At 40.6% G+C, this 71390-nt stretch overlaps 5 protein-coding genes across 6 annotated transcripts in view; 2 read left to right on the forward strand and 3 right to left on the reverse strand.

Moving 5' to 3' along the window:
• Positions 1 to 1421: 1421 nt before the first annotated feature.
• On the reverse strand, positions 1422 to 6628 carry nsun3 (NOP2/Sun RNA methyltransferase 3). Its single transcript, XM_037095815.1, has 6 exons — positions 6314 to 6628; positions 5216 to 5319; positions 4625 to 5127; positions 4111 to 4265; positions 2941 to 3062; positions 1422 to 2654 (listed from the first exon to the last, which is right to left on the reverse strand). Exons 1-6 carry the CDS (start codon positions 6503 to 6505, stop codon positions 2327 to 2329), a joined length of 1404 nt encoding a protein of 467 aa, XP_036951710.1. The 5' UTR covers positions 6506 to 6628; the 3' UTR covers positions 1422 to 2326.
• A 749-nt stretch (positions 6629 to 7377) lies between these two features.
• Positions 7378 to 11487, reverse strand: LOC119018789 (ATP synthase F(0) complex subunit C3, mitochondrial-like). Of its 2 annotated transcripts, none has more exons than XM_037096753.1 (5): positions 11367 to 11487; positions 10971 to 11073; positions 9367 to 9438; positions 8212 to 8411; positions 7378 to 7767 (listed from the first exon to the last, which is right to left on the reverse strand). In XM_037096753.1, the coding sequence occupies exons 2-5, from the start codon at positions 11007 to 11009 to the stop codon at positions 7653 to 7655; spliced, it is 426 nt and encodes a 141-aa protein (XP_036952648.1). In that variant the 5' UTR covers positions 11010 to 11073; positions 11367 to 11487; the 3' UTR covers positions 7378 to 7652. The 2 variants fall into 2 exon arrangements, with proteins under 2 accessions (XP_036952648.1, XP_036952649.1); XM_037096754.1 differs by lacking the exon at positions 11367 to 11487 and adding an exon at positions 11212 to 11360.
• A 3230-nt stretch (positions 11488 to 14717) lies between these two features.
• Positions 14718 to 17930, forward strand: rrad (Ras-related associated with diabetes). Its single transcript, XM_037096587.1, has 5 exons — positions 14718 to 14878; positions 15174 to 15564; positions 16252 to 16325; positions 16438 to 16642; positions 16931 to 17930. Exons 2-5 carry the CDS (start codon positions 15192 to 15194, stop codon positions 17206 to 17208), a joined length of 930 nt encoding a protein of 309 aa, XP_036952482.1. The 5' UTR covers positions 14718 to 14878; positions 15174 to 15191; the 3' UTR covers positions 17209 to 17930.
• A 44-nt stretch (positions 17931 to 17974) lies between these two features.
• Positions 17975 to 46969, forward strand: cdh16 (cadherin 16, KSP-cadherin). Its single transcript, XM_037096586.1, has 18 exons — positions 17975 to 18207; positions 18974 to 19024; positions 19118 to 19216; positions 21143 to 21277; positions 21476 to 21605; positions 22094 to 22252; positions 24137 to 24333; positions 30230 to 30355; positions 31714 to 31864; positions 32622 to 32834; positions 34508 to 34584; positions 37453 to 37644; positions 41780 to 42021; positions 42115 to 42245; positions 42395 to 42634; positions 45421 to 45537; positions 46062 to 46178; positions 46427 to 46969. Exons 1-18 carry the CDS (start codon positions 18016 to 18018, stop codon positions 46525 to 46527), a joined length of 2670 nt encoding a protein of 889 aa, XP_036952481.1. The 5' UTR covers positions 17975 to 18015; the 3' UTR covers positions 46528 to 46969.
• Positions 46970 to 65102: 18133 nt separating this feature from the next.
• The window catches only part of ca7 (carbonic anhydrase VII), an 8184-nt gene continuing 1896 nt past the window's right edge, over positions 65103 to 71390 (reverse strand). The window contains exons 3-7 of the mRNA XM_037096340.1: positions 70016 to 70134; positions 69366 to 69461; positions 68623 to 68685; positions 68350 to 68505; positions 65103 to 66901 (exon numbers count right to left, since the gene is read on the reverse strand). Coding sequence (XP_036952235.1) covers positions 66782 to 66901; positions 68350 to 68505; positions 68623 to 68685; positions 69366 to 69461; positions 70016 to 70134 — 554 coding nt within the window. The 3' untranslated portion in view covers positions 65103 to 66781. The remainder of the gene's footprint in view (positions 66902 to 68349; positions 68506 to 68622; positions 68686 to 69365; positions 69462 to 70015; positions 70135 to 71390) is intronic.

Below are 71390 nucleotides of genomic sequence, written 5' to 3' on the forward strand. Positions count from 1 at the left end.
TTCCTCCAGCATTCAGGGCCATCGTATGCTCTGTGTTTCTCTCTCATTCCATCCACTGTTCGACAATTCCTCCTCTATTTCCCCCTCTCCTCCTCCTTTATTGTCAATGACTGGAGTTTTAATGATTACATCTGGCGGTGGCACAAATTAATTCCTGCCTCTCTGGCAAAAAGCTGTTCCCCACCTGATTATGCAAAGCAGGCCTACATTCTCTCCCTTTGAAGTGGAGGAAAAGCTGCTTAGAGATTCTCCCCTTGAGGGAACACTGCAATATGGGGGAACATCAACAAACCAGAGTTCACACAAAGGTCAGGAACATGGTTAACCCCAATGAAGCCCCACTTCATCTACGCATCTCGCCGCTTTCAAGTTGATGATGCGTCGGCAATTATGATGCACTGGTATCAGAGGCCGAAGACACTTCTTCAAAGACACGCAGAAGTGGAGCGAAACTAGGACGGCCAATAAAAATAGCCATATAAATGCACCCAATAATGCTTGTGTCTATGGCGGAGTAGTGGGATGAAACAGGTGCGAGGCTCTTGTTGCTTTCCTATTTCCACAATCATGCCCTTGACAGCGTCTGGCTCAGAACCGCCAGGCGTATATATATATTTTGGAGGGAAGATATAAGGGTTTCAGCATGTAACTGCCGGCGCAACAGCCTACTTTGTCTGTCTGTTATGTTCGAAAAAGGTAAAATTATGTGAACTCTTGTGCGTTATTGTCTACAGTTCCTTTAAAAAACCCCTTCGGCTTCTGCTTCGAGCAGTCGCAGCCTGATGAAAAGCTACAATGAAGCAGTCGACTTTTCACTCAAGCATGACACAAGAACAGTCCACAAAGGTAATGAGCCACTATGAGAGACGACACTGCCGTCTCAATCACACTGAAGGGGTGCTGCGACGACAGATGTTAGGATTTAGACTTACGGCGCGACTTCATTCAGACAATTCAGGGAGGAAGAAAGAGAAACCGTGTGTTAATTATATCGTCACTGCTCTTTCTGGTTATTAAACTAACGTCTCAGATACAGCAGGAGCCTCCTGTTGAGTGTGTCATGTCTGCAAACAATTTCACCCGTGTTATGGCACATCACATACTTATGCCAATACACATAAATGCTGCGTGCTCAGATAGAGGCTTTTAAAAATTCAGTGATGGCTTAAGTCAAGAGGTCATCCAAATTTAATGAGTGCAACCTGATTTACTGGCCTCAGGCCCGGATGATGGAGATTCTGAATGTGAGCGCCTGCAGTGCCAAGTCTTATAATGTCATCTCACTCTCTAACTACCTCTCAAAGAGTGTTTAGAAAGGAAAACTCGCACAAACCGAAATAAAGCTCTCACCACAAGCATCCATTCCTAGCAGATAAATTGTGAATGCATTTTAAATTTTACGATCTTACAGAAAACTGCTGTCTTATAGTATTATCAATTTTGTTATACGACATGGACGCAGTTTTATTAATGTGCAGCATTTAAAAGAATCAGTCGATACGACTGTACATCTGCAGTGTCAGTGGTTTCCACAGTTGTCATAAAAACATAAATAATACAATAAATCAAAAGAGGGTCAGTTGCAGAAGTGAAAGAAAGCAATTAAACAAATAATTACCGGGCAGCAGAAAAAAGTTATGAACACAAAACTGAAAAGCAGCTTTTAAACGGAAATGGTGAACTTGTGAGCAAACAGCTGCTTGTTTGGGATCTAACAGTAAAAGAGCAAAAGTATCATTCATCTAGATTTATGTTTCTGGCTACCTAATGATAGTTAGTCTAGTTATTACAACTCCACAGGGTTGCCAAGCAGCCAACCGCAGTTTGTGGTTTTGCAGAAACTTACTTGGCTAAGATTTATTCTGGCAACTGGGATGAATGATCATACTTGGATGAGAGGGTGGAGAGGATATCCTGATTGGATCTGACTGAGATCACAATGGTAGCAACATTTTAATTTCCAAGGTAACCACACCCTAACAAGCACACCCTACTTACCTCTGATTTACTCAAAATGGGACCATGAATTACAAAATGGACTTCAAGTTGTTTTTAAGAAGATTTGAAACAGAACGGTTTCCTGAGGTAATAAATCAAATGAGAAGTAGGGTCACTTTCTTATATCCTTACATACAATCAGAGTATGCTTTAGATCAGTGGGGTCATCCCCTGCTGGCCATTATATCGAATGCAGGTTTAAAAAACCTCCCCAGTTTGCAGACTGGCCGGTGACGTAAGTTTCTTTGAATACCAAAAAACCCACAGGTAACAAAAGTCTGTTTAGCCACTTCTATCCTCATATCTTTTCAGCACAGGAGGATACACTCTATTTCCTCCTTCTAATCCGGGACAAAAACATGGGTCCCCAGGTCCTGCCTGCTTCAGGAACCACTAAAATGCCAAGTGCGTGTCGGTAAGAGGACACGTTGCCGTTCTGTGGCTTGTGAAGTGTCTGTCCTCTGTGACCAGGGTGAGCAGGACCAAATGCAAAGTAGTTTGATAAAGGGACAGCAATCTCTTCCCACAGGTCTTCAGGTTCAGCCTCAGGACAGTCATTCAGCACCGTCTCAACCACAGTGTAGTTCTCAGAGCTGGACAGCGTGCAAGTGGAATAGACCACGACGCCCCCCGGACGGACCGCTGACAGTGCAGACCTGTGGGGAGGAGACAAATACTTAACTCCATGACGAGGGCCTTAAATTACCCTTTCAAACACTGCTGCAAAGCTGGATAATCATTGCTACCCCGCTAGATTACTGTGATTAATTCAAGTCCTGTTCTGACATAGGGTTTACATTATTTCATGTGCCATTTAAAACACTTGGAAGCATTTTAGAATTCCCCCATGTGAACCAAAGACAATGGTATCCTTTTGTGAGGAATCATTTTCAAAGTCTGGAGACACTGCAGACATTTCTTCATGTCGGGAACAGGGCTTACCTAAGCAGCTGAGCCTGAAGCGAAGGCAGCCTGGACCTCTCCTGTAGTCTCTGTTCCCCCTGCTGGCTGCTGCAAGAATACAACCAGCTCCTGTCATTAGAACATGGAGCATCGACTAAAACCTGCAACAGAGAGGGCAAGACAGTCTGAGTCAGTGTAAGTATAAATAAGATTTTGCTCTTTATGTAACGATAACTGCCTGGAGGATGAATATCATGTTTTGACTGAGTCTAAAAGCAAAGGCATTGTTGATAACACAAAGACATATTTGCCAAAATACTTCATGCTTGAACTTATGCTGTTTTTGCAGACTGATAAATCAAAGATGGTACGTAAACTTGGAGCATTTCTGATTGTTTATCATTGTGTACTGGTTTTGTGCAGTCAAGAGTAAACACAAATCTGAATCCATATCTGAAAATTTCATGTCATGACAATTCTGTCAAACATAATTGCGATTCACAATATTCATCAAAAAAAATAAAAAATAAATCTGCACTAAAACATACTGGAATCGCTTCAACACTGCACACAAACAAATAATCTTTAATCATAAGTTTGCCCTGCACAAATAAAGGATAAATAAACGGTGCTGATGTTCGAGCTGTGTCTTCAGCCGTGGCGACAGGCTTAGACAGGATTTGCAGTACTTTGCATGAAGCCTACATCAGTGAGCCAGACAGCTTTTTCAAGGCATTCATGTGAGGATATTCGCTATTTTCTCGATTATTCCAATATTGAAAACCCAAAATGATCAACTCATTGAGTCTTTTTAACGAGATCCACAATAGAATCTTGTATTGTCCTTAGTTAATGCAGTGATGAACATCAGGGGTTGAAGAAGAAGAGCAAACTTGAAGTGGCAACATTTAAATAGTCAATGAAGTATGACTTCTCCGTCTGTTCACACTTTTTTCTCTAAACATTTTCACTCTATGCCCTCCTCCTTTTTTTTGCTCCATTATCAGTCACTTTGATTCCTTCCTGCCATGTCTCTGTCGCTTCTTGGCTCCCATTTTGATTATTTTCTTATTATTAGCTTTTGTTCAAAGGCTTGCTCTTCTCATTCATTTCGAAACATGGCTTTGAAAAAGAAGTGTGACAACTCAGTTTGTTCAGACACTGCGGTAGAATTCATACACATGCTGCGACAGACACGACTCTCTGCACCTTGTCGTACGTCCCCGCTTCACTTTGCCCAAAAGACCGTCCGTCCTGCGGAGACACAATCACCCTGCTGTTTAGTGAGTGAGGCAGAAAAGACTCCAGCGTTTTGGCTAGCCAGTCCCGTCTGTGTGGGTCTGGTTCATTGCAGCAGAGAAGCGCTGAGAAACAAGACAGGGCAGCATTACTAATTAGCATTTTTAATGCAAATAGGCTTTTCAGAGCAGACTGAAATATTAGATTCAGCAGCAACTTACATTCAAAGTATGCTTCTAATATTAACAACAAGATGTTTTTTGTGAAAAGCTATATCCCCAAAAATATATTCATTTGGGATAATTTCGTATTAAGTATAGCCAATAATATTACAACATTTCACGTTTCATTTCAATTGTATAAGCATATCTCTATCATCTACTGCCTTTTAAAACTGCACAAAATCCACAATCATATACCTCTTTGCGCGATACAAATAAATCATTAAAAAGTTTGGAAAGTCCATTTAAAGCACTTGTTTTACCTGGGTTGGCAGCCTGCATTATGGCTAAGGCTTTGCCCCCAGGAGCAGAGCAAAGATCCAAAACCTTCTCCCCGTCTCTGACTCGCAGGGCCAGCACTGGAAGCAGGGACGCTGCGTTCAGGAGGTAGTACTGCTTCAGCTGGCCAGGCCTGTGGGCCTGAGAGGGAAACCGCAGAGGACGTGGGTGGATGTAGCATTGTAATGAAGGACGGGCTAAACTGAGTGAAGGCTCTGATTCAAGAGCCTGACCCAGCGCATGAGAGGTGGTGTCAGGTTGGAGATTGCACTCATTAGGGGGCCACTTGGACAAAGAGTCTTTTCCCCCTTGCTGTTTTGAATTTGCGACTGGCGAGCGGCCACCACAGGGCAACGTGGACACGTCTGATCGTGGCAGCAGTGTTGAAAAGCCCTGTGACCAAAGAGTCTGGGTGATTTCTGACACAGCGCTGAAGCGGTTGAGCATGACCCCATGCTGCCAAGAAGGGGGGTCCAGGAGCACAGCTCTGCAAGGAAAAAGCAATCCCAATGAAACAAGGGTACAACCGCTTTCCAGGTGTGAGCTGCAGTAATTATTTCTGACAAAAATTATACCTTGCTGACGGCCACAAGTCTCCAAGTTCCTGACTGTACTGCTGGTCGAATCGATCCAGTACTGGTTGACATGACGATCTTCTCTTTGTGTGCCTTTTGGTCACCTGTTATGGAACAAACGGAGATTAAAAAAACGTTGTCTATCATACTGTCAGTCCTAGAGACGCTAGACATTATGTGGCATGCTTCAATTAAATGACAGCACTTTGGTTAGTTTTACAAGTGCATTTGCCGATTCAAATCTGCAAGTCCAATTCAAATAAAACAGAAACAAGACTTAAGTGTCACCTGCTGAACATTATGATGATGTCTTGTACACTCACTACCCCTGGTGGATATGGAGAGTAAAATCCATCCTGTAGGGACATGTGACATCTACTGCATGTCTGTCCCTCCCACTTTTCTGTTTTTTTCCTCTGAAATCAAGGGTCTAAGGACAGAGGATGTTGTTCTCTGTACAGATTGTAAAGCCCACTGAGGCAATGTGATTGTGGTTTGGGGCTATATAAATCAAATTGATTAGATTTTTATTTGGTATGTTATGGAGGTTTAATGGCTGCAGCAGCTCCATAAACCAATTCAGATTAAATGCCCCACTGTTTAGGAGGACTGAATATTTCACCTGTGTGTGTTTTTGAGCGGCCACACTCAGACATCTGCTGCTATATCGGATAGTGTTAGCTTCACTATGCTATCTAAATTCTTCTTAATCAATTCATCAAGTAAAAAACAAGTAAGGTGACCCTTAAGTGACCCTAACACCCGATCTAGTGGGCAAATAAGTAGCTGTTTTGCGACCAGTGGCGAGGGAAAAAAAAATGCCAAAATGGTCTGTACTTCTGAGGATTCATCGAGCTAATATTCAACCCAAACAGTGAGTCCTAGGGTTCGTCTGAGAAACCAACAACAGAGTGTTGAAACGTGGAGGATTAACTTCACTACATTAAACTAAACCCAGTGAACAACTAAACTCGATGTGGACTGTGTCATTTTACAGGAGGAGCGGCTGATAAATAAACCAGTCAACTGCTTTCGAAACCACAGAAAAGACAATACACAAGCAATGCTTCCCTCCAACAGCCTCCCACAAATGTTTACCTGCTTATTTGAGGATCCATTTTGCTCGCTGAGGTGTGAAACATCCTCTGGTCCTGTGTGACAGTTACACGACCGCAGCCTCCACAGAGGAGTCGGCGTCAGCTTTTTAGTTTTTAGTTTTATTCCCCTCGTTAGACTGTGGCGCTGATGCACTAACATGTTTAAGACATTTAGTTCTCTGTAATACCGCATGACCTACATGTCCGAGGATATATTTCATATTATAACTGTTGAGTTTTTCTTGCATGAAGCTGAGGGACGTGTACGTCTCTCAAATCCGTCCTCCCTAAACTCTGACCGTGTGCCTTTAGTTCCACCAGACAAACGTCTGATTCATTGTCTTTAATCGCGGCGTTAATATTTGGATATCATTCATTATAATTTGTCTTGTAGACTGAATGGTTATTGTACTATTCCCAGAACATTGACAGCAACATTTACCAGGTTCAAATTCCTTGTTTGTGGAGAGACAGCAAGATCCTCTCAGTGGCATTGGCAGGTAGTCGCAAAAAGAAAAGAAGAAAATAACTCAATCATTTAACTTAATACTTAATAAAAATAGATTTGTATAATAAAACGCTTAAAGGAATAACTATGTAGTTTAATGTTACTCAACATAAATAAAAACAATCAAAATATATGAATGTTAATGCATTAATTTGTACAAACAATGTTAACCAATATACAGTTGTAAATGTATTATTTACTAATTTATGTATTCACATACATTTTTCTATATAATTTATTTATAGGTATACAGAGTGTAACTTGCTGTGTAAATTGTGGAGTAATTAACAAATTGATGTGGTCAGTGGCTAATTTTAATCCAGAGTTTGACACAGATTAACATTTTTGACAATAGTTTGGAGTCAATTGAGCTGTGATGCATGAAGGATGCAATAAATAAATTGGGTATGCTCAACCTACATTTTTCTATATTTTGCCTAATGTTATCATCATTTCAAGAGAAACACATTGTGCCACTGACATAATGAAACAAACAAATCAACACAGAAAAAACCCAAATGTAGAGAACGCCATCAGCATTTACAAACACAAAGACACAAGATTAATTTCACATTTTACTTCTGTAATTGGTTGTATGTTTGTTAACAAAAACATTTGATTAAATATACAATATAACAGCAAAACCATTTCACATGATTTCTGTTTTGCCAGAGTTTGATACATCAGCGGGTTCACAATCTTCTAAGAGACACCAATGAACAAGAACGAGCACCACGCTAAGCTGAAATCGTTGTACCATTCAAGGGTGTCTCAAACTGCTAATTCCTGTTAACAATGTGATGCATCCCTTTACAGCAGGTGCCTAACTGCTTTACATGGCAAACAGGATAAGGAATGCAACCATCAAACAGAAGAGACCCATAGCTTCAGACAGAGCGAAGCCCAGGATGGCATAAGAGAACAGCTGCTGCTTCAGAGAGGGGTTCCTGTTGAGAGAGACAGACGTAGCTGAGACAGGTTGGAGGTACAAAGTGTTCAAAGCACAACTGCTAGACATTTAAGAGAGCAAACAACCACATTATCTGTCAAGGTCCTTCCTTTAACAGAATTCATACATGACTCAAATAACTATCAATAACTGGAAAACACAAGACTGCACTTGAAAGTGCTGAATAATTCTTTATATATTTTTTAAAACCAAATATATCATTAACATGTTAGGTAATGGTTATTGCTATTACAATAACAAAAAACTAACGAACGAGGTAGAATATCTAAAAGCCAATTATTTATATATCGTGTAAAAACAAGTCTGTCCAACTAATAAAACAGAAAGTCATTCTCTCTGACAGTTTTGGCTGTCCCATGCAATATTCATTCTTGGAGGATATTGAAAAACATCCTGAAATGACAAGATGTGCATAATTTACCTGGCATATCCGATAATGAGGCTACCGAACACTGTTCCAATTCCAGCCCCAGATCCAGCCACTCCCACAGTGGCAGCTCCAGCGCCAATAAACTTAGCAGCGGTGTCGATGTCACGGCTTACAGCGCTGGTTTGGAACGACCGCAGTGCCACCTGCTGCTGGGAGGCTGCGATACTCTGTGGTGCCAGGAGGGAAGCAGTCTGAAATACAAAAATTAAACAAGGTTACAACGAAACCCAACAGTAAAGGATCAACAAATTCTGCCATATATGGAATTTACGAAGATTTTTTCCCTCAAACTTATAGTAATATCCTGTATTCTATGTAAAGCACATGGTGGTCTTCTTAAAACACCCATTTTGGTCTACAGTCTATAAGAATGACGAGTTTGGCAATAATTGAGATTAAAAGTTGCATTTAGTGTTTTTTTTGTATTTGCTTCAGTGCTTTGCAAGTGCCTCTACTCAGTGTCAGTTACCTCATTAGCTGTTGCGGTTTCATCTTTACACATGCAGGTCAGGCCTGCTCTATACAACTATCTGGAATAATAAACCTGTACTTGATTAAGGTTCTTTAAAAACTCGAGAGCATTAGTGCAGGTTTAAAGAAAACTTCACACACTGACACAGAAAAGGCCCTGCAGTGGTGACGTTCAGCTAATGTTAGCCACAAAGAACAGATGTGAGACAAGCTGAAGTTGATGCAAATGTCAGCATTGCCTCTGCTGACAAATTGCAACCATCCACTAGTACTCTCAATAGGAAACCTTTAATGTAAAGCATGCTACATTTAAACTTCTATTACTATCCAATCACCCTAACAGTTTGTTTTTGTACTTGCTGGAGATGTGAAAACTCCTATTGTGGAATTTAGTAACCATGTTGGTAGCTACATTCAACAATTTTAAAATGCAAAGCCTTGTTTCTGCAGTGCTATATAATCTATGGTTAAAATAACATCAACAAATTGATGCTAAATGATCCTGCATTAAAATGTATTCAGATTTTTTGTCTAGTCACTCTGTGTGTGTGATAAACAAGGGAATGAGAAAAACAGAGTGGATTAATGGATCTCTGATAGCTTCAGAGTGCCTATCCTCTGTGAACAATCAGAGGCGATAAATCAGTTATATGCATCAGTCAGACGGATACTTACATCTGCTTTCCTGGCATCTGAGACTACTGCTGCAGAGAGTGGTCTGTACAGAGCCCGAGATCCAGCACGGACCTGTCAAAAAGGAAAGACAGTTAGTGACACAGTCCAGCTCTGATGAGATGGTTAAGGATTCACACTGAAATCTGTCTGTCTTTACATTTGCTTATTATCAAATCCTCAACCCTGCTCAAGACCGCTAAAAGCAGGTCTAAAAGGAGGTTTAAACAAACAATGGCATTTGACTCGGTGTTAATACTGTAAACTATTAGCTACCACACCAACAGGTTATATAGATGTATTCATTTATGTAACCTAAAGGGTAACTCCATCAATTTTACTCATTAAACTTCCTTTACAGGTCTTGGAGTAACACTGCATGTGTGAATAAAGTGGTGTGAGGTTAAAGCTGGGCAATAAAGAGATACTGTATCATTAATGTGATATTACCATGATATACCATAAGTGTTTTTCTGGTTTTAGAGGCTGTAATACAGTAAAGTGATTATGTTGTTTTTTAATTTACCACACTGTTCTACTACTTGCCTTTACCCACTTAAGTCATTATATTCTCATGAATGAGGATTTTATCAAAAATGTCATAATATAAATATGATGATATTTGTTAAAGTGCCAATATCAAACCTACAATATTGTCACAATATTATAACAAAGTATTTGGTCAAAAATACTTCTGTGATTCAATTTTATTTTGCTGGCCTAACATTTATAAAGCGCTTTTGAGGATTTGGAGACATTTTGAGGTTTCAAATTATTCAAATATATACTGTGTGTCATACATACCCTAAAAAAAATGTCTTGATGTTATTTTAAGGCCATATAGCACAGCCCTCTCTAAAGCCATTTGTGGTTCCAGAGGACGATAGTCCGATAAAATGCCTCCAATGATGTGCTCAGTGATTAAATTGCATTGTGGGTAATGTAGTTGCTAGGTTAGAAAACACAGTTCATTGCCGTAAACTTTATGCTTCTAAAACACTGTTGGACTCATTTTGGGGAGCTTGAAAACAAATTATCAAATTCCATACAACCATCTTCCTTTTTAAAACCCTGTGGCTTCATTCACACTGTAAATTAAACCCTGAGTGATATCTCTGGAGGCAATTCATCAGATTACATAGAGCTTTATCCAGAACCACAAAAGGCTTTATACTACCTCTACCACTACTACTTGTCCTTGGGTACCCTGAAAGGTGCTTTACAAATTAAAGTATTATTATTACCATGATCAAATATGCAGTACACATTTTAATGTGGAAATGTGTGGAGTTACCCTTTAAATATGGCTGCTTCACTATGACATCATATGAGTTCAAATTAGATATTTAACTTTTCAAAAGGGGTACAAACTGTTTTACATGGGGATACAAATGGTACGGCTGAGTTTTGCCCTGATCATGTTCAAAGCTAGGACGTCCTTGCAGGTGTGAACACAGGCTGACTTTGGCAGAGGGTCAAAGACTGCCTCTGTTAGCATGCTAGCTGTTCGTCCTGAACACAGACTGGCAGCTCTTTTTGCAAACTATCACTCAGCTCAGCGTCAAAACACATGTAACAGTCTCCTACATTCATCCATGCAGACTCACCAGAGAGGGCGTGGAGACGAACTTAGCACAGGCATACATCACGAAGGGACGTGGTGGTGGTCAGGTCAACCAAAGGAGCTGGCGTTGATTCGGCGCGTACCGTCTGGAGAAAAGCATAGAAGAAACACAACAATAAACAATAACAGTTAGCTGGCTGTGTTACCACCTGGCTAAACAAGAAAGCACAGAGTGTGCAAAGTTAAGTGGACACACACAAGTAAGGTCAAAATTAGCTACACACCGAGCAAAGACGCTAAAACAAGCTAGCTGGAAAAGATGAGGAGCTGTGCAGCGCGATGTGGTCACCAGAGCTACAAAGATACAGAGTTACACAGAAGTGTGACAGTTAAATATTAAATTCAGACGCAGTTTGAGACAGACGATGTTAGCACTCACCGGTTTGTAGTAGAGGTCGAAGACGCGAGGGATCAGCGCATGCGCAGTGTGACGTTAGATGGTTGACTTCCGGTGTCCTGGTGGGGGCGCTGCGTCTGCTCCCAGCGGGTGAACCCTCATACTCGGACAGTAAGCACAGTATTTTCAAATGGTGCTCTACACAAAAATACGCATGTTATTCACAATCCTCTAGAGACAGTTTGGACAAATGGTTGTAATGCTGACACCCTCAGCTATTAATGAATCCACTACACTGCTACAAATGAAAGATTCACCAAATGTATTTAATTTATACAGACAGTCAGCAGCCAGAGTTATTAGGAACATTTAACTATTTTTTTTCTCTTTGTCTAGGCACTCAAGTCATACTTGACTTAAAGTAAAATATATCGTTTAGAAATAGTGCTTCAGGAGAGGTCTTAATGTATCCGTTCTTAAATGTATCAAACATACTTTTGTCAATACATGTAGCCTTAAGTCAAAGTATAAGGAAAAGTAAAGATGTAGATTTGTTTTCATACAGTAAATATTTACTACGATGCAGCATTTTTTTCTGATTGTCAGAATCAGTGTTTTTCTTCTCATTCAATCTCATTGCTGATAAAACTTGGTGGAGTAAAAGTACAATATTTGCACGCAAAATGTATTGAAATGGAAGTATAAAGTAGCCGAAAATGGAAATACTAATATTAAGTAAAGGTGCCTCAGAAATACGCTTGAGTAATATTATAATGATAATAAAATAATAACTTTATTTATACTGCACCTTTAAAAACAGTTTACAAGTTGCTTTGACAGTCAAGCAAAAGCAGGAAACTTAGGATTACAAACAAAGACAACTCAATGTTTGTATTGGCCGATGAGTAATATGAAATTGCAGTACAGAAACACAAAACTAGGTTTTACAGTAAATTTGAGATCCTTGACACAGTGTCAGAGAGCACTGACAAAATGTGGTCAAAATAAAAGAAAATGTTGAAAATCTGAGAGATCTATCTCAAGATTGTTGTTTATGTTTTGTGTTTAAAAATATTCAAAAACAAAAAAATTCTATATACATATATATCATCATCAGATATTTTTAAACTCCTAAACATCTATTTAACCATCATCCTCAGAAACCCAGTACTTGTCACATTTCATAATCTACAGTATTCCCACTACATTGTATTCATCATGTTCATTAGGTCATTTCCCTTTAGTTACACTCTGCTCTAACTGAATGTGAACATTATCAGCTGTGAATGAAATAGCTCTTAGCTACTCTGGTTAAGTGAGGTAGAATGGCTGTGTATATGTACCACTGAGATGTTTTATGTTATTGTACAAATGAAACACCAAAGACAACAACAGCAATGCAGATTCTGCAGTGTATTAAAGATACAAATCTTTCCACCACCTCTGATGCTCACATGAAACTTGGCCCACATTAGATAGATACTCGTCTATACCAGGGCCTGGTGGTTCTTCTCCCTCTTATTCCACTATCAGCTCGTCCTGCTGACATCCAAATCAGAATGTTGTCTTGGCTACCAGTTCTCAGGTGAGTCACTTCAGAGATCATCAGGCCCACCACCACCGTGTCATTGGCAGATTTGATGATGGTAGTCACACAGTCATGGGAGTACAACGGGGACACAGGCTATTTCTATTTCCTGCCACAGAAAGTCCCCTTTAAACATTTATGATCTGTGGGGAAATCAAGTGATGTTTGACTAGAATATGATCTAATGTTTGACTGGAAATGTATGATCACAGTTGTCATGCAGTGTGTAATATAATATTTACAAGGCATTACTACAAGTTGTACTGAACCCACATCGAAGAACGGCATGTAGAAGCTTTTTCAAACACTGGATAAAAATTTAATTACACACACACACGTCAGAGATATGGGATACATCTGCTCTATGTTTACTTGATCCAAGTAGGTTGAATATGACAGAAAACAGAAAATATTTATCATCTCTAAACATAGAAATCTTTTTTTTCTCTCTGATTTTCACAACAGGACAAAATCAATATTAAGTGAACTATGGGTAGTTGACTTGGGAGAAAAACGATAAATATTAATTGTGATAAGCAGATTTAGATAAATAAATATGTCCAGTGTCTTGATCAATATCATGATATATTTTTTGCTGTTTTAATGTTATTATTTTCACGTTTTCAACGCCTGGACGAAGCACAAAATACTCTGAGATATTAGACACGCACAGTGAAAGCAGTGGGTTCAAAAGGTACAACTGTAATGTGAAGTGTGACGCCACAAGGGGGCAGCAACATACCGACCAGAGTCTCTGACATACACGAGGATGAAACTGTGCCTGAGAACAGCACATCGTGATGTAGGCTGACCACAGTGTGTGCGAGAAAAAAAAAATGTCATTTATGCAAGAATAAACATAAAATCACACGCTGCAGTGAAACAAAAGGAAACTGACACGAAGCCCTCTGAGCTCCACCAGGGTGGCGTAACGACATTTGGCTGTATTAACGTTTCAGTTCAATTTTGTAGTATTGAAATCATGGATCAGAAACAACAACCGCGATGTTGCATGTGCGGAGGTCAAGCCTGTCTGCTGAGGGGAACTACAGCTGCAAAAAGCAGTAAATTCTGGTTTGGTGGTAGCAGGCTTTTCATCTGTCAGACAGTGAGGAGGTGGGTGAGGAGGAGGAGGAGGAGGAGGAGGAGGAGGAGGCGAGGGATGCATGAGGAATGAATGTCACCGTGTGTAGAATTTTTATCTGCTCATTTTTCAGCATTTTCCCCGCCAGATTTAGACTCTCTTTGGCACAATTGCACAAAAAATAAAACAAAATAAAACAATTATAATAATAATAATTTGAACGCCACAGACGACGGGATCAATAACATAAATACCCTTGTCTATTATCCAGACTCCGGCTCCCTTACATTAAAATCTCACGTTGTTGCATAATTGAAGCCTCCACCTTGCATTGAAGCAAAATATAAATACAAAATACAAAATACATAAATAAATAAAGATACTGATGATCAATTTAACCAAGACAAGCGATCACATGTCCATAAAAGCATCCATCTACGCGGTGCCCTAACACGCCTTAACGTCTTGCATCATGTGGATATGCTTTCACTATCTCTAAATTTATCTCCGTAAATGAATATCAAATATTTATGGCCCTCCGGGCAGCTTTGAGTGGGCTTCCCCTCTTCAAGGATTCATCCCCGGCCGCCCCCCCCCCTTCAGAGGTAAGCTCTCCATTTGGCGAGGCGGAAGGGAGATTCCTCAGCTCTTCCAGTCACAGACCCCCTCCTCTGTATGATGTTACCGTTACGCACCACTATATTAAGCGGCGACGTGATGTTCTGGGGCGAATCCCTGCCGACGTCACTCCCGGTCTCATATAAATAGGCCGAGCAGCGACTGTCAACCAGACTCAAGCGAGACCGCGTTTTTCGGCTCCAACAACTCTTCACACCAAGGATTATTGGATTGCCTTCGTTGGATTTTTATTGCCAGCACCGAGTAAGTGTCTTTGATAACGTTTGGAAATGTTTGGCTTTCGGTTTTATTCGCGCCTTTGTGAGGCCAGTTGGATAAACGTGTGGTCAGGATGAGATTTCAGAAACCAGATGTTTTAAACTTAACTGCATGACGTTAAAATATATCATCATCTTCCACTGCATCCTTTGACAGATTATTATTATTATTATTATTATTATTATTATTATTATTATTAATAATAAACTGTGCTTGTAAAGCCTTTTGAATTGTGAGTGAATGAGAGCGCGCATTTACGCATGTCACATCTACCCCACAGCTCCTCGGTACAAGCACAATGACTCTGAACAAGGGTGACAAATTGCGGAACATGGACAAGAGGAGAGGCAGCATGCCTTTCCCCATGAATCTGCCCAACCTGCACCGGAGGAGCATGCCCGTGGACGACCGGGACCTGCGCGCCACGATGCCCCAGACGGGACAGACGGACGAGCTCTCCAACCTCCTGCGCTGCACGTCCTACTCCCCGAGCGAGCAGCACCGAGGCAGCTGCGCGTCGGACTCCTCCGACTCCGTCATCTCCACGGGCAGCGAGGCCGAGTCCCAGGTGTACAAGGTGGTTCTCCTCGGGGAGCACGGAGTCGGCAAGTCCAGCCTGGCGCGCGTCTTCGGGGGAGTTGAGGATGCTGGTCACGACTGCGACGAAGCAGGTGAGTGGTGATGCTGGGGATGAGTCACCAGCCCCCACCCACCCACCCCCCTACACACACACACACACACACACACACACACACACACACACACACACACACACACACACACACAGACTCAAGATGTCTGAGAAGATACACGTGATAATTAGGACTGTCAAGGGTTCATTTAATTCAGTCCAAACACAGTGCACATGACCTATTACCATGGTTGGAGACACAAGATTAAATGAATGAATTATAGAGCATCAAAACTTTTGGGACCAGAAACTCGAGCATGAAAACACATTCAAGAATAATGACAATGTGGATTTCTGTTTTGATGAACTCATAAATTCAGAATTATGTTCCACTGTGAGGACAGTCAAAAAGTTCAGCTGACAGAATAGAGGTACATTTATTTCTGTATGCAGGGCTGTAGACGCATTGATTATTGCTATTTCCATCTGCAGCGAGGCACCAGCTCTGCCCTCAGCAGTACAGCTGTCAGACAATCCAAAAAAAAGGCCGGCGATGGCTTGATCACAGGCTGTGATCAACTTTCTGCTTCGAAAGATGGAGAAGGAAAAAAAAAAAGCGCTAAAAAACAGTGCGAAGAAAAGCAGGAACACACACTGACAAAAACAAACACGACTGCTCCTTTCTTGTCAGTGTGTAACACGATATCTCTTTTTTCTCTCCCCTCAGGAAACACTTATGACAGATCTATCGTTGTGGACGAAGAAGAGGCATCCATCCTGCTGTACGACATCTGGGAACAGGTGAGTTATATTTTATTAATGTTTTGTCCATTTGCATCGATTCGTCGATATCGCATTAAGATGGGATCAGCCGTGTGACGCTAATCTCGGTTTCTGTTTCTTGCTCCTGAAGGATAACAGCCAGTGGCTAAAGGAGCAGTGCATGAGGATGGGAGACGCTTACATCATCGTTTACTCAGTGACGGACAAATCGAGCTTCGAGAAGGCGTCGGAGCTGCGGATTCAACTGCGCCGGGCCAGACAGTCAGAGAACATTCCCATAATCCTTGTGGGCAATAAGAGTGACCTGGTGCGGTCCAGAGAGGTGTCTGTAGACGGTGAGTCGGTTTGATTAACACCCCCCCCCCCCCTTCTTTTTTTTTTTCTCTTTTACCTTAAATATCATATTCAACATTCAAAGCTGCTCTTGAGGCTTTTCATGATCAAATTTGCCAGAAGTGATTGAGCTTAACTGTCATTGGTGAGGTCAGGCCACCTTTCTCACTCAACTCTGGTTCAGGCACTACTGCAAAACTAAAGCTACCTGCCAGAGTTGATTGTAGTTTCTACCTCAGTGTCTTCTTAATGCACTAAATGTCCTCCCCCCACCTGTTCCTTCTCTGCAGAGGGAAGTGCCTGTGCTGTGGTCTTCGACTGCAAGTTCATCGAGACGTCCGCGTCCCTTCACCACAACGTGCAGGACCTCTTCGAAGGCATCGTCAGACAGATCCGCCTGAGGAAAGACAGCAAGGAGGAGAACGCGCGGCGCATGGCCAACTGCAGGCGCAGGGAGAGCATCGGCAAGAAGGCCAAGCGGTTCCTGGGCCGCATGGTCGCACGCAAGAACAAGAAGATGGCTTTCAGGCAGAAGTCAAAGTCCTGCCACGACCTCACAGTTCTCTGAGGAGGACCAGGCGGGACAGACGGACACTTTTTTTCTCTCTTTGGCCTCTGAAGACCAGACGCTGTGTGTGTTTTAACACTAACCCTAAAGGACTAATAGAGCTGTACAGATATATATTTTTATTTTTCAGACACCAACCAAAAGCAAAGAAGGGACTCGATTAATGACAATGATATCATCATCACAATATTGGTGATAACCTGCATGAAGCTTTGCGAGCATTTATTCTGTTTCATTTTTCTTTTCTTTTCGTTTGTTTGCCTTAAACATGTTGCTGTCATAATATGATCAGTATGTATGAAAAATCCACAAAGGCTTGTTCTGTCTAATGAGTTGCGAAGATTGCCTTGTTGTTGGGTTAATGTGACGCTCCCTTGCTGGAGGGGATCGGTGTATATATTGAACGATGCTAAATGTAACATACATCTCATTATCCTAAAAGATACAGGATCACAGTTCTAGGTCATCTGGACTCATATTTACTTGAAACGCGGTACGCAGGTTCGTGCTTCGGCCAAGTTACTGAGGACAAAGATAAGAGAAAAACCTTCTGTTATTCTATGTTGTTCCATGACATTGAATTCAGGTTGTGAATGTATGAGTAAAGCAATAAGTTATATTATTCTTGTGAACCTTTGACATCATTTGGAAATTCTTTGTTTACGTTGATTTCCTTTTTTTTTAATAAAAAAAAAAAGAATAAAATGCAAAAAGTCAAATCATAAAACCTTCTCTGTCTTTCTCTCCGAAGCAAAGTGTTCAGCTGAACACAAAGGAGGTGTTTTATTTACTTCCCCGTGAATATTCATGCGATCGTATCAGTGGAATGGAACCTTGCCGGCCATTGGTTTTGTACAGGAAGGAAACAAGGTAGTTAGGCATGTTTATCTGAAGGTGTTAACCATTAATCCACCGGAGGAGTACAAGTACGCAATTTTTCCACCCAATTTAAACTCCTCTCACGGCTCTCGGAGGGAGCACACACACCATTTGGCCGAGGTAAGACACAGAACGTTCTTTGAATTGGTTTTGCTACTTGACTCGCAACGCTTTTTTTTTTTTTTTTTTGCCATCTTTTATAATAGGCATCAACGGCATTTGTTGAGCAACTGTTTTGATGCAAAGTTTTTTTGTGTGGTTTAGAGGCTTAAATCGTTTTTAAGGAGTTTATACAGCAATTATGTTACTGATAGGCTGTGATTTGGGATTTGGCCAAACAAGCAGCTGCATCTTAAAGATACTTGACAAACATTAAAGGAGCACTATGCAGCTTTGGGGAAGAAGCCTGCGTTTTCATGACTGAATAAACGGAATGAACAAACTGACCTTAAAGGACAACACAATTTCATACTGTTTTACTTTGTTTATATGTGGCGGACCCTGCCACAGTTTTAGCTTCAAACTGCTTTCTGGGGACCTTATTTTCCTCTGAAATCAGCTTGTCTATTCAGTTACAGAAACATTTAATATTTCTTGAGTATGTATTGAATTCTGAGTTTGTGTTCCTTGTCCACAACTTCATAGTCTTTCCATATAACTTCAATCCATCTCAGAGGTTTTACCTTTTGTGCTACTAGACTGCAGTGATGTTGCTTTAAATGGCTTTGTTGGTGGTTATGCATTTAAACTCCGACAAGTAAAAACTGTGAAACGCGTGTTGTATAAAAACCTGAAATGTGGTGAATCAGTAACGAGACAGATATTGTGTTGACTGTTGGGCAGAGGCCATGTGGTTTAACATGGTGTGAATGTGCCACATCTACAGGACCTCATGGCTGACAGAGGCGATACACCAATGCTCATCACAGCTCTCCTTGTAAGACGTTGTCCTTTTCTTTTAAACTGCTAAGCTAAGTTTATGAACAGCATGAACAAATGCCACTGACACACACTTAATGTCTCACTACAGTTGGTGATACCTTACACGTTTGCACCATGCTCTGGGGCAGATGTTTTAATTGGTGTCCCTGAAAACTACAACGGCATTTTCCCATGGTATCTCGCCAAGGTAAGGCGCTTCAGCTTACTTCAATTTACCAAATGAATGTTCTTCTTGTGCTCAGTAAAGAAGAAATTGGATGTGTAATTCTTATAATCCTGCACTGTTTTTCCAAATATGACCTGAGAGCATGTACGTATATTACTTCAGCAAAAGTGAAAGTCGGAAATACACTGTAGGATCCGACAAAATGACTTAACTAAAGAGAAACTGAGGAAGCCGATTACCTTAAAATGGTGAAGTACGATAAAACTATTAATTTAAAGTTGACAAAACTTTTTAGCTCAGCACTTGATAATTCTGAGGTAATCAGTTTCCTGACTCTTTTAAAGTAAAGTCAACTTTTGAAAGGTACAGCATGTGAATAGTACCTGTGTAAAGGTCTTAAAGTATCTGACATTAAATTAACTCAAGTATATATGTTTATAAAACACATATTTACACATACATATTTAATGTAAGTAAATACTGTAGAGACTTTTACTTTGAAGTTATTAAAACTTTTTAATTCATACAACTTTTAATACTCTTCTTTACTTTGTAATTCTGAGGTAGTCAGTGTCCTGTTAACAAAAAGCAAAACATTTATTCGAATACCGTATGAATTCTGAAAAGGTTTAGGGGTTAGCTGGTAACTAAAGTTGTCAGCTAAATATCCTGAGTAAAAAGTACAATATTTACCTTCAAAATATCGGATTGGAAGCATAACGTAACAGAGTATGGAAATACTTGAGTAGTGTCCCTCAAAATGGTTGGTTACTAAAGGACAGTGTTTAAGTAAATGTGCTTAGTTACAATCCATCACTGGTTGGCAGCAACTCTGCGACAAAAAAGCATCAGAAACTGCTGACTAAAATCTGATATGTTCCACATTAAAATTCAATGCCAAGTCCACTGAGTTCTCACCACTGACTTAATACATTTCTCAAAGATTAAACCTGGTACATAAAAACATCTCCTCTTGAACCTGTTTGTCTTTAAGGAATGTGTAGAAAAAGACCATAATTGCTCTATAGGCAGAAAGAAAGGTAGATAATCAGCCTGTTTTTATCCCCTCTCCAGTTTTCACTTAAGGTGGAAGATGTATGAATGTGCTGGCGTCATCTGCAGACTATAATTGGAGTGTTCACAAGGCTTTTTATGCATCAGCCACTGCATTCAGTCGAACTGGGTGGCAGGCGGGCTGTTGTATTCATTCACGCCACTCAGATGTCCTCTGGGTGCAGCAGCATGAGTATCTGGCACTTTAATTGGTCATATTGTGACGTCAGCACATCTTGCATGACACACGGCCATATTTTCAGTCTCTGTGTTGAAATGAGCACCATTAACACTCTTCAAACCGCCTGTTAATGGCCAGAATGGACAAGTTGGATAATAACCCCACTTTGTGTTGTGAATAGAGGGGGCGTAATTATCGCTCCAGATTTGTTCAAGGTAAAAGCTCTTCATGAATATCTGCTCATCAGAGAGGACCGCACTTGTCAAGCTCTTTGAGTGATCTATCTCGCAAACCTCACAAAGTACAAAAGGCACTGCAACTGTTTTTAATCACCTGACAAACACTTTCTACTGTCAAAATCAAGATCAAGATCAAGATCATTAGCATAGATAGCAAAGGTATGGAAAAAAAGCATGGAAGCATGTATTATTGTGCCTCTTCTCTTCTGTGTCAACATCTCAGCATACAGTTTCATTTTGTACATGACCAGAAAACCACAACCAGAGATGGGCTAATCAGGTTTAATTTACTGTGATTAATCTTTTTCTAACTTCAATTGGACGTCCTTTAGAAATACAGATTGAAATGAAATCACAGATGGCTGCAGAGACTGCCCTGCTGCTCCACTCCTCCACTGTATTGTTTGTGCACATGGCTCGGCTTGAGCAGGAACACAAACTGATGTTTTATTAATTTTCTTCTGTTTTGTACAGCTCCAAAGCCTGCCAGTTAATTACAGTGACCTGGTGGTAACAGGGGACGATGAGGGGATATTTGGAGTCGACGCTCAGTTTCTGTATGCACTGAAACCACTTGACCGAGAGAAACAGCCATCCTACTCTCTGCAGGTAACAAATCACTTTTAGCTTATTAACTCATGGAGTGCTCTCATTTGTTGATCACATAAGGTTTGTGTGCTTAGGTTCAATAATGTAAGAAGAAGTATTCACTCTTTAGGTTCTCATGCATGCTGATTCCAGAGTGTGTTACTTACAGATTGTGAGTGCGTGTGTGTGTGTATGTGTGTGTGTGTGTGCATGCTGTAGGTGTCCTTCAGAACATCAGTACACCGTCAGAGCTTCACCGTCGAAGTGTGTGTCATCGACAAGAACGATAATGTGCCCACATTCATAGAGGAGAGCATGAGAGGCAGCGTGCAGCTCGGGCTTCTCAAAGGTATGAGAACCTTGGGTGCTGATGTCACTGTGATGCACAGCCGTTCTCAGTCTGGGTCACTTTTGTCCCTGCTGCTGAATGGAATAGAAAAAGTCTATTTTTGTCCAGTGTCCCTGAAAATTATCATCAGAATTATTGCTGTGGCAAACTGGATCAGGTGTATTTTACACACACACACACACACACACACACACACACACACACACACACACACACACACACACACACACACAAAGACTGTAAATGTGCAAGTAAAGATTCCAAATACTTTTTTTTTTTTTTTTAAGGAATGACTATCCAGTCATGGGATCCAATGTAGACCAAACACATAGGCTTCTTCAAATGCTTCCTTATCTTTGGGCCTCTGGATTGGTCCAACCCATGTTCTACCCTTTTCTGTGTAAACTGATGAAGCCATTTATGGCGGGGAAGTGAGATGACTGTGAAACAGAGAGTAACCTTTTGGCTTTACTCCACCTGTGTCTCAGGGATCCCATTCATGCAGGTGGGGGCGCTGGATCGCGATGAACGTAACAGCCTCCATGCAGAGCTACGCTTCAGCCTGATGGAACAGACGCCCAGGATTCCCTCCAGCCAGATGTTCTTCATCGACTCTATCACTGGAGAGGTCTCCCTCACTGAGGAAGGTCAGTCTCAGCTAGTGACTGTAGGGAAAGAAGGAAGCTAAGGTTGTATTTTGTCTTTTCAGCAACTCACTTTATGCAGGGGTCAACGACAGGACGGCACCTCTTACACAAGAACACACAGAGTGCTCCAGTTTGGCGTTAACTCCCTGTTTTCATATCCCATTTGTTTAAACCAACATTGCTACAAAGGATATTCATTCACTTCACTTCATTAGCATTTTGCGGATATTGTATATTGACATCATCCAGTAAGTACCAAGAAGAAACTACAGTGCAGACATGATAAGTTTGGGGAGGTTTAGAATCGGGGTTGCCATTATATACGGGAGCTTTTCTTTAGAGAGAGCTGATGAAAAAATAAGAAGTAAAGTAAACGTTGATTGCACAGTGTAATAGCAATAGAAACATGACAACATCTGCATTTAGATGTGTCCCCTATAAACCTTGCTTTCACAAAAGCACTGCAGTTTTGTCTGCCCCCGGGCACGAAATCTCCAGGGAAAATGAAGGTTGGCAGCCAGTTCTATTATCCATTAGTTCCATTATCTAACTATAAAGCAAGGAACCGCTGACTGTCTGTATGTTTGGTAGTAGCAAATCAAGAACTGTTCACCCGATGAACTTCACACTTGGCCGGTTTGTTTCTGAGGACCTATGGAAGTGCAGTATAGAAATTGGTGCAATTTGGACACACACAGTTTGTTATATTGGACCTTGAATGAACAATGAACACTGCGGCTTCAGTGCTCCGGGTTCATGGCTCTGCAGACTGAGGCTGCGCCCACATGTGATCCCTCTCTCATGATTTCATGGGGAAGCAGATGTAAACAAAACGAAGATAGCGTGGTACAACAACTTTGATTCAGGTTTTCTACTCCTCACCTAGGAGTGGAGGTGAGATAGAAATATGCTAGCAAACTCAAGGGCCACTAGAACGTTTGCCTTAGCTTGGCAGCAGCAGCTGCTCCTGGTTGATGCCAAATAGCAGGTTTTAAATGGGCACTTCACTAGTGGACTAAATGGTTAAATAAAGTCACATTTTGTCCTGTGTGTTTAGTAGTTTTGAATGTGTGGAAAACAATAACAATCCAGTCGTCTTTGCGCGTATATCAGCCGATATATCATTATCAAACAAAAAAGGTTAAATAATACACCTTGGAGAAATTAAACATGAGATATTTCAGACTAACATTTACATTGTTAGGTTTAGATGTACTTGCTGCATGGAACTAGATGCAAATAATGTATTAACATATGACAAAAAAGTGAGGCATTATAGGCATACAGATATTCACATCCTTACACTGACACACACATACTTATCGCAGACACAGTCCTGTATGCTGGTGCTATTTCTATAGCTTGGCATTTCCCTTTGTTACGGCTCTGCAGGAGCTGGATGACTTTCATGCTTACTGGTCCTTCCGGCCCACACTGCTGCCGCTGGTTCCAACAAGGCAGAGACAATTGACAATTACCACTTCGATTTTCTACTTTATTTTCAGGCTAGCTGTAACTGATGGCTATGATTACCTTTCTAGTGGGTTGTTTATATCATGTCCTTTCTGTTTTATCAAGAAGTTGAAAATTGAGTGATAAATACAGCGCTCAGCAGGCTTCAGAAAGTTAAATTGAGCATGCAGTGTTTGTAATGTCTTTTCTGAGGGAAAATAAAGTTCATTGTGTTCCATAAGCCGTCACAAAATTATGTGTTTGTATGTACTTTTTTCCTTTCTTGTACATCCTTGAATGCGTTATTTTAGCAGTTATTTTAGTTCTATTTAGATATTTTATGACTTATGTACATTGCAAACAAACAGTATCATGTCATAAAACAGAACAGAACAAACAATAATATGTCATCTGTCCCTCTGTGACCATCAGGAGCGTCCGCTCTGGACCCGGAGATGTGCGGCCGTTACAAGCTCTCAGTGATGGTGAGGGACATGGCCGGAAAGGCAGACGCTTTCTTCACCAGCGGCATCGTTACAGTTGAGGTGACTGGAAACACCTGGGCATCACCCGACCCTGTACGACTTCAGGAGAACCTCCCAGGCCCGTATCCGATTCCCATCTCACAGGTGAGGCAGTACAGAAGACGCACACATAAAGTGCGCACTAAAGGAGACGTAATGTACTTTTTCAGTTTTTTTTTTCCCTTCCTTCAGTGTATCATAAAGTTTCTTGCACATGTAAAAGATCTCAAAAGTTAAAAAGCCCAAAGTCTGCAACACAGCCTCCAAAACGCCTTGTCAGTTTAATTGTGTGACTTTGTGACATCACAATAAGTAGCCATGTGACACATAATTCATGACCTTATTCAAAGTAGATTTGAAGCTACCTGGAAGCTGAAAACAGGACAGAGCCGATCAGGGACATGGTTAGAGACACTGACTCTGGCATGTGTGAGCTGACCAATCAGAGCAGACTTGGTAATCAAGGGGCGGGGGGGAGCTTGAAGGGACAGGAGCTTAAACAGAGCATTTCAGATGTAGGGCCAACACAGTGCTGCTGACGTGTCGTTTGAGCATAAAAGAAGGTAAACGTGTTGTAGTCGTAACCCAAAATAAAATAATGAACTTCTCACTGAGCATAATATGTCTCCTTTAAAACCACTTTTGTTTACCATAAATCATGAAAACAAATCAGGCTAAGTGTTGACTTTATTGTTAAATTCTAGCTGTGAACAAATGTATCATATTACAACAAAATGTCAATAGCCCGGACTGAGTAAAGTGGCATTATGTTGCCAGTTGCTGTTTTTAGTGCCTCTTGGGTCCTCCTAAGTGACCAAATACTGAATTATTGATGCTGTTCAAATGCCATGGATCCTTTCAGGCTACCTCCTGACTGACTCACTTCAACTCCAATAATCACTCACTCTTCTACCCACCCACCCACCACCACCTTTGCCAATGTAAGGGGTATTATACAAGAGTCCACCTTGAAATACACGTCATGTACATTATATTAATCATAGTGTACTGCTCAGGATAAATATTTGAATATGTTTACGTCACAGAGGGATAATAATGCTTCACCAACTCACTAAAATCATTCTTTTTTTTATTAATTTACTGTTTGTCTGCGTAATATTTCACACGTCAGGTAACCTTGGGGACGGCTTTCGCAAGTGAACTGATTAATCCATCAGGAGAAAATTAAATCTGAAGTCTGAAGCTAATAATCTCTGGTTCCACCTCTTCAGTTGTGAGGGTTGGCTGCTTTTTTTGTCATACGTCGTTGAAATTTGGACATCTTTAGGTTTTGAGCTATCTGATGGACAAGACAAGACATCTAAAGACATCATCTTTGACTGTAAGAAGTTGTGATTAACAACTGTTTGTCATATTTTTGACACCAAATTAATAATCCATTAATCAAAAGAATAATTCACCAGATCAGTTGATAATGACGATTGTTAGTTGTCAATAAGGTTTGTTCTATCTTAAAACTGCAGCTGAATACCAGACCAGAGCGGAGGAAATTACAACTGTAACCATGGTGATATGGGCACCTTTTCAGATCCAAAGCTGGATATCCTGCCTTCAGATTCAATTTTGGATGTAGTCGCTTATTTGAAAATGTCTATAAGCCTTCAGCGTCAGTCACCGACTCCAAAAAGTTTCCCCTGATAATATATAATAAGAGACAGTTTTAATTAAACTAACATGACTGACCCACATAATTGTGCTCTTGTGGCAATAACAATAAGCGTTCTTGTAACTGTCCCTGGCCTTTTCAAACCTTTTAGCTGTTATAATAATAGCCATATCAGCTACATGTCTATAAATAACTCAAAAGCCCTCAGAGGTTTTTGCAACACATGGAAAAGTGTCAGCAGCAATGGCTGCTATCATTTGTGAGGAAATTTTGTGCACCCACCACAGCGAAAAAGTAGGAACTATTCATTCAGCACTGCGAACTGCATAAACAAACAGGCTAACAGAGCTGATTCTGCTGCTGAATAAAACACACTGTGCAGGTTCTGAGAATCGCTGTGGCCAGTAGGTGCATCACAATACCTCCCCCCTCCTCCTCTTTTCTCCCACCTCCCCCACACTCGCCCTCAGCCTCTCATCTCTCCTGTTCTAACAGCCCCTTCCACCCACTGAAAACGTGTGGTTCACAAGTGTAGGCGCATTTGATTTTTTATTTATTTTTTTGTCATATTTTCAAAGACCACTTTAGCTCTACCATAAAATCTTTTACTCTCATAAGTTTAACACCTAATAACCACTGCTATAATACACAGCTTGGCCACTTGGAAAGGATAATTATCATAATTGTTTTTAACAAATAGTGTCTGTGCTTCTGTATGTAAATGACCATATGACCATAATTCACTGAGCAGATTTCCACAGTGTAAAGAAAAATGTGTGATGTGGGTGAGAAAAGAAGCCTCTATCACTGAACTGTTTGCATAAAAAAAACAAACAAACAAAAAAAACATTTAATAACATTGTCCCATTCAGAATCTAAATCACACAAAACTGGATCAGTGTAACATGGATGTTTACTTCGGGGAAGCCTTGTGTCTCCCACGCTGAGTGATTGTACTGCTGTACTCAGTAGGTGGTGGGACTAACCGCTGTTATGACACATCCACAGATAGTCGTGTTTGAAGACACACTCTGTGGATCTCACCTCCCCTGCTGTCTCAGATGAATGGAGCAGTCATGTCCACATCCAATCATCTGTAACAAACGTTGTCTCTTACGTGCCAACATTGTCCACGGCGTGAAAACATCTTTGAAAGGCTAACATTGATCTGCCGCTTTGCATGTTCTATTCGTTTTCTGCCACCATCTGCGTAAAGGTCGGTTATAAAACTCAAGTCAAGATAATTGTTGCGATCAATTTGACCGACTCCGTAATCAGACCAGAGCAAGCTCTGGCTGCAATTTTAAATATTTGTTATCACCACGTCTGCGTCATTGGGAGGTTAAACTCAATCTGTTATCTATTGCATGTTTCTGATTGCCTGCCTAAAACTTTGATTATGCAATGCAATCAGCAGAAATACTTGAGCTCAGTAATGCAATCTTTTTTTTTTGAGGCTTTGGAATAGAAGAAAGGCCTCACAGCTGTGAATGAGTGAGTCAAGGCTCTTAGCTGCATTCAGCCGCTAGTTTTCTTATTCAAAGCAAATCTGATTATTTGGTGCAGAATTAGTTTGAGCCCCACTCGACCTTTCGTCATAATCAGTGTTCAATATTGGGAATGCATCTAAATTTGGTGCCCAAGCTAACACGAGTCATCAGAAGGCATCTTATGTTGGTGTGAAAGCTGCTCCAATTAATGTTTTTATGTTGACAATTTCACAGAAATATTACCCCTCTTAATCGCCATCTCGACTTTATACGGTCATGTTAAATCATTTATTGCAGGCTTTATGCTTCCAAGCCCCAACAAGCCAACTTCTCATCCGTCTCTGTTTTTCTAATATGATTGTTCTGCTTGCTATCAAAAACAGACACTGTTATTGTATCTGGCACCTGCTAAAGTCAACATCTTCCATTATTTCTGGCTTTGGATACAGAGAATCTTATAGACTGCAAGAATGTCTTGTCTCCTTACAGATATCCAATATATACTATGTCAATATCATGTTGTATCTGCATTTTGGAAGGCTGCAACAAATGATTCCATAGCTTATCAATTAGTCTATTAATTGTTATCTTTAATAGAAATGCCCATTAGACAGAGAGAGTTCCCACAGCTCCTTAAAGTCCCTGAAAGATTGTGAGAATGGACCTATAGAAATTGGTCATTAAATGCCTGAATTTAACCTTTTTGTGCAAGCACAGAAATGAAAGTTGTTTCTATTTGTTTTCTTACTGAACATCAGTAAATACACTACATACTGCTGTCTGTGTGTGTGTGTGTCTACTGCAGTTTTCTGTGATCGCTGTAACACATTTTTGTTTATAATTTTTGGTCTGTAAAGCTTGCATGTTCTCATGATCTCAAACTATGCCACGTTAAGTTTTTGATATGATGGAATTTGAGCTGAAAAGTCCTGGAATGTTACATTGAAAGAGGTACGTGAACCCTGATATTCAAATTGTTTCAAATGCTACCAAACAAGAAGTTGATTTGGGCATATTTACTTGAAAATGGACTGAAATGATCAGTCTGTTTTCAAAAAAAAAAAAGCTGCAGATGAATTTCCTGTCCATCAGCAAATTGTTTCCGCTCCAGTAGATTTTGTACATCTTGCTCCTGGGTTTTATGTGGGACATCATACTCTTTCCTGTAAATCAGCCACTGATTACGCTCCAGTCCGCCGTGTCTCAGAGGAAAGCATGCGCAGACACGAGGCGCTCGTGACGCAGCTCAAGCACAGCCTATCAGCGGAGACGGAACGTGCTCTGCTAGCTCAAACACTGACAGAGGCAAAACAGATGACTTCATAAATGTTTTGTGTAGGACTCTATATAGAGCAGCCCATGATCATCAATCTGCTCTTTTAACATATCTCCTTAAAGCTCTGCGGTCTAGGAGCACGCCATAACACTAAGAGGCAGCCAGCTGTGTGAAGTGGCTTTGTGTATACATGAGCCTAGTGTTTGGGCAGCCATCTCCAAAACAAGGGAGGAGTGTGTGACAGTGTGTTGAGGAGACACACATGCCCTGGGTGTGCATCAGCTGTGCTGCGGCTGGGCCCCTCTCCTTGTTGGGTGCTGTTTGATGGCTACTAGGTACGTTTCAGCCTCGCTGCACAGCCCCTCTGTCAAGGGCTGTAAAACAGAGTGGAAAATCCCCTTCAGCCGGCAGAGTTAGTTTTGGCTGTGCTCTCTGTTCCACATCATTGTCAGGGCTTTTGTAGCTCCTTATCATAAATAAATGGTTAGCTTTGTGCAAGTACATCATGCAGGACTCATCATGCTGAATGGCTCTGGGTTTATGTCTGATCATTTTCATGTTGCATCAAATAATGAAAAAAAAAAAACATATTTGTATTGTAAAAGAAGTAAGTTAAGGCACTGATATGTAAGACATGTTTTGGTTTAGCATATTTACGCGGTTTTGTACCCAAAAGTCATTACTGAGTGAAAGTAAAGATAATAGAAAATAACTTTTGATACTTCAGTAAATCAGATACTTTAGTCCCTTTTGCATGTTTGACTTTCACTATATATAACTTTATACATACCTCTTGATACTGGCAATAAATGTGCTCTATTACATTCAAAAGTACAGGTAAAAGCAAAATTAAACATCTATTTATTTACATGTATTCTTACTTTATACTAAGTGTCAACTGATTATCTGAATTATTTTGAGGGCAGACTGGCAAATAATTTAATTCAAAGATGCGTTACTGTCCTGATACAGCATGAGGTCTGCAAAATTAGCATAACTAAAGTTACCAGATGAATCTAGTGGAGTAAGAGTACAACATATGCCTCCACAATTTAGTGGAGAGGAAGTAAAGAGATGTGCTTAAGTACATTATTGAGTAAATGCACTTAATTACATTCCTTCAGTGGTTATCAGAGCTAGAAAGCCTGCTCGACCAGGCAGATACATTAGCTGATATTAGCCTGCTGCAAAATATGTTGTTTGTTTTAAATGTAGCAGAGTAAAAGTACAATATTTGTTTCTAAAATGTAGTGGAGTGGAAGTTTAAAGTCGCAGAAAATGGATTATTCAAGTAAAGTGCAAACACCTCAGCACTGTAGTTAAGACAGTACTTGAGTAACTGTATGATCACGGATGTTTTGTGTTTAAAACTCCCAGATATCTATATATCGACCTCAGAAACCCAGGTCTCTCTCTAATCTACAGGATATCCATATTTTCTATTTACTCTAACTGAAAGTGACAAGGGTATAGATATTTCCACTCCCACTAATCTTTCCACTATCCGTGATGCTCACGCCAAAGACATTTTGTATTTAGATAACTTTCTTTTGTGTGTCTGTGTGTGTGTGTGTGCGCACACGTGCGTGTGTGTGTGTGTTTACACAGGTCAAATGGAGTGGAAGTCAGGCAGAGTACAGTCTGGAGGGGGAGTTTCCAGAGATGCTCTTCACCATCAGCAGAGAAGGAGTCATTTATCTGAACGCCCCACTGGACAGAGAGACACAGGACCAGGTCTGTATAACTGCAAGCTAAACATCTCCAGCACCTAATAATAAATGTCAGTCTGTGACTGCAGCTCAAAGCGTCTACGCATCAGGGCTGTAGATGCTACACTGTTCCCTGATGAAGAAACGTTGTTTGTTTGTTCCACATGTGACGATAGATTAGTTTCTTATATTTTTAATATAAGGTTTGCTCATTATGTTCTGAGACACTCCATTAAAATCACCAGAATGACACCTAATGAGATGTGGCACTAACAAATTATAATGTTGTTCATTAAAAGGAAACTTCTATTTCAATTGAAATTCAAAATATTACTTACGGCTTCATTATTTTTTAATTAAGCGAACCCCCTTTACACATTATTGCAGCAAGGCTGAGCACTGAGAACAATCTATCTTTAAACCCGAACAGAGGCAATTAGGGAAGCAAACCAAAACCTGAAAGGTGCAGCATGGTAGGATCACAAATTAATGAACATTTTGTTTGGAAGTCTGCACACAAGTTCAGCTCCTGTGAGCTTCGAATGGCTCGCCGAACAGTTTCCTCTGGCACAAACGCTCAAGTGGCCAAATAACATCACAGATACACGGACATGATTAGTGTTTAAACACGTGCTGCCAGCACTTTGCATTTGGAGGCCATAAGAGAGGGCCTGATGCATTGTGCTTTTAGTAGTTGACAGGAATAAGTGAGGCGATGACTTCAACCTCATGTCTGTATTAAAACACTGTTCGAGACATTTAAATGCATTGTTGTTTTTAAAGGCGGATTTTAAAATACACTCGCCTTGTGATTGAGAGTGTGTGCATGCACACTAACCACCACTCCCAAAATGATTGATAATCTGTGGACATGTTAAAGAGCCACTAAATACCAAACATACTTTGTGTGAATACAACTCCATCAGTCAGTGTATGTACCTCATGGCTGACGGAGCCTTTTCACATCGTAAGCTTTGTGCCCCATCTACCAAAGGTGCAGAATGACAGATGCAGGAATCTCACTTTTTGTTAACAGAATAAGAACACACTCTCGTGATAGGATTTAGAGATTACCCAAAACAAGAAAGACAAAAAAAAAAGAAAAAGTCACAAATAATCACACAAAAGGAAAACAAACAATATTCACAAAGAGCCTGTAGAGTTGATGTTAATCAGTTGATGTTGGCAAACCACAGAGAAAGTATTGGCTGTTAAAACAAACTGTTAAAGATAGACAAATTTAAATGTGGGTAGGCAGTGAATTCCAATTATAACGTTCCAGGAACAACACCAACACACTGATATCAGATCATGCAGCTCTAACCAGTCCGTTTCATTGACGCTCTGGAGGCAAACCTTGTGCTTGTCCTTGCGCCTTGTCAGTTCCAGATCAGCATTGTAGTCGAGCGTCCAGATGGCAGAGAGATCGCCAAGCCTGTGGAGCTGAGGGTGATGGTGGGCGACGCCAATGACAACAGACCCACCTTTCCACAGGCACAGTACCATACTGTGGTCAAGGAACTGGCTGCCCGAGGTAACTGGAAGGGGGGTTTTTTTGTCTCTCTTAGCATTTTTTTTATTGCAGCACAGAGGTGATATTTAAAGTTAAAATCCAAAGCAAAATTAACATATACTAACAATTACTACTAGTGATGTATAGTCTCTTTAAAGTTTCTTTTTCACTGGTGGAGCACTGATCATCATGAAACAACAGACCTCTGGATAATCCTTTGCCAAACTGTCACAAAAATGGGAATATTATTATTCAACATTGTGGCGGAAAGGCTGGCTGTTGCAGTGATGAAAGGGCTGAGAGTGCCAGATACCTTTTGTGAAAGCAGATTGGGACTTTTGCCAGGACACGAGGGGGAAGCACCCTCACTTCTACCTTGCGATAATAAAAAGCTCATGGTGTGTAGTGACAAGGCATCAAAGCTTTTTTGTTCATGCTTTTAAAACGTTTGATTCTGGGAAATGAATTAGAGGCAGACAATCTGTTAATCTAAATGGGATCACCGAGGGAGGATTAAATGAGAAAGCTATTGTTTCATCCTTCCTCCCTTTCATTTCTATTCAGCGTGCAGTGTGACTTATTGCCAACAGACATTTTTAGGTTGTTTTGCTTTGTTACTGAAACTCTGGTGGGCTTTGTTTGACATTCTGATTTAGAAATTAAGAAGAAAAGAAAAGCAAAAATTAAAGGATCAAAAGCCTTTACCACCTACAGTAAAAGACATTTTGTTAAAATGGTATCTTTGAATATTTCCTGTTCTCTGTGTATCTTCCCCCAGGGACAGAAATCCTGACAGTGCAGGCAGCCGATAATGACGACCCCAAGACGGACAACGTGCGCATCTTCTACCGCTTAGTTGGACAAATTCCAGAGAGTCCTCGAGCACTTTTCAGAGTGGACCGTGACTCAGGGGTCATCTCTGTCCAGGCAGACAGTATGGAGGGCACGGCTCCTCAGTATACCCTCACCATCACCGCGGAGGATGCCAAAGGTAGCTCCGGCCCTCCTCATGCTGTGATTATTTTCTTTTGCAAAGTCACTTGGTCTCACAAAAATACATAAATGCTATTTTTACTGTGACTCTCTGCTTTAAGGGACATAAAGTGCTGGCTCTGGTATTTCCTGTTGCTGAACGAGGAGATTACGTCAGGAGGAAAATAATGTTAGAGATAGAGATAATTTGATCAAATGACTGGAAGCTCAGGATTGTTTATATTGATTTATAGGAAGTAAAAGTCAATGGACTTTTGAGTTAATACACAAACTTTTCAGAAACATACATAAATATCTATTAATAGGAATAAGCAAACAGCATAATTATATCAGATTGATTAAAATATATAGATTTACAGTAAATCTGTGCTTGATATCCTGGAAAGTGAAGTGATTTCTATGTACTTTTACTTTAAAAGATACCTATGAGGCTTTTTTTTCCCCCCTTTTCTTTGGCATTTCGTTTATGTTCTTGTGCATGTGAAAGATCAGTTAAAAAGGTCAAAGTCCACACCAGCAGGAACTCCTCTCTCCCACAGATTACCCTGCTCCTGAAACGCCTCGTCAGTAGCCCCGCCTTTAATCCTGTGACGTTTTGACATCAGGGTCACATATTTGCTTAATGTGTACATAGCGGCTTTGGCACACAAGAATTCATTTGGCAAAGCAGCTCTACTGTCGTTAGCAGTGCTGGCTCAGGCGTGTGTGGGCTGACCACTGAGAGAAGGCTTGGTATTCAGGAGGCGGGTCTTAAAGAGACGGGAGTTGAAACAGAGCTTATCAGACAGAGAGGGAATACATTGCTGCTCCACTGGACAGTATGAGAAAACTGATGTGTTGCTGAGCATCAAAGTAAACCTAAAGTAACATCATGAACCTGAACATGAGCATAAGATGTCTCCTTTAGTTTTTTCTTGCACAAATGTTGATCATGAATCTATGATAGATTTTCAAGCGTAAAAGAAAATGCTTCAGTTGGACGACATTTTTGTTCAGAAACAAAACAGCCTTATCTATAACTACTCATTTCTCCTGCTTTCTCCCACTGTGCTTAAATTATCGAGACAAATATACCCACATTCTGTAGACAGATACGGTAGCTGTGGTCTGGCTCTGCTGGTTCACTTTTGGAGCAAGAAAATTTAGAAAAATCTGATTTGTGGAAGAAAGCTAAATCAAGTTTTCCAGTATGAGAATAGTGCATCCCCAAAATAGAACTAAGAGGGCCAGGTTTCCCATCACCGACTCTGTTTTTTAGCTGGTGATGTCGCAGACTACGTGGCCCATATCAGTGTTAGTCACAGTGAGGAACTAGGTTACAGTCAAGTTGCTGCAAGGCCATTATGTGAAGGTGCCGTTCGAGATGGGAGGGAGAGAAAAGAAAGCTGTGATTAAAAATAACAATTATGAAGCAGTAGCTGTGCCGGGAGGAAGCACGTCATATTAGTTTTGTGTGCTAGTGCGTCATTAGCTCTGTTGCTGCTTTAGCATTCGGGGAGGGGGGGTATGTGCGCTTGCCTCTGGGGGTGACAGATGATGTGGTCCGCGTGACTCACGGACCAGGGTGTGATGGAGGCAAGATGAGGTACTCGCCATTCCTCCTGCATACTTTATTTGTGTGATGGGCTGACCCTGAGTCATTAACAGAAGCTGTCTCGATGTCCCTGGCAGGTCTGAACAGCTCCTGCACCGTGGTCGTGACGGTGCAGGATGAGAACAACAACCCACCAGTCTTCTCGCAACATGAGGTACGAGAGTGCATATAGAAATGCGCACACACACACTTGATGCGACAGTCTGCTCAGGTCATGATAAACAAAACCTTTGGAAAAAATGGCAGGCCAAACATCACAGGCCATCATCAGTGGCTATTGGACTGCAGGCTGTGAATCCGCTCAGCAGGTCACTGATCTAATTTTCCTGGCGGGGAACTAGATACGCCCTCTAATCTCGGGCTTATTGTGATGGCACCATGTTACTGGAGGAGTTTGATTTAGGTCTTTGTACTCTAAGTGGACTGTGTTTTTAGAGTTTAATCTGATAAAGCTTTCTTTGGAGAGAACTTTCCACTCATTTATCCAGAGTCAAATCTACATCGTGACCACACACCGATGCCTTTAACGTGTTAGAAATGATGTAAGAATCAATGTCGTCATAGGTATTACAATTCCGCACAGGATTTTCTATCAGCAGGTTCTATGTTTTGTAGCTAGTATGATCCTGTGATTTCTCATCCAAGTGAATGTACATATACACCACTGCTTGAAAGGTGGCTGTCTTTTTTTTGCTCGTGGCCAGTGGTAAAAGTGTACTCCTGTTATTTATACTGGAGTACGGACAGCTTTTTACATCAAACAAAGGGAATAAGTTTTTTAAAAAATCAACAAAAGCTTCTCTGTGAAAAAGAAATCAAACTTAGCAGCAACAGAAATGTCTAAATTTCTCCTCTTCTTATTCACACCAACATTGGAAGCTCACATAAACCGAGTCTAAACTACCCACAATTATTTGGGTTATTTGGGATAAGCAAATGTGGGGTTTCCAAGGTTATGGTTATTATAAATTTATGCCCCTTTCCACCCTGTCAGTCTTCAGTCTGCTTGAGCCCATTGTACAGCGTGATGTTCTCTATATATAGAACATGACTTTAATTGATACAAAAAACATTTATTTTTCAAGAGCACTTTGCAAACTTAAACTATTGAAGACCATTCAGTAAAGATTAGTCATCTCAGTCATCTGGCTGGGGATTCCAAACCAACAGTCCCGTACAATGTTCAGTAATGTTTGGGAACTTCCTCCTGTATCTGTTTTTATCTTGTAGTGTTCCACTCGAGTGAGGCATCGTCGGTGCTTCAGTTACAGCCTGAAATGTAACAGTGGTTTCCCCCCATTTTGGCGTGGGTGCTGATACCACAGGCGAAAAGGGCTAAACATAGGCTGTTACAGAAATTGTCCTCACTTTTCACCCACATGTGCCAGATAATAGAGGAGAGAAAAAAAAAAAATGAAGCCAGGTGGGTCGGGGAGTTATGTGGGTGAGCCACCATGCTGTGATAATGGGGAACCAGCCTCTGGCTGTGCTCTCTGTCAAACCATAGTGACACTTGAAGACTGCACGGACATTGTGAGCTGTGAAGGAGCGCTTTATTTTTGAGCTGGGAGAGAAGGTACTGCCTTTGAGTTTAGCAGCAGAAACTGGCTGCAGAGCTTTGGAATGACTGTCCAGACAATAAAATGAGACAGTTTAGTTGAATACAGACTGTATTGTACAAAACCTTTTTTTTTTTTTTTTTTTTAATGTAACATCTGCCATCTTGATATTCTTCATCCTCGCTCATGCTCATTTTGATGTGTCTTTTTTAAACATTGCAAAATACTGCTTTCACGCTGTTACTAACAAATGCGTGCAGATAATAACACCCCCCCCCCCCCCCACACACACACACACACACACACACAGTCACAAACACAGAGGTGGAAAACGCTCTTGAGCAGGTCACGCCTGAGTAGTGCAGCTTTTTCCATGGCGATGTGAAGGCAGAACTATAGGGGGTGATGTGGGAGGCGAGTGGTGACAGGGCTGGGTTCAGCGACCCTGTGGATGGGGCAGCCAGATCAGAGGCATGGCTGCTTCGCTAGAGGACATCTGTGAGTGGCAGATTAAATGGCTGTCTAAACACACAGAGGTGTGTGAGTAAAGGTTAGCTAACACCGGGAGGGCAAGAGGGGGCATTTAACATACATTCACATTTACCCCTTTCACACTGTACAAAAAACCCACTAACACCTACTGACATCTGGCTTTTGTCTTCGGCGTGACTGTGTGCACTCAGCATTTACTCCCACGTCAGTTGACTCTGCAGTAATCACTGGTATTTATCAGCTCCAGCTTTAATCAGTTCGCTCCACTTCGGGCGCAATTGTAGATGTGTGTTGAAGTTGGTGTATTAATACTTTTAAACCTGTCTCTGTCCAAGCAGCCCAAACATTGTTCAGTCAGCACAGAGTTTGAGAGGGCGACTGAAGCAAAAGATTTTAAAACGTTGTGAGCGGCTTCCGTGCTTGTCAACTGCCTGGTCGATACTGCACATACAGTATGCAACTCTCAACAGAGATGAGAAAAAAGTGAGATGTCTCATTTCTTAGCAACTTCCGTTATCAGCACTTGGAAGAAACAAGGTGTCTAATTCAGAATGTTATCGATTAGGACTTTGTAAATGAAGTTTTACGATTCAATGCTTTCCCAACATATTAGTGATGACAAACATGACACTCAAGGAAAAAAAAAACAGAAAGGGGCAGTGTGAAAAGGTCAAATGCCTATTGGGTTTACCTGTGTTATTATTTATCAATTATAGTTGAAAACATTCAAAAAATATTAATAATTATTAGTTATCAACTAACTGTGAATATTAATATAATAACATTTGATGATAATGAGCCATAGGGCTTGACAGAGCTGGAACTGCTTAAACGATATCTGATTAGAATTAATTTTATCATGTACTACTATGCAAGGGCAAGCTTCTGTATATTTTTACAAAGTTGTGTCATGTCAACTAATGAGTGCTTTCTGCTGGGTAAGCGTACATTTCCGCTCTTCTCCCCGTCAGTATGGACCCTTTCACATCCCAGAGAACGCTCTGGTCGGCACCACGGTCACAGCTGTGCTGGCAGGAGATGCAGATGTTCGAGGCGGGGACAGCTGGCAGGTGGACTACCATTTGGAGTCTGGAAACGAGGAGGAGGTCTTTACATTAGTGACAGACAAGCAGACCAATGAGGTCACACTTGTTCTCTCAAAGGTAAACAACACAAACCATCACGCAACACACGTTTGATTATTGATTAGATTCAGATGGGAAATCTCCCATCAAATCCAAGTTAAACCCACATGTTAATTGTGTGAATGTTTAGTGTGCGAGAGAGTACAAACACTTTTTGCCTCTCAGGATCATCCATATTAATGTCAAGGACAATTTTTGGTTGCGTCTGTCCCTGGGTTCAGTAGCTGGCTGTGTCAAAACAACAGTCACATGTAACTTAAGTCATTTTTACGAGGCTGTGATCTTAACATCAGGGTGCACATGTGAGGCACAAACAGAAACAGTGGAAAAGAATATTCCAATACATCAATACTTCAGTCCCATATGAGTCAAACAAAAAAGAGTCCAGATGACAATGGAATGTTTTCGCCCAGTAATCTCTCCTGTCCCCGGGGCGCATCACCCTTCGCCTGCCTCGTTTAATCCAGCAGAGGGGAATGAATGTGTGTCTATGTGTGCGTGCGTGTATTTGCGAGTGTATTCTCTAATGGTTTGCTCTCTGTAAGTGGGCCAGGCAGGAGACGGTCTATTATTTTCAACCTCTCTGTGGGAGTTGATGAATGGGATTGAACTGTAGCTGCTCTGCTGAGACAAAGCAGGAGATGTCTAAAAGCTAAAAATGGATCTTGTATTAATTTAGATTAACACAAAAGGGCTTCCGTTTTTTTTTTAGAAATCACATAACATACTGTACATTACATTCTTGCCTGTTCGAGGAGCTCTTGTATTGATCTCTTGAGATTATGCTGAAACTAACTTTGTCTTGCCAGGAGGGAAGCTGTTGTTTATTTAGCTTACTTTGGTTAAAAAAAAATTTTAAAAAGTCAAGCTTAAATCCTTCACAAGTAAAACCCTGGTGGATTAAAATGCACTTGAGCAAATCCTTTAATTCATCGCTCTACAGTGAGAGGTCAGCGCCAGAAGGCAGACACATTGCATTATTAGAAATTACACAGTGCTCACAGCCCAAGTGAATAATTAGATTGTGTGAGCAGACATTAATGGCAGTTTACCACGCAGGCTAGAGGCTGCCGACTGAAGTAAATGTGTAATGAACAGGGGGAAGTGAGGGGAATCCAATCAGGATGAAGTCAACAGGAGATGCTAGACATTACATCACATGTGAGGGCATCTCGTTTAAGAGAAGACTGAGACAAAATGATGAATTGGAGCTCGCTGTAACAATTGGATTAAGCTCATTAATGTAATATGGAACATCAATGAATTAATTCAAAGTTATCAGCAAACTCAGTCCTTGATACATATTCATCCATTGCTGACTGAAAGTGTGAGTCACCAGTTTGGAGTGAATCACATCGAATGATGTCAGAATGGTGTAACTTCGCTTCAGTCACATGAATGAGATATTTATTATAAAGACATTTGTAATGTGCTTATTAGAAATGTTTTAAATGTCCTTTGTGATAATGCCGTGAGTGACGAAATCAGAATAGCGACGTTTATGATGGATGAGTCAGCGTGACACAACAAACTGTATTTTTGTAAGAAGGCAGGTAAGCAAAGATCAAAAATTATTCCTTGAGTTTGTGAATTTCACTGGGATTGGTCATCATGAATCTGCTCACCATAGAGAGCAATAGCAAGGCTGGAGATGTTCTGTTACATAGCTTAAAATATGTAGTAATGATTTTATTCGCTGCTATCAGGAGGCTTGTTTTGGAAATTGAAATGCAGAATGGCGCCTGTCAGTGTAAAAGAACCTCATGGAATGATCGGACGGCTTTTAAAAGCAACTGTCATTTATATCGAAATGCAGTCGATAAAAGAGCTGGCGCCACAAAGACAAGAAAAAACTAAGAGTGTAAAAGAACAAAGCAGACAGCAACGGGGAACACAAGCTGGAACATGGAGGACACAGACAGCAGGCAAACAAACACTAGGAAGAAAACAGACAAACAAAAAGTGACGGTGCATTCATGTACTGTCTGAATTATTGGAAAACGTTTTTTTCCAGATACGAATATTCAAGTGATCGCCCTCTCAAGTTGGAACAACAACTTTCCAAGTTGCCGTCATATGACGCCGAAACATGGCAGAAGTTTTACCAAAGTCATGTATTGTATAGTCATTGTATTGTTTCCTTTGCGGTACCATGTCAATCAAACACTAGAAACAGCTTTGGTTTATACGCTCTGGTGACATTTTTTGGTGTCTATGTTGCTCCCAAATAATGACATCACGTATGAACACGCCGGAATTGCAAGAATGACTTCCCAACGCGGGAAGTGGGACCATCCGAGGAGCACCTGAATGCAGCATAAGGAGAGAACACAAGCTTAAATACTCAGGGGCTGATGAACTAACAAAATGCAGGTGTGCACAGAAAGAAGACAAAGACAGGAAGTTCGAAGCAAATATAAGACATGAGGCGAGAATCATCTCTGCAGCTGCGTTCAGCTTCACAGAGCATCTTCGGGTTTATTATTTTGTTTTTTCTTGAACGCAGCACTTACCAGCTAAAGAGCCCGATATTTCCCTCAGGAGGTGGTGGAGACCAGAAACAGAGCTAAAAGAGTTAATATTCGACTGAGTATCAATACTGAAGGTGACAATTATGTTTTAGGGAGTCAAATTCTTATTTTAGAGTAACTGTGACCCAGACTAAATAAAAAGTAGTGCCCACATGTTTTACATGATGCCTGTACTGTAGAGGTTGAGGTGACAACAGCCTCGAGAGAGACCATGCACATGTATTGCCACGCTGATAACACAATGAGCAGTTTGATGCGTCACTTCCAGTCAGCAGCAGTACTCGTGCACCCACCGAGGTCTGCGTCTCCTCTCCCTGGCAACAGAGACGCACTCAGCCTGAGCAGCATGATGTCAGGCAACGCTGGTTTAATAATGTCTTGTTTCACGAGCAGAAAGAACTCGTTTCAGGTCAAACCTGACAGCGAATACACGTTCAGGAGAGGATTCAGAAGACTGTGTTAAAATGATCAAATACATTAGAGATTAGGATGAAATAATACGATTTATTTGCCTTCAAATGGATTGTTTTGCCTCAGAAATCTGTAAAATCTTTCTATGTGTGATGTCTTTAAATCACTGGCTGCACAGTAAAATCTGTCATAACTGCTGCTAATCTTTCCATGCCGTCACTGTGAAACTACATTTTTAATTGTTCAGACGAAGTCAGTAGGTCACAGTTACTATTTTTAGCATCCAGATTACAGTAATCCTATCATTTAAAGTCTGCTATTTAGCTGCTAAAGTTTGGGCCCAAATATAAATCATATTGTACCTCCCAGAGGAGACGTAAAAATGTTTATTGATACATTTTTGTCTTTAGCTGTCATTTTTACGCTTGATTACAATCAAGAATTGACATATTGAATACCAGTGTCAATGTTAATGTTATGTTGTATGATCATACAAAATCTGCTTGACAATGCTGCTCATACAGGGGTATGTAGCGACGTCACACAGCAGTTGCTCTCAGTCATCATCATGGAAAATGTTTCATTGGTGACACAATGCTTCAACTGGCTCTTTTCCCTGTGACCAGTGTCTGGTTCATTGCAAATGAAGCAGAACTCGGCCAGTAATTTCTAGTTTGATTGGAAGTCAGATGAAACGTGACTCAGGGGGACTTTACTGTGTCCCTCTCCTCCTGGTAAAGATGGCATGCTATCTCTTTTTTGACGTGTGAGCGTTTGCCTTGCCGTGATCATCCCGTTAATGCGACGTTCTGCTAGGCAACCTGGGAAACTCCACGAATGGGACTTGCTACTGCACATTCCGGAAATGTTGCACAGGACTGGGATCTGGGGAAATTGGAGGCCAGGTTGAGGCTTGAGCTCTTTGTCATGTTCCTCACGGCCAGTCCTGAGCAGTTTTTGTTGTGTGGCAGGATGCATTACCCTGCAGGGGGGGTCACTGGCATCAGGAAGTGTCGCTTAGTGGGATCTATGTGAGCTGCAGGGCCCAAAGGTTTCCTGCAGAACAACTGTCTTTGTGCATTTGGTTGACATAAAGAGTGATTTACCATTTTCCCTGAATATTCCCCCTGTATCCTCGAGTGTGTATACAGTATGAGAGAGTTAATTTGTGTATTGTGTACTTGTTATGTTGTGTGTTATACTTCTTACAGGTCTTGGACTTTGAGCGCGAGAGTGAGTACATCCTCGTGCTCAGCGCTCAGAACCCGGTGGCTCTGGTCCGCGGCCGGTATGGACCTGCATCCACGGCCACAGTCTCCATCTATGTTGACGACGTGAACGAATGCCCAATCCTGTCTCAAAGCCATTACGAGGTGACAGTCAGGGAGGGCGAGGAGCCAGGACGGGTCATCGCCACCATCCGAGGCTACGACCCTGATTCTCACCCAATCAGGTGAGCCAATCAACTGAGGAGTGATGTAGGAATAACCATCTACCTCATTATCATCACAGTTTATGCAGTTGCACTTTTTTTTTTTTTCTGCAGATATTCCCTTCAGGGAGACACAAAGAAATACTTTTCAATAGGGAAGTATTCTGGTGAACTGAAGACTGTGCAGGCCTTGGACAGAGAAGAGAACAGCACGTACACAATGGAGGTCATTGCAGTGGATGGAAGTAAGAGCATGTTCATTATTTGTCAATTATAAATCTATTCATAACATGATTTGATCTGTGGATTTCTATACATACGATCTTAAATGTGGACCCCTGAATAATCTTTGTATGACTCCAAATCCCTCTATTTGTATTTGTGTCTCTCTTAGGAAACTCGTCGTTATCAGCGTCCACCCTGGTGACTGTCCAAATCCTGGATGTGAACGACAACAGCCCGGTGTTAGTTGGCGACTACTCCTGGAAGTACCTGTGCACACCTCGCTGGGAGGACCAAGCTCTGGTGCTGGCCTCAAGGGACAGCGACGGTCCACAGCACGGAGGACGACTCAACTTCTCCCTGCGTAGTGACGCCACAGTCCGACGGAACTGGAAGCTAACACCGATTAACGGTGAGGCGAACGCGGACTAGACACACTCAGTCGATCTGCCTCATACTGTATTACGGTGGTTTTCCATACACGTGTGTTGGCTCAGCTTGAGTCCACCATCTTGAAGGCAGGGTCGGCTCGAGCCCGAGAAGGTTCATCCCAGGCGCGGCAAATCAGTGTGGTTCGTTGTGCCAGTAGAAAAACCCCATTAGTGTTCTGATTCAGTCAAAAGAGAGTGCAGTGAAGCCACATTATTCGGAGAAGCTGTTAGCTATTTTTCAACATTCATTAATTGTAGCCACTGACGTTTAAATCAACTTTTTTCATATATTCGTAATACCAGTGGTTTAATTATCATGGCTTAGTCAATCAATGATTCACCTAGTACTTATGCTTAAGTGCCTCATATGTTCCTGGGTACAAACATGGTTTTTAAAGCCAGCCAGACATGTGTCAAATGGATGCAGCCATCCTCCCACAAATCCTGACCAAACCTGGCAGTGACACACCGCGTGGGCCAGAGCTGGCCAACATATTCTGTCCTTAAACGCCAGAACACAGCATCTTGTGCCGACATCTGACCTGCGTTACCTCTCATTAAAGCAAACAGACTTTCTATTTGAATTAGTGTATCATACACAGTATGTTCGATCACCGTGACACGGACAAATGTATACGTTATCCTGTACTTTGAGATGGTCTGAAATGAAAATGTAAATGTTGTGTCTTCTAGAGTGGACAGAGTAAAATGTTAAGTCCAGTCATTTGATCCGAATCAGCCTGCTGTTGAATAATGTAGACAGAGAGGAAGTTGATTTGATGTCCGTGCTATGTAACATTACTTATTCATGGATTTTTTAAATGCAGTGAGCGGACATGACTTTGTCACAGTGTGCTCAACATTTTAAGTCACTTTGACATGTATGAATTAAAAAGGGCGATATGCCTTATGTGAGCACAGGTAGTCAAAGAACACAGTGATCTGCCCCTGAGGCTGTGCAAATTGCCATGTTCTATTTTCTTCCTGCATAATTTCTGTCTGAGATGGGAGGTATAATTTGATTACCCTTTTTCTTTTTTGCAGTTGGGAGCTGCGAGTGTTGGGCTCGCTTAATGCAAACAATTTACCGCCGTGACGTCTGTCGTTTAGTCATTCAAACAGTTCGACTGCTTCCCTCCCAGGGTTTTTTTTTTTTATCTCCCTCTTTCACTCCCCTGTTCCTGTTGGTATTGATTGAGCCCAGCTGTAATTATATCTTCTGTGTAATTTCTCTGGCGTCACCGCTGGGTTCCTGCCAGTTAATGGAGGCTAAAAAGAGAAGCTCCCAGAATGCTTTGCACCTGGTCACAGCCACTGATGCTCGTACCAATAATGTGTACTTGTGCCAACGATAATGTCAGCTGTAGAGTTTGCACGCCACAGCGTCAGCCTCTCCTGAAAAGGTGAACACGTTTGTGTGGATCTGTGTGTCTCAAATGTACCATATGACAGACTTTCAGTAAATGAGGCAGCATTCAGTTATTCATATATGACATACATCCAGTCTTCCTTTAACGCATTTAATTGCATAATGATGTTCAAAAATACTTAAGCTATCGCAGGTATCCAAAATAGCTCTGAGAAGGCAGGTGGTCACCGATCCATCCTGCTAACACGTCACATCGGTGCCGATAGATGATAAAATACATTAACAACCGCTGCAGAAGTGCTACACAGCTCATGTGTCCCCGACATGAAGGGGAATGATGGTTGAGGTGCAAGCGCGCAGTTGAAGACCTTCAGATAAGAGTTCAAACAACTTGATAAAACACTTCTCCTTCGAGGACAGGACTTCTACGTCATGCAGCCAGACGTGTATTTTAGACTGATGTACAGAGATAAGATGAGAGACTCACACACTGCAGACCTCCATACAGTGTTGTATAGTGGCACAGTTGTATGGATGTCTTTCGACTCCTGACTTTTGTTCCTTTGGCTGTAAAAAAACTGTATATTTTTTGTAATGCTGCATGTGGTGGCATATCCACAATAAAGTAATGAGGTGTGAGGTGACTCCTATAAGATGTGACAAAGCATTTAGTTTATTTTAACGCCCTTTAAGGATTTACTTTTCTGATATGTGATGTGCCAGACAGGAAGTTATGCGTTCCCTTCTTTTGGGCAGAATTTACACGGTACAATAACAAGTATATTTGTCTCTAGACTTAATATAAGATACATTTCTGTGAGATATATGACCCATGTTTTTAGAGATTTTTTACTTGTTCCATTATGAGATTTCTCAACTTATAACAAGACAGAAACATTTTCTTTTTACAATGTCTTGACTCATTTAGACATTTTTTCCAGTGTAAGAAACCAGAATTGAGCCATTCTTCCAACTTAAGTACCAGTACCAGGCAGCACACATTATTTTTAACGTAGTCTGAAGTAGAGCAGGCGACAGTTCAGTAAAAAGCACCCCAAAAATCCTTCTTGAGTAAAAGTAAGGATGTTAAAATAGACCTTTGGTAAAGTGAAAGTAATCCATATGAATAGTAAAAGTCTTTATATACGTGACTGTGAATTTACATCAGTATGAAAAGCAATTTTTTTTTGCAGTAATTGTAATTAAAACTTAAAATCTTCAAAAGCCAATAATTTGTCTTTCTAAAGATTGCAGGAGACACTTTTGGAGACCTTTACCTTTTTGATAAAGCAAAATAAAACCATGCTTTAGTCTAATATATAATTTCATACCAATAACGTAATAAACTGCTTTTAATGTGTCATTTCACCGTCAAGCCCATGTTCTGTCCTTTGTCAGACACCCACACCAACCTGTCCCTAAACATCCCATACCTGGCCCCAGAGGTCTACACTGTGCCCTTCACCATCTCTGACAGCAGCTCTCCTCCCAGGAGCACCTTCATAAACCTGCCAGGTAATGCCGACTCTCCCACCGATGGGCTTCATCGAGCACGGGGAAGTTATGGAATGTGAGCGTAGGAACAATCAATAAAGTTCAACCTCTGCGTGCTAGCCTGTCCTCGCGCTGTTCTTGTTTGACAATGATGCAATGGGACTTTACAAATGATTTTTCCAGGCTTGTGATTACACAGCTCTCTTAAGACTGTTCTTCCCTGCACGGCCTGCTGACACCTTATACAGAACACACAGAGCATCTTATACACAACTTAGGTTGAACTACTGTATATGGTTATGAAGATACATTAGGTGTCTGATGTAAGTGCTGCTTTGGTGTTCCCTGTTTGCAGTTTTGCAGTAAAGATGAACTTGTACATTATGATATTTTAGAAAGTCATGTTGATAGAACTTTGATTCCTTCCTTATTTGCTGAGCCCCAGTGAACATAACACAATTTGTCCCCCTCAGTTGTATTTCCCTGTTTTGTCAGAGCTACTCTGTTGTGCGACTTTTGAAAGGTCTGTTTGTTCTCCCTGTTAGTGACAGTGTGTCCCTGCAACGTCAGAGGGAACTGCAAAATGGCCGCCAAGCAGCTAGAGGGCATGCCAACTATTCAGTCTGCGGTGGGCATTCTGCTTGGCACATTTGCAGTCATAGGTAAGAAGAGTCAGATGAAAACAGTCTTGATGCCAGTGCAACACCTTTGTGATTGGAAAAGCTCCGTCACGAGCTTCAGCAGAAGTAGTATTTGGTAATTCAGGATTGTTGTGGGTGGCATTAGATTTGTCTGGGCTTCATGAAAAGGTGCCAATACACTGTATTTTAGACAAATATCAGCAGTAACAAAGCAATTTTGTTGAATTCTGCCTGTTTTTTTGTCTGTTTGTTTGTTTTTTTACTTGCAGGAACTATCCTCATTGTCGTATTTGTGAGACTGTCCTACCAGAACCCCAAACAGCCAAGTAACACTAACCAGGAGAGAGTTCCCCTGAAGATTTCAATCTGATTAGGATGGTATTGTCAGTCGAGCTCCTTGCTGTAGACCAACTGGACCGATGTAATGCTTGTTGCTTGAAGGGCACTTAGTTCATTAAGTGACCATGAATGTCTAATGATAAATGTATATTTCAGTAATTGGATCAAAGTTCAGATGTACACTGACTTAGTTAAGATGTCTCCTGTGTGTTACATGCTTGGGTCATGATGCTGACTTCTGTTTTAAGTTTGTCATGTTATTTTGCTGTAGACCAGTTAATTAGTTTCGAAATGGTGCCTTGTTAGTTCACCAAGGTACTAAGTAGGGCTGTCACCATGTCAGATTTTACCTTCATGATAACAATATTATTGCGATAAGGAAAAAAATGCTAGCAATCAGACCTATCTTTAACTTTGTTTCCTGTATGTTTTGTCTCTTTTATTAAATAAATTACCCTCAAAATATGATTGTAGGAGTGTGTAGAGAGAGTCTGTCACCGTAACTGTAAAAAATAAGTGTCCGAAAAGAACAAAGTACTTGTGAAAGGGTAACACAAGGCTGAACATCTTCACTGGATTATTCACACAAGTATTAGCATATTATATTATATATTATATAACACAACTGCGGTACTAAGGCAAAGTTTAGGGGGGAAAGGAGAGACTTTGAGGAGAAAAAATACAATTTTGAGTCGGAACACTTCAAGATTAAACTCTAAATATTTCGAGTGTTGAGACATAACTTCAAAAAATTGACGTCTGTATTATAAAGTGAAGACTTTTCACTCTGCTAACATGTGATTTATTTAACACATCGGAAATATTCAAACATGTTGAAGAACTATGACTCCGTGATTTCATTTGAACTTCCATTTAGGTGTAACTGTACATAAACCATGCGGTGGATCTGAGCCTGTCATACCTGTGGCTCATTTACTGCATGAAGTCTTTTCTCTTCTACCTGCACGCTGCAACATTATGAACCCCAGAACTTTAAATCTAATGAGGCAGCCTGAACTCGTCCCATGTTTGCTATTGCATTAGCAGCACGGTCCGGTCTCTGTGATTAAGGCTTTATAAATGCTGACCCAGACGACCTAACTGGCAAGCAAAGCTATATTCAGACCAGTGTTGCTATGAATAGCTCCATAGTTGAAGGTCCACTGAATGACACTCACCCAGCAGCAAGCTAATCACATCTTATTCTTGAAAGAAAAGGCGTTTCAAAATTGATTAGAAATTACACAATCACCCATTAGCTGCTGTGACAAAAGTTTAATTAAATTTGGATAATTATTCGTCTCACAGACATCATAGAGGCTAAAAGCTACTATACTGTGATAAAAGACAGATGGATCATTTTAGTCACCAATTGTTTCCAACCAACATTTAAGATTAATCAAATCAATAATATTGTGAAATGTGTAAAAAATGTAAAGATATAATATTTAACATCTCTTCATTAAAATGACAAAGAACAACTTGGCCATTAATATAAATTTCATTATGTTTTGTATTTCCATTAGCCCAGATGCCTCCAACAATGTTCAAACCCAGAGAAATCCATACATTTATTCAAGATACCAGTGTGTGTCATTTGATAAGCTGCTGCTATAACCTCCAGATAAACGCCAGATGATATACGTCAGAAAGTGAGGAAGGGAGTCGGCGAACATGACATAAACATAACATGCAACCTCAAGAAACTACCTTGTCTGTGCAACTGATTTCTGAGTAGTGTCAAGTAAACAAAGTTGGCAACTAGCGAGTGTAGAAAGTCAAAAAGAAAAAGACTAAAACCTAAAGCTAAAGGATGAGTGAATCCTGCAAACATAATTTTGCTCTGTGTCTTTCGGATGTAACTACTGTCTCACACATTAGCTATAACATCTTTATAAGATGATTTTATTACAGGGCAGTGTCTGGTGTTGCTGAAAAAACGCTCCAGAACTGTAGGGGGCAGCATAACTGCTTAATGCTGCGTTTTACCATTTGTTTACAAGGCTGTTAAGCTCGTCTTAGTTCAGCCAGAGAGAAACTTCATACAGTGTACAGAAAATATGTGAAAAATATCTTTATTACTTATGTTTACTCTATTATTCATACAATTATTTATCGCCTATGCCGTAAAAATGGTTATAGGATTAGGAGCTAGCTGGTTAACATACTAACTTCAGCAGACATTGCAGTAACACAGTACGTAGACGTATTGAACTTCAGCATGGATATTTTTAAGGTCAATTCATTTTTACTTGGCATAGTAGGGAAAGTGCTCTCTTACTAATAATATTGACAATGGTGTTGTTCTATTCAGGTGTCCCAGTAAATCATGGGTAATCATTTTTAGGTACACATCGTACCATCAGTAATAGACTTACCAAAGAGTGCTCATTTTTCTATAATTTATAGGACACAGGATGAAGAAGTGAGACAAGAATAACAGATTTGAAGTGATGACATACAAATTTACAAATCTAGGCCTCATCTGTGTGGAGGTTAGCAGCTGTATTTATTTATTTTATTTTATCTTTCGTCTTCCAGGTTAGGGTTACTAGACTGTTATGAAGACAGTGTTTTCAGCTGCTCATCATCATGTACTGTTCCAGCATGCATGAAATGGAAGAACAAATACAAGCAGCGATGGAGCAGGAAAGAGATGACAAATCTAAATATAACCATATTTACATATTCACTTTCACATGTGTGTTAATGCCTGGGTGCTGCAACTGGACAAACTGGACATCTCAATGTGCAGTGACTCACCAGATATAGACAATGCAGCTGATAGCCTACGCACACACTGCCCGTTTATATTAGGCTATTTATATCTGCAGCTAACTGTTCCAATCAAAGCACAACATGGCTCCAAGTCAAAGAAAAGTACACTGAAGAGGACCCTGAGGGAGATGAGAGAGCAGGCGGGAAGGGATAAGCCCTGTGACACGGGGTCAGGCGTTACATTTGGGAGGTAATGAGCCTCCAACTTTAGCCTTGATGTGTCCCCACAGATCCTTAGAGGACAGGGAGGGTTCAGCTGGCCAATTTGGGGTGCAAGGCCACATGGAGAAATGGGGGGTGAGATTTCCAATCACATCTGGGGAATGAGAGATAAAGTCGCTGCAAATGGACAGACACTTGGGGACAGGAACAGTGGAGCAGTGGTCAGTTTTCCTCAGGAGGCCAGCCGGTTTTCCATTGCTCGGTTACCGGCACAGACGAGTGTTTTTCCTAATCCCTCTTCCCCCCAGGTCTGAGTTTCCCCACAGCTTTGGCTATTTTAAGCTTGTTTTAAGATCCAGTAGCTTCACTTTGGCTCCAAATGTGACAGTTTTCCAATCTCTAGCTGTCTGAGACTTACTGCTTGAAGCTTTCAGTGCTGATGCAAGACATTTCCGATGTCTTTTTCCCGAAGTTTTCCATTAATTCAAATATGACACATAAATTGTCCCCAGCCAGGAAGCTCATTTATTTTTTACCAGAAGACCTGTTAACCATTTTATATTAACATGGATCATATCTAGTTATGTGAACGGGATTGCTCACACTGATACACCCTAAAATTATCACCTCTTCAGTTCCTGTCTTGCTGAGAGTTCGATAGTCTCGTTGTCATGCAGTGGGTTAGCTCAGCTCACCTGAAAGATTGGAAACAAGGGGAACCATCCAGCCTGCCTCTCTCCAAATATAATTAAATCAAGCTACCAACATCTTTGTGTTTATGTGGATCAAACAAATAAGGTATAACATTGTTATTAACGTACTGTATACAGCTGCTGGTGGATGGATTGTGTGGACTTTGCAGACACCCAGGTTAGGTTAGCAAGAAAGCGATTGAATGTTTATACCTGTAACAGCCTCCAGTCACATAAATATTACCCCATTTTATTAATGTGCCATCCCAAAGGACAATGACATCAATTTGTTCAACTCAATTCAAAACTCTTAGCTTCCGTTTGCCAAATTACTTTGTAGATATACAAATCTGAGTCCTTGGAAGGGGTTCACTGCCATCCATAAACCCCTTCTACTTCTGGACACTAATTTTTAAAGTCAGCCAGGGTAGTCCCTCCCACCTGATAGATTTAATAAGGCTGCAACATTTTGTTTACTGATTTGAGCTCCACAGAAGGTTTCACAACAAAAAACGGCCAGGACTTCATAATACGGGGCGCAAAAATGTGCGTTGTAACTAAGGGGTGACTCACAAACGACTTGACAGATCAGATGATTTTTGAATGACTGCGATTTCAGGGTTGTATGATAAATATATGAATTTACTTGAAACTGAACAACAAGCTTAAGTCGTGCTTAATTAATTAGCATTGAATGAGTCGCAACTAGTTTGTGCCACTCAGTGTCTGGTTCATGGTTAATAAGGATGCAGGAAGTGTATATCAATTCACAGATATTCACTCATCACTCACTAATGATTCATAGTATCTATCGATCTGTCTCAAGTAACTCATCATGATCTGCCATATAGACAGGAATTACCCATCAATGATTCATTAGCTGCTCCTGATTCGTTCCCCATTTGCACCATTTTTGTAAAGTGTTACCCCAAAATCAGACAACTAAAGAAAGGTTTCTAATGAAATCAAGCATCTACATCTCTTGTGGGTTTGAGAGAGTTTTGGCACAAATCCAGTTTGTGTCTGCTGTGATCTCCTCAGAGTCTGACGTCTTTGTGAGAAGCCAGTTCATTGTTCATTCAGGTAATTTGCCATATTTCCCTACATTACAGAGGTCTGGAGATTAGGTACAGATTGATATACGCTGCTCATTTGCATTTTGATTGCAACATGTTTGATTACATTTCTTATGGAGGCAAACACCTTTTCATCACCATGTTCAACACCACTGATTGCACACAGAGCAAACAGACTCTCATTTGAATGTCTGTTCGGTAAAAGCTCCCACCAACGAAGCTTGCAGAACATGTGGGACATCTGCTTCCTGGTAATATTTTACTAATGGAGACTTAAATCTTGAAAAGGTTAAAAACATGAACGTCCTTCCTTTGAAATGACCTCAAGAGACGGTGCATTAAATGGCTTGTGGAGTGTGGGAATTAACTTGTTCTTAGTTGCTCCAGCATCTCTTGCTCTTTCAGTAAATTATGTTTGACTAATATAAATTGCCTGCAATTACTGGCAGTTGAGAAAGGTCATGGGCTGTTAGGGTTTTCCATTTGCACGATGAATTGATTCACTGACAGGAATGGTGCTGCGTAACAGCAACACAACTCACTGGTGACTGATGTGCTCCAGCTGTCCACTTTCACTGTCACCTCACTTTAACAAGCGATTTGGCAGAAACTCTGAGACTCAGTGTGGACATTTGTACTTCTCTTCAAGGGAATCATTAATGAAAACAACTGAAAAAGTAAACCATTTGTATGATCAAGACTTTATTTAACATTAAAACCGGGTCAAGTGAAGTTGACCTGTGATTGTTGGCAGCCCAAGGCTGTCTTGTTTCACTTAACACTGTCACTGGCAGCGTGAGAATCTGTTAATCCTGTTTGCTGCTGCTATGCTGGAACAGTCGAGGAATGAAACAAATACTTTAACTCAAATACAAACTTGAAGTACTTATATTTTATAGTTCTGCTCCTCTACATTTCATAAGGGGTTTGCCGTTTTTTGAAATTAGTGCAGTGCCCCCTCAGATTATCTGGCAACATAATATCAAACGTTTTTGATATTTAAGATTTAAAAGCGAGATTATCTCAACAGGTGATGGGCTGCCTTTCACTTCTCACTGAAGTTTAAAAACTAGTATTGACCACATCTCCCCACTAATCCAGACTTATTTAACCCTCTGCTTTTGCTGTATTCTCACTGCAACTTGTTACTACAGCAAATTGTCGCACCGCCATGCTAATCTCCATTCTGTTTAAGTCTTCTTCCCCATGAGTTCATGTGAGAGGAGTCAGGTTTGAGCCCAGATTCAGACTGCAAACCCATGAAGCAGAGCACTGGAGCCACGTCCTTGCTGTGGTGCTGGCTGTTTATTCAAAACATATGAATATTGAACTAATTGTGCGTCTCAGCGTCAAATTTCACGCTGCAAAAAAACCCTCCAAGTGTGAAGTAGACTGGATCAAGGGTTCTCGAGATAAGCATTAAAAGAACAGACAGACGGAGATTCCTCGCTTAATAATCTTGATGTTTTATTAATACCTAGATTTACAAACAAAAACACAAGTCAGCCATGGCCTTAACAACACGGGCATGTGTCCGAGCAATGGAATAAAAACACACAAACGCCATTAAAAATTAAAAATTATCCAATGCTTTCATGAAATTCAATTCAGGGATTTACAATAGAATAAAAACTCATTATAGAAAGAAGTGAAAATGTGTTGGCTTTGTGTATTTAATTTTTGCAATCATAATTGTGTTAATCAACAGACGTTCTATTTTTTCTTTCTTAACCAGTCCTTACATTACATACAGATATTGCAATTTTTAGTTTATTTGACAGTTATTTGACAGCGTAGTTAGAAAATAAACATGCAATAGTCTTATGAAATATGATGCACTGAAATTAGTTTAAAGATTGAACTACCCAACCATATATAACAATCAGTTATAATTCTCCAGTAATATATAATGTTTACACTCACAGCTGCCATTTTACTGCATGGATATACTTCCTCCAGTGAGCTCCAGACTTAAAACCAGAGCAGATGTTTCAGTAATTTATATTCCCATAACAAAGAAAGAGGATTTTTGTGTGCAGCAGAGGACACATGAGAATTGAGATGTTTGGAGCTGCAGCCCTGAGAGAGAAGGGGTCATAGTTCTGTCTTCCATTTTCTATTATTCAGTCAATACAGTAATTTGATGTTCTGAATCTGAGCAGGAAAACAGTTTGGACCGCCTGTCACATGAAATGGACATTTGACAGAGTATGTGCGTCACTCCTGCTATTTATGGAATTCCAGAGACTGTAATCACTTATATTTCAGACTATCAAGAAGACAGGAAGCCGGAAATCAACAATTTGATTCACAAAGCAGCTGGAATATGGGCACATAAAAGCACACCAGACTCAACTACACGGCACTGCGAAAACGCCGCCCTTGAATATGCAGGGTTTCAGAGTGCTCAGTGGCAGAGCAGCGGGGCTGTCAATTATTCCATGATTGCAATATTGTTATTCAAGCCTGGTGTGATTACATTTCATAATATGGTTCGTATATTCACAAGGAATCAGGTGTCTTATAGTTAAGATATTTCCTCATGACCTATGTCTAAATTCATCTTATTTGTTCCTCTTCATTTATTGTTAAATTTATTCATTTAGTTAAAGCTGTTACATGGAACTTTGATTAACACCTTCGTCTGATTAGCAAAAGTCCCCCAAACTGCAGCAAACCAGCTCAGACAACTTACATAAGTTGATAATAGAGAAACTGAAACGTTGCTCACTAATAAATACACAATAATGCATTCATTGCTTCACCAGGAATATGTCTGAATAAGCTGTATCATACTCTCGCTACACATTATTATCTTTTCTTTTTTTTGGTCATTGCATGGGATTTGATGAGAATGAGAATTAATATGTGTCACGTGTGTCATTAAATACAACTCAGTTCATCAAAACACATTATGTATGATTATCGCCTTGATATATTCCACGTAGCACTCGTGAAGGAGTCATGTGAGAGCGATAGAGGCAGCATGCAAAGTGCACTGTACCGCTGGAGAGCATCGTGAGCGATAGGATAACAAAAGGTGTACATCATTAATCAGGACAATGTGTACCGTATGATAGAATCTCCAGAGGGTGCTGGTGAAAGCATCATGAAAACTATTCTGGAGCATTAAATACATTGTGCATGATCTTGTTAAACAGCTGGCATCATTAAGGAGTCTGATGTGAAAAAAAGAAACAAAGGAAATAAATTAGCTTTCTTATATTCAATTCTGATTCTTTATTTTATTTTTTTCTTTCCTGATTTATTTTGGTTTGATTTATTACCCAGTAATCCAACAGCATTAACATTAGTAGACTGAGTTTGCTTCGCTGCCTTGTGAGCAATAGATGAATCAACTCGATGAATGAACTGAATATCTTAACGTGGGGAAAAAAAATATGTCACATGTGAACTGGACATTTTGATGAATAATTGACTGTCTTCACGTACAAATGAAAATTTGCACATATGAAATTTCATCTGATAAACACATGTACATGTGACTGGCTTCTTTTGACACGTGGATTAGAATCACTTGAAACAAAGAGAAAAGTCAGCTGAAATTGCTTCTTAACATAGGCATTTTTCATTTTTTCACATTCTAATTTTACATATAAACAAAAATGTTCAAAATGACATAATTCAGATGTGTCAGATGTGATTTGCTTTTTCTCAAATGCTTCTGCACAGGTGAATTCCACAATATACAACACGTATATTGACTATTGTAAAAGGGGAAAATAAAATCCTCTCACATGTGAACTGGACATTTTCACAAGTGTATTACTATACGTTCAGACGTGACAACCTTTTTTTCTCATGTGAATTAAAATTGCCAAATGTCTAAACTAAGCCGTATTCATTTACGTTGACATACAATTTGAGATTAGATTACCTTCTTGAACTTGGAAACAGCTGAAAAAAACAATCTCACCTCAAGATCCATCTGGGTCATTAGTTGTGTTCTCAGTCATTTTACTGTTAGTTGTGTATTTTTTGTTTTTGACATTTTCATTAATATCACAGAGATTAAGATACAAAACAAGCATATCTAGGCTGATTCAAATTCTAGTTCATTTTGTATCTGTAAAAAAGTAGGACAGCCGCTGTGGAGCATCCACAGACCTACATCTCTAACAAGTGACAGCAGCACAAACTGCAAATTATCAGTGAAACAATGACAGTCTTCCAGTCATTCATTCCCAGACTCGCTCATCCCACACACATCATCTGCAAGCACTGACACATCATCTTGGCACAAGCATTTTTCATGATTGCACTCCTCAGACTCAACACAGATCAACGCAAGGTTCAATAATGGATTATAAATAGTAATGATGACCAGCTTTTCACTGAGATGAAATGATCATTTCATAGAGACACTGAAAGAGCAACTTCAAGACACGGCAGCCCCCACAATTGGGAGCTCTGAGGCTTTAGTGTAACAGTGGTGAAGTCTTAGGAGGAGCGTAACAAGCCCACACACACAGACACAGACGCAGACACACACACACACACACACACACATAGTCCACCTACACCAGCTCTGTTCACTGTGAATGCGGCCTCTGCCATCAGTCATGAACTGAAGCTTGAGTGGGATGAGACCTACTGTCATTGTGTGGGAATATATTCTCGACAAAACGCAGAAGAGAAGGGAGAGGGAAGAGAAAAGGTTGAGGAGGAGGAGGAGGAGGAGGAGGAGGAGGAGTAACACACTCAGTTTTTCCACAGAGGTCCTGTGGCCATCCCCTCAGTGTTCGATTAAATGTGAAGAGCAGCGGCCTGAGCAACTTGATTCGACTTTTTAGCCATTTTGATCTAGCCTGTCACTGCTCAGACTGCTGGATCACAAGCTCCTTCATTCACATTTGGATACTGTATATGTACATGACACTGAATGTGTTTGCTCACGTTTGCTCATCAAGTTACTTTGAAAGTTCTTAATCTGACCGGGTCATTTACTGAGCGCAACATTCCCTGAGGGCTGACACTGAAACTGAAGGTCTAACATGACCACGCTGTGACAATGCGAGTGTATGGCAGTTTGAAGAGAGGGCCTTGGAGTTTTTCTTGTGATATTTATGTCTTCAAAGTGTCTACGAAGCAAAATACACCTTTAGTCAAATGTAAAAGCCTACACCCAGCGGCAATACGTCCAAGGACATGCCTCGATCAGGCCAAGGGTGTGATGGGATATGATCCTGCAATAAACTAATAAATAACATGATGGATGGATGGATGGATGGATGGATGGATGGATGGATGGATGGATGGATGGATGGATGGATGGATGGATGGATGGGACGATAAATGACATCCATCCATTTTCTCAATCGCTTATCCTGCTCAAGGTCACAGGCAACTTGAGCCTATCCCAGCCTGCATCCACAAACCAAGGCTGCAGTAAGGGCGCTGACTTGACAAGTAAATGAATGATTAAATATGATCTATTCACTAAAATATAATAACACCTCCATTCTTTCTTCTCCAGACACACAGAAAACATCCATTCACACGGTCCGCGGGGCCACAAGTAACGGTGACCTTCATGTATTCCTTTGTGCTCACCCTGTATTCATCTGTTTTTCGTCTTTGTCAGCACTGATCCTCCTCATCCATTCCTCTATTCATGTCATGTTTGGTGATAGAAGCCCAGCTTTCCTATAATGCCGTCTGCTTCTTTGAGCACCTGAATAAGATGTTGTTCCCAGGCTGAAGAGCACGAGGGACTGAGGCTTTCACTGAAAGAGGTGAGAACGTTTGTTCATTACCACTGAATGAATTGAACAAAACACAGTAAAGTATGACCTACATTAGACAAAAAGCCACAGGTATGATTCTTTCTATTTTTACAGCTCTCCTGTAACAATAGCTCTCGTCATGTGACCGGTGTAATAATGCCAATCATCATTTCACAATAGTGGACATGCTTATCTGTCATCAGCAGAGAGCTCCATAAACACTAAGTGGATGGAAAGAATCTGAGGGCAAGAATCATCAAGCCGTTAACTCAGCAGCTGTTAGGTGGTTTGTTTCAGTACGGGATGCAGGCTGAGCAGCGCTGTGGGCCGACTGATTACCGTTTTTTACTCGGCGGTGCTTTCCAACGTGGGGCTGAGGGCTCGGCACACATGTGACCCATTGAACAGTGACTGGAAAGCTTTGCAAGTGGTGCTGTCAACACCAGGACATAAATAAAGCTAAAGATAGGGTGTTGTGGCTTCAGCCCAGGTTTCTGGTCAGCCAAAGGCTTTTAATAGAAACACTCTGATTTATAAAAGGCTAACAGAGACTATTTTTGACCCAGTGGACTTGGGGGATAGGGATCTTGGAAACTTGTGACGCTTCTGGGTGCATGACTGACCCCTCTGACTTGAATGTGTCGGTGGTGTTTGGTTGGTTGTGGGAGTTGTAGCAGATAGCAGATGCTGGATGGATCAAACCGGCCAAAGGCCTGTGATGTTGTTGGAGACAGTCCAGAGAGACAGACAGGGAAGTGGTCACATGGGTCTATCCCAGTCAGACCCATTAAGTTATCAGATGGCTGTTTAATTGGTCCGTCTAGGGATGAAGTTTAAATGAAGCGTTGATCCATTCTGCTTCACTTTAATTAAAATCGAAAGTACTTTTTGTTCTGAATTTCAAGGACAAGGCGCACATATACCTAAGTTCAACCATCATTAACATCTATCATATTTTACCAGGAACATACAAGCGGGGATACTCACATGTCCATGTCCAGTTTTTAATACGATGTTCCTTTGTACCTCCTTTATAGTATCACAGCAGTGTTACACATTAGTTCTTAGCCACACTAGCAGCATGGCCCAGTTGATCGCAGTGTTGGTCTGTCTGTTCCATGGTTGGTCCAACACTTTTGGTCTAGACTGAAATATCTCAATTGTGCAACATTTGGTACAGAAACTCAAACTCAAAATTTTTAAACCTGTCACTACAGGGTGATTTCAAGGAGACCGTGGGACAATTTTCAGCTGTGTTTGTTGCAACAAAAAAAACAAAAAACAAAAAAAAACAGATTCTGGACAGGAAGTCGGACCATCTGCTGGTGTGTTTGTAGTGAAAAAAAGGGTGTTTGCAACGAGACCTCTGGACATCTCCAGTCATTTTAAGACAAAACATGATGATTTTTCAAACGTAACTGGACTAGGAGCACAGTATTGTGACAGGAGAAAATGGAAAATCTCATGTTAAAAGTTGCAACATGAAGCAACGTAAAGTCGACTGTTGTTTTGCCAAAACAATCTTTGCTAACATTTATTCTTGTGACTGGGTTGAAGTCCAGCCTCAAAGAGCTGCTTGCATGACTGTAGCCTCTTTGTCTTGTCACGGTTTAAAAAGTCACACAGTAGTTCACACTCAAGAAAAGTCTAATGATCAACAGTCATTCAAAACCGATGGTTACATTTTCTTGGACACCTTATTAGCTCAGGAGAGGAGGTTTACATGGTGTGTCAGCTCGATGATGCTCCGTCAAAACATCTACAATGGTGCCAAAAAGGATGCTTCTTGAATGTCTCATGTCAATGCTGGAAAACGGTTTAGTCTGTTAGCAACAAGGAAATGGCACCAACACTGCAAAAAAAACAAACAAACAAAAAAAAAACTGTCCAGCCTATTTCAACCAACGTTTCTTAAAACAATGGGCTTCTGGTTTACATCATCTCTGCTCAACCCTGGCTGAAACAGCCCTGACTGCAAATCTCAGATTTGTTCTTTTTAACTTTAACTTAGAATTAGTTGTACGTCTCTACTCAGCGGGCCACATGTATCTGACGTTGATTTTAAACAGATGTGTGTGAGATAAATAGGGGTTGACTGAGCTGTGATGCAGCGCTGACTGTGCGTTGCTATAGACACCCCGTGCAAACAGTAGATCTAGGATTAACTGTAGGGGTCAGTGAGTGAAGTCCGTCGTGTTCCCTGCGGACCATGTAGGTGTCTGCTGCCCACTCAGAATATGTCATGTCTCATTGCTAGGTAGCCCCACACCGTCTGGATCAGATGTCAGGGATCAAATGTCAGGGATCAGATGTCAGGGATCAGGGTGTGACTGTCAGTGAGTGTCGCCGTCTCAATCGACATTTACTGTAGCTAACTGAGATATGAGCCTTAAAATCAAACACCAAGGCCAGAGGGGAGCTAGCAGATATTTTCTGGAAAATGGTCCATAGATCAAAGCCTTTATGGTATATGAGTTGACAGCCAAGTATAGAATTACAGATCACGACCTCTCTCCCATGACAGCGAAGCTCTGTTTTCTGCAATTATCATAACAGACCACCAACAGGGAGCCCAAGAGAGGGAACCTCATCTCGTCCCTTCTGCTGTGATTTACAATCCACTCTGCGAACCAAGGCCACTTACCTGACAACCTTAATTTCATCTGGTGTGTATACACAACCTGTAAAAGGTGGATACGGTTTGGCAAGTTGTTATAGTTCATACCCGACCCTGAACCTGGGTGAAGGCCAGACTTCACCGTCCAGGAAAAGACAGGTGTATGTTGTGGTTGGTTTGGCTGGAACGAGTTGGAGATCACGGGCCTGCCTGCACAAAATAGACAACCTGCTGCTAAATAAAGCTCCCCAATGAATACAGAAACACACACATGTCACCCGAGAGGTCTTAGGGGAAAGGAGCGTCAGATATTTTTGCAGTATGGTTTTATTTCTGACGGGGTGACGGCGATGGATCACTGGCTCGTGGACAAGTAGGGGAGATATGAGCTGGCCAAGCGTTTGTGTTATGGTCCATGTGCTGTTTGTATCCATGGCAACTGCAACGTGGCTGTGTCCCCTGATTGCCAGATAGAGTCGCTGTCCTTGACAATATTGAGAAACTTAAAATGATTTATAAGTGAAGCATCCTGTTTTCGGTTTTAATGTGGAAACAGAAGAAGTGGCTCAGTCTGTACAGACCGTGGCGTCATAAAAACTCTGAGATTAGAGGGTTAGATACAGTAGTCTGGTTAAGATAAAGTGGTGATTGTGGTTTAGAGGCACGTGTGCTTTGAGCCGTCGCAGCTTTGTGACTGTCACAATATTAGGTTTTGTTCAAATTGAAGTCATTTATCATCAAAAGTGTGTTACATCTTGTAGGAATTAAATCAGATAAACTTCACTTAAAAAGGCTTCACAGCAATTCAGCATTGCGTTCCCTTAACCCTGGGGGATTCACAAGAGACAAATAGAAAAACTGAACAGTCAAAATCAAGCAGCAGAGGCCAAGATAGTTTGACATTTAATCTTTTGTGTGGGCCGAGCCACAAAAACAGTGTATCCTACATTTTCCATTCTGCAAATCAATAGCATCTTATATGAATCACAGTGGAATATCGCCCTGAACATTGACTCAGGTAATGTTCTTAAGGGCCATTCTGAGGTACTGGTACTTTTCGTAAACATTCCCTTGTTAAGCGGCTTTATTCTGTACATCTCATCTAACCCAGTCGCCAGAATAAAATGATTCTGCAATAGCTACACTTTTTTTTAATACGTGTCACATCAGTTCAGATTACATGTATACAAGATGACCTTCATGTCTGAAGGCAAATGGGATAGTAGTGATAGGCAAGACTGCTCCAAAACCAGAGACCACTGTTCAAGACAGCGTCTAAACATTTGTAAGTGGAAACAGCAGGATATGACGAGACAACGGGACAGTTTCCAGCTGTGTTTGTGGTAAAAGAACCAGGTAAGTAAGAAGATTTTTCCCTAACCGCTTCCGAGCGTTTTTTGTGTGTACACATGTGTAACATTTACTGAACAGAAATATTGTACTTTTTACTCCAGTGCATTCATTTAACAGCTGCAGTTACAAATTACTACACAGAAGTTATGAAATAGAAAACTTTTGATAAGCCTAGAAAACACAATGCATTGATGTCGGTTGATCTACTGCAATGTGCTGTAACATAAAATGTTGCTTTGTCATTATAAATAATCCAAAAACATTCTCATGATTTGTTTTACTACTTTACTTTTTATATTTGGAGCACATTTTGAGACTGTTTGCCGCACTCAATGTAAGGCTTTTTTTGAATGAATGAATATGTGAATATCAATCTGTTTACATTGTGAGTAATTCTCTCCACCTTAACAAAGCTCATTCAGAGCCACAGAGGACATTTAGTCCTCATTGACTTTGACAAGTAAAAATTAGTCAGTGCACCTAAAAACGAATACATCATTTTACATTTTTAAAGAGATTATTTATACACACAAATTATTGGTAAATATCTAACAAACATGATGACAATTCAGCAATTTTCTCTTTCTCTCAAAAAAAGACACAAAGTTCATTGTTTCTGTCTGACCAGCAACCTTTCCTGCTGCTCTTTTGTCCTGCAGGTTTGTATTTCACAAGTCGCTCAGATGTTGCTGTGTCTGGAAAAAAAAATCACTACAACAAGCAAGTAGATCTCCTGATGCTAAAAATAAATGTGACTGACTCTATTTCTGAGGCTTGACTGTAATATCTGATTACATGGCACATCGATTGTGGCTGAGGATGATGTGCCCGCTCAGGTATTCTCTGTCTCAATAAATCTCCCTGATGCTATTTTGGAAACATTATTTGAGAATGTGTGTTAAATATACTTCACACACGCCCGCACTTTCATTCTTTATTGATAGACCTGCAAACTGAAATTTCCACAGCCATCAGCAGTTACATGGAAACAAAACCAGGAGGGGGTAATGCAACCTCTAGATTCAAACATGGCTAGAGGGAGGATGGACAAAGGCAAGGTCAAGTGTTACTGATAGCAACATAGAGGATATGCTGTCTCCTTCAGTGTAAAATAAGTGTTCTGCTGTAATCAGTCATTATTCAGTGGTCACATGGAGACATGTCCCTGTATCAAAGATGTTGTCTGTGGTTTATTTTTACTTTATCAAATTCAATTTTGTGTCTGTTTAAGGCAAATAGATCTCTTGCTGCATGTGATTCAAAAGACAGTACATGCTGCCACCTACTGGAAAATCCACACAAACTGGATGATGTGTGTAAATCACACTGAAACAGCATCATAAAAACAAAACAAAACAGAAATAAATCACTGATATATACCTGTGAAAGAAGACAAATGTTAAAATATCAGCATGGAAAAGAATTTACTACACAAAATATGAATCGAGTATCAAGGTTTTTTCTTCAAATGTAAATTTAGGTAATCTAATAAATTATAGTGTGTGTGTTTCTTCATTATTTTTCTGACTTATATTAATTTATTTTTTGAACTCCAACCTAAATCTGTCACGCTGAAAATAATCCCCATTACAGGCAAGATTTTGTAAAAATGACCCTCTGGTAAATCCCATCCACTTCAAGTATGAATATACACATGTTTTCAGTCTGCAAATAGACCTCCATCTTCAGAATCAGAATCAGAGTCAGAATTCCTTTATTTGTCCTGCAAATGGGAACATTTCTGTGGCACAGGACAGTTCAATTTAACAAAAAACAATAACAGTAAAACATAAACAATATAATAGAAATACAGGAAATAGAAATAGACTTGTACATACAGTCTGTACAATGTAAACAGTGTAATTATAAACAGGGTGGCAGTGTATTGTAGCTACTCGCCATCTACTGGACATATATTGTAGCTACATGTTGAAGCCACAGACCTGAGTGAATTTGAATAAAAAAGAAAAATATTAAGTTGTTTACTGTAAGTGAAACCCAATATCTAAACTGGTGATAAAAAGTGCCATAAACATTTGATCGCTCCTAGCAAACTGAGCTGTCATTAACTGAATATTAAATTCTATGTTTAATTTATAGTCCCAGTGAACACTTTTTATTTGTTACTTTCTTAATTAACATTATCCATATCTTCCTCACCCTTATCTTTGGTGTCCATTCCTTTCATTTGTCAAATTCATTCATTCATTCATTTCAAACTTTATTTAAATATCAAAAAAGTCATTGAGGGCATGCTCTCATTTTCAATGATGTTGAGAGCACAATTAAAATTAAAAAAAAAACGAATAGGTGCAGAAATGTGATAATGAACAGAAACAACAAACAGAATCACAGAGCAAATAAACAGAACGGGTAAATTACAATGATAGCAGATAAGAAGCATTAGGACAGAATACAAATAAAACAATAAAAGTGCTGAAAATGATAAGAAACTGCACACAAACAAACATAACAAAATGATAATAATAATAATAATAATAAAACTGAGGTGCATACAAGACAAACAGAAGACAACCATACGGGACAGCACACAGTTCAGAAAAAGTTCAATTCAAAGGCTGAGAAGTTTGAAAACAAAATCTTAAACTGAGCTGTAGGTGTAACTGTAACATGTTTATATGTACGTGCTAAAATGTTCCAAGTGTATGAAGCACTGAAACTGAAAGCAGTGTTCTCAAATGAAGTGTTTACAAGGGGAACTTTGAGTACTATGCAATCATTATGCTCTTGTTTGATTGTATAATACTCAAAGTTGAATATTGACTCTGTGACCAGTTTAATAAAGAGCTGATCTATGCCAACATGTTGCCCTTCAAGGCTTTAAAAAGAACAGAAACCAACATCTTACTGTTAAATGTGCCCATCCAACTCATACAGTGATGAGTAGAGTAACAGTCCCCTGTAATGAATCCCGGGGGTGGAGTGATAAAACCGAGTCTAGTGGAGTAAGAAGCATGTCTGTAGAGAACATCACTATAATCCAGGACAGACAGACAGCTTCAATGATGTGTTTCCTACAGAACGTGGGGAAAGTAGTTCTGTTTCTGTATGAATAACCCATAAAATAAATACAGTTAGCTTTGATTTAAAGGTGCATTGTCGTTATCAAATCCAAACACCTTTATCCAAATGTGTATTATGAACAGTTCTCTGAATAAACGCAATCAATTTGAAACAGTCATTCAGAGAAGGTCGCTCGTTTGTGCACATCTTGTTTAAGTTCAGTTCAGGTCTTTATTGTTTTGTTGGGATTGTCGGTTGGGGTGATTGCCACTGCAAATTGGACCGCTAATAAATGGTAAAATCAAAGTGAATAAAGCTTTAGATCATGGTCACTTCAACAATCAAATGCCTTATAAACGGTTGTCAAGGAGCTGTAAAGGCTTATAAATCAGTTGCAACCTTTCAATAAACCATTGTTTAATAAATCGTTTGCAAAGCATTTTATTGTTCATAAACTGTGAAAAAGACACTGTAATTTAACTCTGAAATTGTACCATCTTTAAATTAGCTGTTTATTATTGATGGTTATTTCAAAGTTACATTATGTATTCAGCCCTATTCAGAAAACCAAGACAGAAACACTTACAGGACAAATAAGTGTGATGGCCTCCCTCAACATGAATGCAGATTACAGCCACACCGATGGGAATCTGTTCTTTTAGTTTACTGATAGTATTGACTCTGAACACTCTACCATGCTTAATTTAGGGCCACATAAAACTTGTTCAGCGAACACAACTGGTAAATAATTTACTCTTATTACAGTCCTTGCTCCTTCTTGCCGTTTCCTCGCCCCTCGAGGCAACAACTTGGCTACTAATTACCTTAAACCCAGCGCTGCTACTTCTGATCAGTGAGAGTGTGTTTAAACATTTACTTGAATGGCTCCTCCATCTAAAACGTATTGCAAATACCAGGTACAGGGTTCAGTTATAGAAACTTTAACAAAGAAGGTGAACAAAAGTATCTTTGATGAATGTAAATGTCTGCATGTTCTCATTTGTTTTGTTTGGAAAGACAAACGACCCATAAATGTGCAGAATCAAGAGCTAAAATATCCCAAATCACAGAGTACAGACGACTCTTTTCTTCTCTGCATGTAAAAAGTTGATCCACAAAAGCTGATATAGTCCTGTCAATGAATGTAAAACAAGAGAGTTATTTTAGATTTTTATTTCATCAGAAAACATGTCAACAATTTCGAATGCATCACATAATTATTCAAACCATTGATAAATTACACTTTTAATGTTGTCGTGTCACATCAACAACACAAAACAATCACAGCCGTCGTGCCATTCTTCCTGTATGCATTGTGCTGTATGGGAACAAAAATGTTTTCCCTGCCATACCTCTGAATTAGTAAAATCCAAGTCCATCTAAATAAGGAACTGCATTACATAAAGCAGCCGTATATCCAGCAAGTGAGATACCCGGGCCTCCGTCAGGCATTTACATACTGACTGTTTTTCTGTGCATTAGATTCTGCATAGCAGAAACACTGGACCAGCAAATGTGACAACCACAGTCAGGATGCAAAATGAAATTCAGGAAACAAAAAAAAAACCAATTGGACTGAACACTGAATTTGTTTGGGCCCTTGTTTGCGCTTCTGGAGTTTTATAGATCTCAAATAAGAAACAGTTGTGAACACAGGACTTTGCTGAATCTAGACAGCATGCTAAAAATAACAAATCACCCCACTAGTGGACTTTCATGCCCGCCATCATGGCCAAACAGAGCACTTTAAGCAACTGCAGCACTAATCCAATCCCACCTCCAATTGGGATTGTTGGACTGAATGGGATCTGTGGCCACAAAGACTGGGAATCCAGCAGCAATAGGCCGGATCAACGGGGGATCAATCGGGATCAGTAAGGAGGCAGCGCCTGTGGAAGTGAATCTGCAGACGGCAGAGTGGTGCGATAACAGCCTGCAAACAGTGACAAACTCACTGGCATACACACTCACCAGTTACACATAATAGCACCTCTAAGTTTTCCCTGGACATCAATAGACCATATTCGCACAGTGGCCATGTCGTACTTCTGCGTTTCAGGTTTCATGTCCTATAAATGCAGGGAATCTGATGAATTGTTATAATGTCACCACTTCTGGATTGATCACCAAGTGAAAACAGATCAGGAGGGATGCTGAGCTGCATGTCAAGGTCGAACGATATGTTTGTTAACCACTTAGCCAACATTGTACAACAGCTGCTCTAAGCATTCAACCACTTCCTAGCTCACGTTACTTTTCGAAACAAGTTACATGATACATTAGGAAAGGATTGAGGACGTAGTTGTTAGCTAATGGGTATCACATATTCACTATCCAGGAAGTGAAATGATAACAATTTGTCTGATTCCCTATTTATACGAACACAGTAGCGTAACATTCTGGCAGCGTTTGAGCTTCCTGCCCTGAGCGTGACATCAGAGGAAAATGTCCGTCGTGTGAATATGGTCTATGGAGGCACAAATGAACATCCAACTTTCTACTATCCATTACGTTGAGATAATGTCACCAGCACGTAGTAGTCAAATAAGTAAACTGCTAAGTGTTAATATCATAGTATCCCTTTCATTTTTTCCTAAATAATCCAAAAACTGATTCCACCCTCTACCCTCAAAGCTTCTGACCAGTAGAAGGAAAACATCTCAATGTGCGGGCAGTGATGAGAATTACTCCTTGAATTTTCTCCTTCTGTAAAAAGCAAATCAGAGATGCCGCACGCTACCATGAGGCTACAAAGTACACTCAAACAAATGCATTCACTGTTGTCTAAGAAGAGCCGCTGCTGTCGTCTGTGACTTCAGGGTCTCCTGAGGTCACATTAATTGGACGAACGCACTTTCCTGCCTTTGAGCGGTTGGGGAGGCCTGAAGTTGTTTTCCATGCGCATCCTCTGATCCTCTTCCTCTCCAGTGAACAGAAGCATTCTAAACTTGCCCAGCTGCAAAACAAAGAAAGACAACAATTTATAGTCATATTTATGCACTGAAATTTAACTGTATTTTGTTTTTAACTTTGCACTATATGCACAGAAAAAAAAAGATGAGACTGGTGATATTTTGGATGTTATTGTCAACAAACACCAAAACCAACAATGCATCAGTCCTTTTTGTGTTATAACGAAACATATTCCAGTGCCACTGCGTGACTCACTGATATGTTTTTAGACAGCAATGGGGCTTTATAGCAAACCAGGCTGCATCACAGAAGCATTGATTCATTGTGGTTATATTTTTATTAATTAGCTGACGAGAAAAAATATTGAATATAACCACGCCACTTAAAAGCTGCTCAAACATCCCACCCTCTCTTTGGCGTTTCCCCTTTAGCTTCATGTTCACAATTATGAGGGGGAAATGAAAAACAAAATAAAACCCTGTTATATAAAGGGCTTTTCCCTGCTGGGGCTCCATGCAAGCATTTTTCAATTAAAGCCCTGAACCCATCTAGTCATCCATCCATCAAGGATAATCAGCTGGCACGGCTCAAAAGCTCAAGGCCTGGAGTCATAGGTTGAGGGGGCCAGTCGCCTAACTAACTCCTCACCCCCAGCTACGCTACACTCATGGGTTTATAGACAGATTGGTCGCGACTACCCCTGAAGGGCGCAACCACTATAACTCCCGATTCCTCATGCGCAGTCCTGGAGATAAAAACAGGGATCGAGTCTAAAGAAGATCAACAAAGTGTAAGAGTGTAATCCAGAGGCTGGCAGCAGTCGCCACAGGGCCAGCTCACAGGGGGGCCTGGAAGGCATGTGCTGCAGAGACATCCAGCTAGTCAGCTTAACTTGTCAGCAACCTGGGGTTGTCAGACCCAAACTCTCTGATTGCATTCGCTACTAAGAGGGGTGGATAAAAACGTCAGCTCCAAACACTGTATCCCTAATGAGTGATGTCTGTGCTCATCCTGGCCTCCAAATTTAGCATCATACTGAGGCGAAGCTGTATGTTTCTGCACATGCTACGGCACAGAGGCAAACCCAACAACACCCACGCCCCCACATCCACCAACGCTTGGCACACTGATCCAGTGATGCTGATCTCTGGTTCGACAACAAAGGGGACTGTGGGTCTTTTGGAGCCCCGTGGAGAATGGCAGCCGGGAAGCATGACTGTCACAGTGCACATTTTGAGAAAAGATCACACTGGAGATGAGAGACATGTGGGTGCAACAGATGCATGAAATCAATCACAGTTAGACATGTGCTTTCATTCCAGATGTGAAACTCGGACACAACTACAAAATCAAAAAAGGTGTTTCTCTCAGCTACCATTCACATTATCATGAATCAAAAGCCTTGCCTTCTCGTGTCTGATGCAGGACGGACATCAGCATAACATCACTAGATTTCATACATGTTTATGAACATGTTTGCTACAAACACACCTGTTTTTCCGAAACTGTGATTGGCTCCTTCAGGACGATCCAGGTGACGCTCTCATGGAGAGGGGGTGTGGTCAGTGATCCCGGGTAGGTCCAGTAGTGGAGGCTGCTGGGTAGGAGGCACTTGGGGTTGAAACGTTTGAAATCCGTGACACTAGACTGTAACAGAAATACAAAGACAATGACACTTATGACTGTAATAATACTCAGAGCAGGTCAAAAACCAGACAAACATTACAGATTACATTAAAATACAGTGATGATCACCGCACATACCTTAAACTTCACCATGTACAGAGCGTCTGTTATCATGTGGAGCCATCTGTGGTCGTCACCTGTCTTCAGTGACAGACAAGATTGTTTTCTACTATTATTTGTGACAACTCAAAACCTTTAAAACAGTTTATACACATGTACATACTTGGTGTATTCTACAAAATATCACAACTCTTCTGTTTTCATTGAAGCCGACACAATATACAAATATTTACACAGGTTACAGCACCACAACACTGTTGAAGGGAGCAATTGCTACAGTATTTACTATAAATAAAGTTATTTAATGACAGCATGTCACATTTCTATTCACAACCCTTGCACAGATTGAAGCATTGTGTTCTCAGCTACACACAACTCATGTCACATACATGTGACAGTTTTGCAGCTAATAATTTTTCCCCACTAGCTCCTCTTGCTACTTTTTGAAATCATTCCCACGTCTCATTTTTTTTTCTATGAGTGAAATTGTGAAGAAAGAAATGGTGTTTTAGTCTGACTACCCTGCTATGCATAAATGACCACATGTGCACACAAATAATAAATAGATGCTGCAAAGAAAAATGTAGTGAAGACGAAATAAATGTTTGAATGAGTGCAAAAGTTTGGGCTGGACTACAACACAATAATTATGCTTTAGTTTCTTTTGGGGTTTACCATGACTTAACGCAAACTTAAACAAATCTGCAAAACGGTTACGGTAATACAAAAGAAAATAGGACTGCACTTAAGAAACACCTTACATCTAAAAAGATTCCGAGGACAGCGAGGCCGTCTGGACATGACGCCGCCTCCCCAAACGACTTGTACTTGACAGCATTCCAGTGGACTAGATGGAGCTACAGGAGGAAAGACAGACAGACGGGGAATAAATTGCACAGAGCTCGGTTTGGATTTTATGTAATAGAAAAATGTGTTACATACCCCACTAGTGTTGTTACAAGGCTGAAATATCAAACTTATAGCTCGAAAACAATTATTCAAATTCAGTGGGAGGAAATTCACACGACACTGAGGGCATACAATTCAAGATTTTGTATCGTGAAACAAAGGCCTGCTGAGTCTGGGCAGAGTCAGCTAACAAGAGCACCACCTGTATGGCTAACTGAGCTAACTAGCTAACAGCAGCTACAGTTAGAATCAGTTAGTGGTTACTGGTGATATCCTCCTCCTCTTTGTTTGGAGTATGAATTTGACAGGTGGTCATTTTTTACATGTTGGACCTTTAGGAAACACAGCATTGACGGTGATTTAGTTCTGGAGGAGGTGAGGCTTTGTGCATTTGTTTTTTTTTTCCATATTTTTGACACACCATCACCAGAAATTGGTTATTCTAAGTTTTTTTGTTAATTAGACACTGATACACTGAAGCATTCAGATCCCAGGCACTGACCTCTGATGCATAGCTTTGTCCTTCAACTGTGTGCTCAGAGCCGTGGCAGCCCTTTCCACCCCAGTGGAAGTGGAACTGTTTCAGTCTGTAGGGGTTGTCAAGAGGGCCTCCCTGGATCACTGCAGAAGATGAGAGGAGATGTTAAAGAAAAAAAATAATAATAATCACATTCACACACAGGCAGATACCCACTCGCTTACTCTCTGTGGGTGTCAGACAAACTGCTTCCCAGAACAACAGAGCATCAGAGCACAGCGTCCTGTGTGTAGCATCATCCAAACAGCTCGGTAACACTGCAGGCAGCGCGCACACACACACACACACACACACACACACACACACACACATACACACACACACACACAGACACAGACACACACAGAGATGAGTCAAGCTGCTAACACCCAGCAGACTTTATTAAATTTCTCACTCAAAGCTGAGACATGAGCACAACCAGGCAGACAGCCTCTTGCACCAACAAATCATCTATCATTAGAGCTCTGTGGCACAAGCTTTAGTTTGAGACACAAACAGCCTATCTTTTGCTAAATAAAGCAATGTTAAAGCTGCGTTCAGGGTGGTTCAGATTCCCATTCAGGTCCATTGGCAAACAAGATATTCATTTCACTTGAATGTATTTCATAATGGACAGTCAGACCCATTACCAAGACACTACAGACGGTTTTCAGAGCCTATGGCCTCCACCGCTGGGTATGGACAGCAGTTTAATCTGATGGTTATTCATTGTGATGCTGCTGACATCCTTCTGACAAACGGGCCACTCCAGTTCAGGTCAGATTAGCTCGGCACGAATGGCAAAAGAGCAAAACACTCATCTCCTCCATTTTACATAGATGCATGAGAACCACAGGGACAATGTGATTTGTTAAAGGAAAAATCTATTAGCTATTAACATGAAAAGGAAAATAATCATTTCTGGATAATTAACTAGTCTAGAAAACAGTCAATCAATATCAGCGTACGGAGGAATACAACTGCCATTTAGAAACAGTTTAAAAAGTGCACTATGTTGTTTTGGGGAGGAATGTTTAATCAGAAACCGAAACGTACATGTATATTTAATACCTACATTTATTTTTATATTTCTGCTGCATGCATACATTTTTTTTCCACTGAACCATTTAGTTTATTTACTCTATATTTTGGTAGCTTCAGTCCTCCATACAATATTATTTTTGTGCATTTACTGGCGTATTCATTTCTTTACTGTGCTATTCATTTATTTCTTTATCATCTTTGTATATGTTGGCAATCTTAGCCCTCCATATAAATGAGAAATTAGGTGATAGAATTAAATAATCACTTATAAATAACTGATGTGCTCAGTCAGTTCCTTAACCGTGACCTGGTAATG

Source organism: Acanthopagrus latus, chromosome 4 (assembly GCF_904848185.1).
Source record: "Acanthopagrus latus isolate v.2019 chromosome 4, fAcaLat1.1, whole genome shotgun sequence".
Taxonomy (NCBI): domain Eukaryota; kingdom Metazoa; phylum Chordata; class Actinopteri; order Spariformes; family Sparidae; genus Acanthopagrus; species Acanthopagrus latus.

What these genes read in the sequence shown, in the direction of transcription:
- nsun3 (XM_037095815.1), bottom strand. Translation starts at nt 6,505, where the DNA reads ATGCGGTATTACAGAGAACTAAATGTCTTAAACATGTTAGTGCATCAG. An exon ending in ATGGATCCTCAAATAAGCAG is followed by an intron (nt 5,320 to 6,313) that starts GTAAACATTTGT and finishes GTTCCATAACAG; the next exon opens with GTGACCAAAAGGCACACAAA. An exon ending in CTTCAGGCTCAGCTGCTTAG is followed by an intron (nt 2,655 to 2,940) that starts GTAAGCCCTGTT and finishes TCCTCCCCACAG; the next exon opens with GTCTGCACTGTCAGCGGTCC.
- LOC119018789 (XM_037096753.1), bottom strand. Translation starts at nt 11,009, where the DNA reads ATGTATGCCTGTGCTAAGTTCGTCTCCACGCCCTCTCTG. An exon ending in TCGTCTCCACGCCCTCTCTG is followed by an intron (nt 9,439 to 10,970) that starts GTGAGTCTGCAT and finishes CCTTTTTGACAG; the next exon opens with GTCCGTGCTGGATCTCGGGC. An exon ending in CAGATGCCAGGAAAGCAGAT is followed by an intron (nt 8,412 to 9,366) that starts GTAAGTATCCGT and finishes TTTGTATTTCAG; the next exon opens with ACTGCTTCCCTCCTGGCACC.
- rrad (XM_037096587.1), top strand. Translation starts at nt 15,192, where the DNA reads ATGACTCTGAACAAGGGTGACAAATTGCGGAACATGGACAAGAGGAGA. An exon ending in TGTACGACATCTGGGAACAG is followed by an intron (nt 16,326 to 16,437) that starts GTGAGTTATATT and finishes TTGCTCCTGAAG; the next exon opens with GATAACAGCCAGTGGCTAAA. An exon ending in CAGAGAGGTGTCTGTAGACG is followed by an intron (nt 16,643 to 16,930) that starts GTGAGTCGGTTT and finishes CCTTCTCTGCAG; the next exon opens with AGGGAAGTGCCTGTGCTGTG.
- cdh16 (XM_037096586.1), top strand. Translation starts at nt 18,016, where the DNA reads ATGCGATCGTATCAGTGGAATGGAACCTTGCCGGCCATTGGTTTTGTA. An exon ending in TGCTCATCACAGCTCTCCTT is followed by an intron (nt 19,025 to 19,117) that starts GTAAGACGTTGT and finishes GTCTCACTACAG; the next exon opens with TTGGTGATACCTTACACGTT. An exon ending in GCAGCTCGGGCTTCTCAAAG is followed by an intron (nt 21,606 to 22,093) that starts GTATGAGAACCT and finishes CCTGTGTCTCAG; the next exon opens with GGATCCCATTCATGCAGGTG.